Genomic DNA, 60,948 nt, shown 5'->3' on the forward strand with positions numbered 1-60,948 from the left:
GAACAAGAGGAGGGAGAAACGCTGCCATGAAGCTCCAAATGCTTGACTCTTGCCTTGTACTACCAACTTTCTAAATGAATATAATAGTGCGCAAGGGTCTCTATTTATAGGCATCTTTATTTTTAGGGTTAAGATATGAAAACTAGGCTGGTTTTGTCCTCCGATCCAACTTGGAAAACAAGTTAAAAGGGCAATTTGCCCGCAGAAAAGTGTTGGACACATGAGAACTTGTGCAAGGGTGCATGAGGCAGACCCATGGGGATTTCAAAAATGGAAGGGCGCTTTTGCCATGCGACGGTGCGTGTTTGATAGCCTCCAGGGGTAAAATATGTCGTTTTTTTGTCCTTTTTCGAGCGTTCTTCCGTCTTGAAATTGCTTGGAACTTTGGATAAATTTCCCCCAAATTGTATTGTCTTCAAAAACCTTCCAAGTACAATCGATCTTCATTATTCAAATCCCTTAATCCTCCATGCAGTGTCATGTTTTACCGAATTACATGATTTATCATTAAAAAGAGTCAAAACACTTATGGAGTTGCATGATTTGGAAATAATCCAAATTACAATAACTTGAATGAAAATAATACAAAATGTTCCTCAAAACCACAAACAACTAAATGTAATGACCTCTTATTTGTCTTCAAATGCAAAGAAATAACTAAACACATAGCCGAAAACATCATATGATGCTTCGATATCAGTAACATGCTTCACAATAGGGAAAAACCTTCATTAAAATCAAACCCTTGAATTGGTGAAATCCTTTTGACAGCAAGTGTTTCTTATACTTATTTAGAGTACCATGAGTTTTCTTTTACTTTAAAAACCCATTTGCAACCAATAGACTTTCTATTTGGAGGCAAAGGGACAAGGTGTTGTTTTTATGCAGAGCATCAAAGTCTTTCTGCATAGCAACACGCCATATGGGATCATGCAAGACGATTTTAACATTCTTAGGTTCAATATATGATAGTAAAAGTTTAGGGTTAAGAAAAGGGAGAACAATACCAGACTTAGAACGTGATTGCATTGATGAGAATTGATAGGTAGGTGTGATTGGACCCTAGTATTGCTAGAACGAGAAGAATTAAAATTTGATGGAGATACATATATTGATATGGAAACATGTTCTCATTAAAGAGCACAACTTTAGAGATAAAAATATGACCACTATGAAATAATAACTTGTACCTTTTGTGAGTAGAAGAATATCCCAAAAATAGACACTCGTGGGACGTAAAATCAAACTTATGAGAGTTGTAAGGCCTTAGTAGAGGAAAACATGCACAACCAAAAAACTTTGAGATAGTGATAATCAAGATCTTACTGAAACAGAGAATTCAAAGGTCCTTGAAAATTCAAGGAGGTTGTTAGAACTCTATTTATGATGTATACAGAAGCAAGAAAGGCATGATCCCAATGGGTTAATGATAAAGAAGCTTGGCTGATAAGAGTAAGGTCTAGATAACCAACATGTACATGTATCCTCTCAACTACACCATTTTGGTGACGAGTATGAGATTAGGCATTCCACGAGCTTAAGCAACATACATATCACTGGGAGTAGGCAAAAACCCTTGATAGTTGATTAAACCCGTGCTAGCATGAGGAGGCTAAACGACCAAATTTGAGCAAACTTGGCATTGAACATTAGAAAATCGTCCCCCTCTGCCACGTCTTCTACCATTTCTACCACCTCTACCACGTTAGGAACCAAAACCATACTGTAAAACCAGAAGAGTCAGCACTAGTAGTAGTGTTAACAGAGGATTGAGATGTTTGAGACTCTTGGCGAGATTAAGCGGTGGTGGTAGGAGTGTGAGTAAGATTCAGAGAAGCAGTATCATAACAATTTTCTTCTTAAACTTGTCAAGACGTGTCTCGTGAGAAATCAACAAAGATTCAACTTCATCAATATCAATGATTACTAGGAACATGATTGTATTCTTTTGGTAAACCTTCTAAAATAACATCAAGATGCTTTCCTTAAAATAAAATAAAACATGCTGATCACTATGAATAGGATCACCAATAGAAGCCAAATTATCAATACTATTGTGAATACGAAGGAGACATATGCAAAGATCTTGATTGCAGGGACAACTGGTTTGGGATGCCTTAGTAGTATGAACCAATTATATTGATAATCGGTATAGTCAACTACTATAAACGTTGATGTAAATGGCACTATCTAGGAAAGTCATTCTTTGCATTTAAAGACAGAAGCTTGATATTATGGCCACCCCAGCCACGACAACGCCGACATATGTAAAGATCTTGATTGCAAGGACAATTGGTTTGGGAGGTGGAATTGTCTGGAGATCCTCAATCTGAAAATAATAAGAAAAAAGAATAATACTACAATTTTGAAAAGAAATGAGAGGAGAAACAGAATAATTATACATGTGCTAAATGCATTCAAGTGGATGTGAAAAAAGACCTAAACACTTTTGAAGTGCACACATAAATAATAGAATGTTCACCAACATTGACAGGTTGCTTCCAATTGTTCTTCATTCCTTCTAGATGCATTCTTCCGACAACAGCAACAACTGTTCTGCTCTCACTTGCCCCTTTTAATAATGTGTAGGACATGTACCTGGATAAATACAATATAAAGTTTATCATACATAATATAAGACGCTAGCATACATATATGATTTTATTGTCAACAAAATTTAAGTAAAGAGTTTGTTTGTAATGACTTGTTTGAGACCTTAAGTTACAAGAACACCAGAGACATAAATACCAAAAGAAAGGTTATAACATTCGGAAAAAAAATCGTACTGATAAAAGAAAATGTCAATCACTCATGATGTAACACTCTTAAAAATACCAGAGTTATATAACACTTCCTTTGAACAAATTTAGATTAAGCACTCAGTAATAACAAAATAGACCTTCAGTTGTTTAGGATATGTAGAAAATACCAAAGCGATAACTATTACAAGATGTCTTTAATGGACCTCTAAGATAAAGTAAAGAGAAGAAAGGAGAGATTTTCAACTAGTTAGGAACAAAAATAAATGAAATGGGAGAAGAGTGTTTATTATTTCAATCTTTTGTTTTAAATTATTAATTATAAAACTAGGGAAAATATTTGTATCTGGGCTTCATAGCTTTGCCTACGAATTCCCCAAACAAGTCTTACCGCACATGACACTACTAATTCAAATTAGCGAAATATAAGAACTTACTGATCTCTTTCATGCACAAGGGTCTCCATTACGGTTGGCAATGTCTTGCTCATTTCTTCTTTTTGTTCCGTTCTGTCAATGTCTTCCCTTTCTTTCAACTGAAGAGGTAAAGTAAAACTCGTGGGATCATGAAATATACCACGTTTTTAAGATTATCAGCGAAGGATGAAAAGTCTGACAAAGACACATTGCTTGGAGTAAACATTCTTAGGATGTGCCATAGTGGGAGCTTCCTCGTCCGGAGAGAGTGCTTTGTTAGGACTGGAAGTTGTGCAAGAAACTACATAAAAGGTTAAGATGATTCAGGAGAAGATGAAGGCGTCTCAGAGTAGACAGAAGAGTTATCATGATAAGAGGAGGAAGGATATTGAGTTTCAAGTTGGTGATCATGTGTTTTTTAGGGTGAATCCTGTGACTGGAGTGGGTCGTGCTTTGAAGTGTAGGAAGTTGACTCCTCGTTTTGTTGGACCGTTTGATGTCATTGAGAAGGTTGGGGTTGTAGCGTATCGGATTGCGTTACCACCGTCTTTGTCGAATCTTCATAATGTGTTTCATGTGTCTCAGTTGAGGAAGTATGTGCATGATGCGTCTCATGTGATTCAAGTGGATGAGTTGGAAGTAAGAGATAATTTGACGGTGGAGACTTTGCCGGTTAGGATTGAGGATCGCGAGTTGAAGCGTTTGCGTGGCAAAGAGATTGTTTTGGTCAAGGTGATTTGGGTTGGACCAACTGGTGAGAGTGCCACTTGGGAGCCGGAGAGTAGGATGAGGGTTTCGTATCCGGAGTTGTTTCCTTCAGGTAAATTTTCGAGGGCGAAAATTCTTTTAGCGGGGGAGAGTTGTAACAGCCCGATTTTTAGCTAGAATTATTTTAATTATTTTTATTATGTGTTTTATATGTTTATGTGTGATTAATCATCATTGGATGCATTTTCATGGGTTTTCATATTAGAAGGGTATTTTAGTCATTTGGCGGGTAAGGGTAACATGGTAATTTTGGTGAGAATTATTTTAATAATTAGTGAGAACCCTTATTTTACTAAGTTACTAGTGTAGTGATTAGTTTTTACCGTTAGTGACCGTTGGTTACATTTTACCGTTATTAATTAAAATATCGTTTGGAGTGTAGTAATATTTTTTGGTTTGAATAGAAATGGGTTAAGCCCACTGTAAATTAAGTTAAGTCCATTAGTGGAGATAACACTAGGGTTGTGTTAGAAGAATCAATTCATTCATTTCACAAAAATATTTCTAGAGAGAGGTAGAGAGAGAAAGAGGTGAAGAGAAGAGCAAAAGGGTTTTGGAGAGAAGAGCTTTAGGAATCAAGTGGGTGACTTAGGAGCTGAATTGAAGCAAGAGTTTGGGTTAATCTTCTTCTAAGGTAAGGGGGTTAGTTATTATCATAATCATGTACAATTTTTGCATTTTCTCATGTTGTATGAAAATGGGTTGATGAACAATTATTGCTAAATTCGTGTTCTTGCTGTGATGTTATTTTCTTGTGCATGAATCGATGGTTATGGTATGTTTGTGGGTGAAATTACATGTTTCAAAGTATGTATAAATGTTAAGTTATGAAATTATACTTCATTGATGAAATTTGATATGTTTTGATTGAAATGAGATGTAATTCATATTCCATTGATGTTGTTATTGTTAACTGATGCTGTTGTGAGTGAATCATGACTTGGGTATACTTAATTATGGATTGATGATGAGAAATGAGATGTTGTTGTTGTTTTGAGAAAATGGGTCAATGATGATTTTTTTTAAAGTGATGTTTGATTCAAGTTTGTATATGGAATTGAGTGTCTTTTCATGTCTAGAAACGTTTAAACACACTTTGGGATCGAATTTAGGTATTGGGAAGTCAAAAATTGGGATTTTGGGGTAAAAATGGAATTTTTACGAAAACAGAACTTTTGCTTACTGTCCTAACTCGCCATGGCGAGTTGGAGGCGTGTTGGGGGCGAGTGGACACTGTGTCAACTCGCAATGGCGAGTGATTCACTCGCGAGGCGATCTGGACAGTGACAGCACCCCCTGTTTCGCGTTCTTGCATCTTTTTCACCTATTTCTGTTTTGAATTGGACTTTGGTGTAAACATGAAATTTGTAGATAATTTTATTAGCTTTCTAATGGCTTTGGTTTGACGTCCAAATAATTTTTAGAACTTGAGATATGATCAAATTAATACACATGAGTCATGTGGATTTTTGTGAAAACTTATCATAAATGTTTTCTTTATAAACCGTGAAACTTTTCCAAACTTGGTAATGGGTTAATGAGGTACTTAGAGTGAATAATTGAATATGCATGTATATGTTTGAAGTATGATATTTATCATGAGATATGTATGCTATCTTACTTAGAATGTAAGGAATGCTTGAATAGTGAAACTATATGTGATAGTTGATGTTTAATGGTTATATGTTGAATATGATATTTATCATGAGATGTTGTTTTTCCCTATTACTTGGAATATGAGAATTGTTTGGAATGGTGAAACTATATGATATAGTTGATGTTGAATGACATTGTTGATTATTGATAATCATGTTGATGGGTGATGGTGAATACTATGATTTATTTGTGTATGGGCATGTTTTCTTGATAATGCAATGTTGTGGAGATAATCAATATAATTGGGTGTCGTCCTATATATTGAGATGACATTGTGAATTGTTGTCGCATTATTGAGTCCTTATACATGTCCATGCATCATAGTCGAGATGAAATGATGTTTTATTCATTATTGGGCTCCGGCCTAGCAGAGATCTTTTAGGATCTAGTTTTAGGGCTTCGGCCTGGCAGAGATCTTTTGAGATCTGGATACGATGTTTTATTCGTTATAGGGCTTCGGCCTGGCAGAGATCTTCTGAGATCTGGATTTGAGTGACGACCTTTTTGGAGATTCGGTACCACATGCATTATGTGTCAATAAGTGCATATCATAGCATGAGTCCTATGTGAAATGGGTGATTGGTGATGAATTGAGATGAATGAATGTTGATAATGATTGCTCAATGATTGATGTTTGTGAATTAATGTTTATGATTGGATAATTACTCATGTGATTGATATATGTTGATAGGAGCTATCAAGTTGTGATATAAGTATTTATGCATGACTATTATTATTCAAGTGCATGATATTATTTGATTTAATTGTTATCTGGATTATGATAATGTAATGCTTACCCCCAGTGGTTTTAACCGCCTACTTGCCTGTATGGGTGAGTAGACGTTGTGCAGGAGTAGTCTCGGTGAATCTTTGCTTGGGATATCGGGAGCTTCCTCCGATATCGGTGTCGTGTCGGCTCTGATCTAGGCTTGTCGTGTCAGTCTAGATTAGGTTGTTTATATTTTCCTTTGGATTATTATTTTGTTGATGACTACCCGTATGTTTGGGTTTTGAGATTTATCTTTGGGATATGATTTATTTGCTCATGACATGTATATATTTGATCACTCTGATTTATATTCCGCTGCGACTGTTGAGGTTTATATACATGTCTATCGTTTTTTTGAATTTTGAATATGACGTAATCTCTATTTCTTGAATAAATGTATTATTCGCATATTTAATTGCTTTAATAGAAATAAGAGCGTTACAGAAGTCTCTTGCAGTTGCGCATGAGCATAAGAAGTCTCTTGATTGTGTTCAAGAGCATAGGAAATCTCTTGTTGTGTGCTTGAGTAGTTTGAAGTCTCTTGCTAGTTTTAGTAGTAAACAGTTATAATCCGATATTACATTTTTAGTGAACTCTCATTGGAAGTGCAAGGGGGACATGACTACTTCCGGTTTGTGGAAGGAACATGTATAACTGCTTTGTGTATAACTGATTTGTAATAATAATAATAATAATAATTCTTTCAAAAAAATATATAATAATATTAATAATAATAATAATAATAATAATAAAATATTATTTTTTGTAAAAACAAAAACAAAAAGAGGTTTATTTTTTGCAGCTTCACGCTAACCATTTTTTTTATATATTTTTCTTACTCAACCTGATAAGAGTTAACTCATCATTTTTTTATAATTTTTTTATAATAAAATTTTAAAATATCTCGATAATAAAAAGCTATTTCAAATAGCTTTTCAAAAAAATCATTTTTGAAAGATGCATTTTTTTTTTAAAAGTATGTAATTTTCACATGGAAAATCTCTAGATGAATATTTAAGTTAGTAAATGTCAAAATCTATTTTTTAATTTATAATAAATGAGTTTGAAATAACTTTTTCTGCTTTTAAGTAAAAAAAATTCAGAAATAAAACGTTTTTTTTTTTTTTTTGAGAAAAAACAATTTTTTTTATTTAAATCTCTAACAAACGAGCCTATAGTCCGTTTAAATTTATTTCATATGAAGTGTTAACTCAATGGTAAGAGTTTAGCCTTGTAAATTTAAGGTGTTGAATTCGAAAGCCTTCGACAACGGTTGTAACTGACCATTAGTTCCAATTATTTATTAGCGGAAACAATTGTAAAATTTGTTGGGATAAACTATCTTATGTAATTTTTAAATTAGTTTAAGCTTATTTTCGCAAACTCTTAAAGATAATTTACTAAAATAACTTATATTTTATATGAAATGAATTCAGTTGTATTTTATCTTTTTTTTTTTTTTTTTTTGGTAGATAGACGAAATGGCAAAGCCATTATAAACTCACACACACAAGTGGAGGTACCGGGGTTCGAACCCCGGTCATGACATCCGCCCTAACAATTTCGGCATTTTGCCAGTTGAGCTAGGACTTCTGGATGTATTTTATCTTTTATTACATAAACAATCTACGATATTTACTTATGCTTCTTTTTTTTCTAAATGGAAAATATTAGGTTTTTCTTCTTCACCCAAGAATGACCTCATTATCTCTTTTCCAATAAATTTTTTTGTTTATTATCATAAAATTAAATGCAAATTACATTCATTTTTTCCATAACCAATGAAAAACAAATGAGAATTCCTGTTTACACATTGCATAAGGCTGTGCCACACGACTACTTTACGAAAATGCCCTTCGGCAGTTAACTGCCGAAGTTTTAGTAAACCGGCGGCAGTTAACTGTCAAGGAAAACCTCGGTAATTAGCTGCCAAGGAAAACTTCTGCAGTAAACTACCGAGGAATACTACTGAAAACTTCGGCAGTTAACTGCCGAGGAAACCTCAAACCTGTTTTTTTTTTTTAACAAAAACCATAAATTTTTATTAATAATATTTATTGATTTTGAATGTTTCAATCATTATTTTGGTACGTTTCAAACAATTGCAGTATTATATTTATGTGTATATATCTTAATAAGAATAGCATTTAAATCAATGTAAAAATTAAGCATTTGAATATTGTTTTGCACATTACTTAAATAAAAATAATAATAATAAATCGTTAAAATAATTGTCCATTAATTACCGATGACAAACATTTTTATTTTTTGTTGTTGCATTTTTCATGTTAATTAAAGTAATAATATCTGAAATATTAGTATAGTGTAATAATAGGTTAGTCAAACCTACGAATAATGATAGACATCAATGAAATTAATTACTAATAATGACAAATATAATTATTCTATCATTAGAAACGTTTTTGTTGCATTTTTTTATTGAATCATCATTTTAGGTCCATTAACTACCGATTGCAGATATTATTCATCTCTCATATTTCTTCATTTATGGCAACAAAATCATATGAATGAAATCATAAAAATAATTATGTTTTGCAAATTACTTAAATAAAAAAAAAAACATTTCAAAAAACATTATAAATAAAAAGAGCATTTAAGTCCTCAAAAAATATTTCAATAAGTGTAAAAATTAAGCATTTGAATATTGTTTTGCAAATTACTTAAATAAAAAAAAATCTTTGTGCACAATTATTTTAATGTAGAAAATGTAACAACATATTATACCTTAAAAAAAATCGTTGTGCACAATTATTTTAACGATTTTTTATTATTATTTTTATTTAAGTAATGTGCAAAACAATATTCGAATGCTTAATTTTTACATTGATTTAAATGCTATTCTTATTAAGATATATACGCATAAATATAATACTGCAATTGTTTGAAACGTACCAAAATAATGATTGAAACATTCAAAATCAATAAATATTATTAATGACAATTTATGGTTTTTTTTTTTAAAAAAGAAAAAACAGGTTTCCTCGGCAGTTAACTGCCGAAGTTTTCAGTAGTATTCCTCAGTAGTTTACTGCAGAAGTTTTCCTCGGTAGTTAACTGCCGCCGGTTTACTAAAACTTCGGCAGTTAACTGCCGAAGGGCATTTTCGTAAAGTACTCGTGTGGCACAACCTTATGTAATGTGTAAACAGCAATTCTAAAAAAAAAATTACATCTTCCTATAAAACTTTTTTCAAAGAAAACACAAAAAACTATACTCCAAATTCTTATATTTTAGTTTTCTTAATAAGTGTAATTTTTTTTTTTTTTTTGCTTATAATTTGGGACGGAGGGAGTAACTCATGTGTATAGAGGAAATATTGTGCAGAAAAACTGTTAGCTATTGGTCTAACTGATAGTGAATGGTGGGATCAAATCCCCACTCAGATTAGGAGTGATTTTGTTAGAAATAGGATGTGATTGCCCTATTTCAGATTTTGTTGATCTCCTTGAGAGTTTAGGTTCATGTCCCCCCTCTTTTGTTTGTTTCTTCTCTTTTTCATAATATATTTTGGGGCTTGCTTCTCTTGCAAGGTTCCCTTGTTTAAAAAAATATATAAATTACAAGATACATGAAAAAGAAAATTTATAATATTTAATAAATCAATATAAAAATGATGATAAAGTGGATTATGAATAGATATTTTCGTGAGAGAGATGTATTAAACGCAAAAATTGAGAGGGGAGCTCATATAATTACATTACCACAAGTTGAGTTATTGGTTTTAAACAAAGAATAGAAATCAAACCAAAAAAAATTGTCACAAACTTATAACTAAACTCACAAATGTAATACTAGAATAGAAAATAAGAAAATTTAATTGATATCTCGATTTTGAACCAATGATAGGACAATCAATGTACTTTGAAATCTTATAAATATGTCGGTAGATTCAATTTGAAAAATCTAGCTATTCCAATTTAATTTAAGACATTCTAAGAGTACCCAATATTTATAAAGGAATCTTATAAAAATAGTAATATTCCTGATTTCATAAAATGTATTTTAATACCTACACACTTTTTGTCATCAGGAAAACATAAATAAATTGTTAATATGTTCATTCGATTTATTCAAATATATAAACGAAAAGAAGGCTAGTCAATGCACTCAAATTTGGTACAAAAGTTATAATTTTTTTTATTCTTTTCCTCGGTTCATGTTAGCAAACAAAATCGGGCGCGGTAATCCTTCTGCACCCTGTATAAATTCAGGTTTCTGTGAGTTGTACTCCAAAACCATTAGATGTACTTAATGGTTTCCAGCACCCTGCATAAGGATTTCCAACACCTATAAAATTATGTCAAAACCATTTTGTTGTGGAAATGGTTTCTGTGAGTTGTACTCCAAAACCATTTATGGATTTATGCAGGATGCATAAAGATTTCCTTATGCACCATAACCGCACTCAACAAAATCATCCAAAGCAACCATTGAAGAAATAGGATTATAAATATTGAAGAAATACATAATATCTTTTATTGTAAATTCACTTTCCAAATAAAATCAATATTTAAAAATTAATTTCATACAGAGTAAAGAAATATAACAATAAAAGAAGACATTATGACAAGAAATCCCCTTGTATATATTTATTTATATTACAAAAGAGTATCCTTACATAAAAAAAAAAAAAAAAAAAAAAAAAAAAAAAACCTCTCATCAGACTGTGAATTAATATAAATCTGGATAGAATGGAGCACCCTTAATGAAGCATGACCAAACTATTGATAATCTAGCCTCTCAGAACTTGTAGTAGAATGAAAAAGGCTTGAAGAAGGTGGAGATGGAGGATCCGGAACTAAATGTGATAATAAAGGGTATTCAGGCGATGATGGTGAAGAAAATAGGCTTGGTGATAGTAGAGGCCTATAAGGTGACTGGGGGGATAGGAAATTCATGTTGTTTTTCGGTGAAGGCAACATAAATTCAAAATTTGGTGATGGGGGGTCATTTGTTTGTGAGGAAGAAAAACCAATCACAGGTTGGTTACTATCGTTCATAGGCAAAGTTGGATTGGTAGCATTCAGAGTCACCGAAGAATTAGACACATTTGTTTGTGAGGAAGAAAAACCAATCACAGGTTGGTTACTGCCGTTCATAGGCAAAGTTGGATTGGTAGCATTCAGAGTCACTGAAGAATTAGACACATTTGTTTGTGTTGAAGGAAAACCATTGACGACTTGGTTACTACCATTCGAAGGATAATAATATTCCTGAGATTGGATTATTGGCTGATATTGCGCATTTATATTGTTGAATACTTGTGGTTGAGGAGGGCAAACTTGAAATTGGTTACCTCTTGAATAATCAAATTTCATTGTAGGGTCTTGAGAGTTTCTCATGAAAGCAGACATTGGAAACTCGACAAGATTATTTTGTATATTGTAAACAGTAGGAGGACAATTAATAGATTGCACATGATTCCCTAGAATTGTATTGTATGGAGCTTGTGAGTGAGGTATTGCTGTCGAAACCATGACCGGAATTGGTGGCCTTACAATGGACAATGGTGGAGGCCGCATATTTTGCAACCTTGTAACCTCTTCTTGAGATTTTCGTGTGTAAGGAAAACCATTCACAAGTTGGTTATTGTTGTTAACATTGAAATTTTGATTGGTACCATTAAAAGACGTTGAAGGATTAGCCATATTTGTTTGTATTGAAGGAAAACCATTCAGAAGTTGGTTATTAGCATTTGTTTGTGAGGAATGGAAACAATTCACAATTTGGTTACTACCATTAATTGGATAATAATGTTCATGGGATTTAATTATTGGCTGATATTGAACATTTATGTTGTTGAAGACTTGTGATTGATGAGGATAAGGTTGAAACTGATTACCTCCTGAATTACCAATGTTCGATGGGAGTATGTCTTGAGAGTTTCTCATCGAAGAAGATATTGGAAACTTAACAAGATTACTATGCGAATTGTCAACAAGAAGGTTACCGGTGATAGGCTGCACAAGATGTGCTGGAAGTGCATTGTATAGCGCTTGTGAAGGAGGTCTTGGAGCCGAAACCTGAACCGGAACTGATGGCCTTAATACATTTGATTTATTTCCCGTCTTATGCTGAATAAACCTCTTGAATTCATCTCCGCCAAGTTCATAATAATCTGAATGAGGATACATATGTCTACCATTCGTTATAATATTGTTGCCAACATCAATTGTTTGTTGAAAAGAAATCTTTCTTTTGTTCTTCCCTGTTTGTTTTGCTCCCAAACTCTCAATATGCTTTTGTGAGTTTTCCATCTTTTGCAACTTAAGAAGTTACACAATCAAAACCTCCACTTTACAATTAATAGTAGCACCCAAAAATACAAAACATCACTAATTTGAAGGATGTGACAAAAAACTGAGAAAAGTGAGATGAGTGAACAAGTATAACACCTTATGACATTTTATAGGATTTTTTTGAAGGGTAGTTTAGGCAAAACAACTTCGATTTAACTAACGTTTTCACGTGTAAAATGTGAACATTTATTGTAAATGAAAAAGATGTTGACCAACAATATTATTTTATTATAGGATTAATTAATTGGTCTTTACCCTTGTAATATAGATCATTTCTAGTTTTCCCATGTAAAATTTTTATTTTGATTCATCCCTCTGTAAGATATTTTTGTTTTGATTTACCCCCCTAATAGAGCAAACAAAAACCAATTTGTTTTTTATGCAAGAAATTTTCGTTTTTGTTTAACCTATTATGGGGGTAAATCAAAACAAAAATATTTTACAGGGGGTAAATAAAAAAAAAATTACAGATGGAAAAACCAGAAATGACCTATATTACAGGGGTAAAAATCTATTAACCCTTTATTATAATATGGTTGGAAAATAGTTTGTCTATTTAAAATATTAGGTTGAAATAAAATATGAGTTTGATTATATGGTTGACAAATATTTATGTTTTAGTTTGCCTCTAGATTTTTGCTTCAAGTGTGGCTCCTCTGGTGGCTGGTGTTGGTGTTCAACTTGACTGTTTTTGATTCATTGTATCATTTGTGTCCTCCCTGTTAGAGCTTAGTAAACAAATATTTAATGTGGTTTGTTCAAAGTTCAAGGTTTAATCTTTCTTTATGAGAACATTATTACTATATATATATATGACTAAATCATGACTAATATAATAAGTAAATTATTAAATTTGTCAAAAAAATGTATTTAAAATGTGGTTTGTTCAAAGTTCAAGGTTAATCTTTCTTTATGAGAACATTATTATTATTACTAAATATATATATATATATTTTTTACCAAATCATGACTAATATAAGTAAATTATTAAATTTTTCAAAAAATGTATTTAAAATGTGATTTGTTCAAAGTTCAAGGTTAATCTTTCTTTATGAGAACATTATTACTAAATATATATTTTTTGACTAAATCATGACTAATATAAGTAAATTATTAAATTTTTAAAAAAATGTATCTAATGATAAATATATTGCATACTTTTATTGTATTTCATTATTTTGTTTGTTTTTTATAAAAAAAATTCTAAATCAAAAATTTGATTATGTTCTTTTTATAATTATTAAGTTCTCTTTTTTTTTTTTGCAGTAAACTCTTCCATTAAATTATAGATAGTGAGTATTTGACCAAGGTAACAAGGGTATTTTGGTATGTTAGGCACATTCTGGAGGTTTTTAGAAGCGGCCAAGGCGGTTTGCGACCGGTTTAGGCACGCTATGGGCCTGGCAGCCTTTCTGCAGGGCGCTGATGCCTTTTCGGAGGGTTTGGAGCCCTTATGGAGGTCTTTTAGTCTTTTAGGAATATATTAATGGTCCACAGCCCCCCAAGCACGAGTCTTGGGTCAAGGCGAAGTGATTTGAACTGTTTTTGATTTTCATATTTCATATTTTTTTTTTAACGTTAACATTTACCGCTAGGTGTCACCTCCCTAGGGTGTCTTTGATTTGTTTAATAGCCCCCAGAGCTAGATGTATGATATGTATTTGGAAAGTCCTCCCTAAGGTGGTCTTAACTTGTCTAAATAGTCTTTAGGAGTGTGGGTATGATTCATTTTTGAGTTATTTCCTCCTAACCCCCCAGCACGAGTCTCCGAAAAGAGGCGAAGTGGTTTATAGTGAGGTTGAGGCGAGGTGTTCTATTTGCAGGGCGAGGTGACGAAACATTTTTAGGCGAGTTTTTTGAAGTTCTTCAATAGATTGAACGACTCAGATTCCTTGAATTTTCGATGGTCGTGACGTGTCTGTATCGTGGCGTCCGTTTCCACGTGTCTCGACTCACTTGTGAGGACGACACGTTTTTCAAGGCAGCTTTTACTCCCCTTCCCTATAAAAAGCGCTTTTTTCCTCATTTCTCTGGCTTCAGTTCCGGTTTTTCTTTTTTTATATCTTTGGTGAATTCTTTCTCTCCTTTGGCGCTTTTCGTTTTTATGGCTTGCCTTTATTGATTATCATGTTTGATGGCGGATTTAAGATAACTTTGTAAACGCACCAGCGATGTAACACCCCGTTATCCCAAACAATTAAATAATAAATACTACATCAGAGTTTAACACCAAACGGGCATGTCACACTACTTTTCAAAATTTCTTAAATAGAATATAAAATCTATCTAATAAACAACAATTTTATTAGTTTCACCAAAACCTTGCAGCGGAATATTTTCATTAAAAACAACAACAACAAATGTTTAATTCTCCACTAAACAATCCTGACATAAAAGCCTCATCAAATAATTCAACAACCAAATAAAGGGCTACATTAGCATGTTCCAAAAATTGATACATAGGAATGAAAATAAACAAGTAAATCCCATCACGTACGTATCAGAGCCCAAGACACTTGAGCCACCACCTACTACTCAGGATCACCTGCAAGTTACCCATAGGAAGGGCAACATTTTCAAGCAGAAGGGGTGAGATTCACAACAATAATAATAGATATAAAATTCATCAATTGAATCTAACACCCTAACATGGTAATAATTAATCAATATATAAATATATCATAATTAACAACATCAACAATAATGGTAATTACAACCAACAACAACGACTCATGCAACTACTCGACAACACCGCTAAGAATGTGACAATACGACAATGCATGTGGTACCAATTTACAGGGCAGAAGCCCTCACCGAATATTGAATGGTTAAAGCATTCATCAGGGCATAAGCCCTCACCGCTTTGAACAACAAGGTGTTCCAGGACATGAGTCCTCCCGCTTTGAACGAAAAGGCGTTCCAGGGCATGAGCCCTCCCGCTTTTATGTTTATGCAATGGACCCCACTTGTGTATATCTACATACAACTTAACAATGCATATATATATATATATATATATATATATATATATATATATGTGTGTGTGTGTGTGTGACTTACAACTCCACAATTCAACAACATGTATGATTTAATTAATGTAAACATACATCACAGTCATCAACAGATCATTATAATCAATCCAACAATTCCAGAAAAATATACAATTAATCATAATTATGCTCAGACATCAAGATCATTCAATATCATTCAATTAAATAACAATCAGCATTCAAAATTGGGCAACTCGCCTCGCGGGTGCATCTGCTCGCTATGGCGAGCTCAGGCAAAAGGTTACTCGCCTTGGCGAGTACGAGGCGAATAGGAAAAGGGGTGCTCTCGGGAGTTTTGACATTTTTCTCACTAAAACTTCATTTTTAAGCTCCCTATTCATCTTTTTAATCTAAAAATTGTCCCAGTCCTCTCTAAAATCATTTAGGCACTCAAAACTAACCAAAAATTACATCTTATAACAACAATCTGAAAATCCAGGTTCTCACTCACTAACTCGCCATGGCGAGTGGTTCTGCTCGCGAGGCGAGCCATGAAGATTGCTCACTCGCGAGGCGAGACAAGCTACTCGCCGGGGCGAGCGATGAATATCAGTACGGGCAGAATGCAGGTTTTTCCCAAAAATCCCAATTTCCTCAATTTCACTCCCCAAATCAGTTTACAGATATGAAACTAAATGTTGTATGCAACCAGAACCTAATTCTAACATCAAAACAGAAATCTCTACACTCAATTCACTCAGAAACCCAATAATCCAACATAAATCCAAAATCCCCAATTTCTACCATAAATCTGTTAAATCAAAATCAGAATTAGACATCTATACTGCTGAAGCAAATATCACCCTTACCTTAATTCAGATGAACAAATGCACAGAAATCGGATTCACTTGGCTCTACTTGGCTCTTCTCCGTAAACTGCTTTCTGACTGTTTCTTTTCCCAACTCCCAATACATAACTCCCCTTTATTTCATTTAACTCCCCCTTAATTCTATTAATTTCTAATTAAATCCCCAACCTCCAAAATAATAATAATTCCCACTTATTCTAATTAATATTAAAATAAACCATATAATAAAATAATACACACCACATAATCCACAATAATTATTTAAAATCATATAAAAGACTCTAAATAAATTATAAATAAATAAAATAACGACTAGGGCGTTACAGACGACATGTTATCGATCCGGATTTTCTGCGAAAATCAAAGAACGCACCGACGACATGTTGTCGTTCCAAATTTTCTGCTCTAAGGTGACTTTGTAAACGCACCTGCGACATGTTATCTATCCAGATTTTCTGTGAAAATCAAAGAACACACTGACGACCTGTTGTTGTTCTTCGCTCTATTTTGGATTTGACTCTTTTGTACCCTTTAGGTTGTTTTGCTTTACTTTGTTTTTTTATACTGGATCAGGTTTTACGTTCCCATAGCGCTTTGTATTGCTCCTTTTTTTTTTATCTTTAATATATTTAGGTTGCCGCATACGATCTATGCACCCTTTTTAGCCTAAAAATTGACAACAACTTAGTGTCAACTCGTGAAATTATTTAAAAATTTCTTAAAAAAATTATTTAAATTATATTATTTAGATCATTATTTGATTTAATTATATTTTTATATATAAAAAAATCATTATAGTTTTATAAATATATAGACATATTCTTTTTGAGACTTGCATTGTAATTTTTTTCGAATGATAAATATTAGTATGTTAATTGTTATGTTATTTGTTTTTTAATCCTAGATAGTCTTGGACCTCTAACTCATTTACTTAGCTCAAATCAGTTGATACACTCAATTTCCCGACCCACATGGTAAATATTGTGGACCACCAACCACAATTTTCATTTTCATACATCAAAGCAATTGAATTTAAAACAAATAAATCAAAGGTGAAAAAAGCATTTGGGTATATCTTGGATTCCACCGACTCTCTGCCACTACAAGTTAAATTGTGATGGTGTTGTCATGCAATAATCAAGCCGAGCAACTCGTGGAGGTGTGCTTCATGACGATTATGGTAGAATCATATATGTTTTTTGTAACGCCCACTTTTATTTAATTAATTATTTAATCGAGTCTAGACGAGCTATATTATATTTATATAATATATGTGTGAAATATGATGATTTATGACGATTTAGATGATTTGGATGATTTTAGATGAGTTATGTGTTTTGATGATTTTTATGAGGTTATGAGACTTATTTTATTGTTTAATAAAATAAGATTTGAAAATAAAATAAAATATTTAGTTAAGGGCTGTTTTGAGATTTTAGAGAGTTTTGGGGGAGAAAGTGAGATAAGATAAGATATTAGGAGGAGGTATATAAAGGAAAGACCTAGTTTCAGAAAAAGTTAGTACGTACGAACAAAACTTTGGAAAAGGAGGAAAAAAGCTAAGAGAAGGGAGAATCACCATATAGAGCTGCGATTTCTTCATACAAGGGTGAGACTAATGATTCAATAGTATTAATCTATACATTTCTGATGATCAAATTAACAAGTTAGGATTGAATTAGAAAATTTATGAAATTAGGGTTAATAGTTGAAATTGATGATCCAATGATAATAAGCTGTTAGATTGATGCATAAAACGTCCTTTGACCTTAGATTATGTTTAGAATGAAATCTGGAATTGAAATTAGGCTTAGAACCATGTGAGATCATGAATTTTTCGTAAAAACTGCATTCTGCCCGAGCCTGTATTCATCGCTCGCCCTCGCGAACGATGATCCTCGCCTCGTGAGTGATGAAGTTCATCGCTCGCCATGCGAGCCATTTCCCTTCGCCTCGCGAGTTACAAGTCGTAGCTCGCCACAGCGAGCAACCTTACTCGCCATAGCGAGCATGACCAGAGAGCATGTCGAATTCTGTATTTTTGACTTTTGAGTTAAACCTTAGATGCCTTTGGGTGCCTAAAGATGTTTATTAAAGATTAGATGATGATTTAGAACGAGATTGAACCTGTTTTAGCTTAGAACCACTTTAGTTGGAATTCTGGCTTGTACTCGCCATGGCGAGCAGATGCTCTCGCCTCGCGAGCACTTCCAGAACTGAATGCAAGTTAGGATGTTGCGATCTGTTTCGCATAAGTTGATTTGGGATGGACCCTTAGGTAGTAATGTGCCCTATTTAAGATGATAACTGAGATCTGTGAAGCTACTATGAACTGTTAAGCTGATTATAATGTGATTTAATGATTAAATGCATTACTTGAAATATTATTGAATGATCAAGATGTTGTTGAAAAGAATTGATATTATGAAGTTATGCTGCTATTGTGATCTGATTATGCTGCTATTGTTATTTAACTAAGTTGCATGAGTCTATACAAGATGATTAAGATGATGTTGAACTCCAAATTATTGGATGTATATGAGATGATGATTAAGATGTTTTAAGATGATTGAGTACATGCATTAGCATACATTCGTTGGGGCTCATGCCCTGGAGCTTTGTACTCACCATGATGGAGCATTAGCTCAAAATAATGTTGGGGGCTTATGCCCTGAAAGTATATTAATACTAAAATGTTGGGGGCTCATCCCCTGTATTGGTACCACATGCATATAAGAGGTCTAAGTTGCATTGTTGCATTGTCGAGTCAAATGATGAAAGATGTTATGTTGTTTATGATGATTGGATGAAGTGATTACCTGATATTTTATTATCAATGATGTTATGATGTTTAAGATGCTTATGTTGAAGATGTTTATGATGTTAATTACGATTGTTGAATTATATTGATTAATATTCTTGTTTTGTGAAATCTCACCCCTTCTGCTTGGAAATGTTGCTCTTCGTATGAGTAACTTGCAGGTGATCGAGCTTAGTGTGCAGTGTTGCTGTCGTGAGTGGCCTTGCCTCACTGAGTCGTCTAGGTTGCTCTGATACGTAACGGGATGAGGTTTATGTTATGCATGCTTCATTCTTTTATGTGTTCATTTATGATGATTAACTGAATTTTATGAGATGTTTTAATGAGGCCTGCGTGCCATGACTTTATTAATGATGATGAACTTATCCGCTGCGAGTTTTGAAATAATTATGTTGAAAGATAATTTGTTACATTCCGTTATTTGATGATTACTCTGATAATATGTTGAAATTTTTATATTGGGAAAACATGGTGTTACATTTTTGCTTTCAATTTGGGTGTGAGAGTTAACTTAAAATCAGAAATCTGGAGAATCGTGCCACGATGGAGAAGCATCGCGCCACGATTGTTGAAGCAAGATTCTGAGGGAGCTACTGGAATTTTCGTGCCATGATGAAGCCGCATCGTGCCACGATGGACGTGCTGAAGATATTTTTAAAACGTATTTTCAGTTAGATTTGTTTCAGTTTTTTAAGAGTTTACTTTCCACTATGAATATAAGCCTTGTATCAGATGATAAAGTGTGTAGAAAACAGGGTTTAGAAACCAACATACAAACTAGGGTTTATAGAGAATTTCTCTTGGCAACAACACTAAGGTTGAGATTGTTTTGATTCACCTTGAACAAAGCACTATTAGGATTGAGTCTCTTGGTCACGGGAAGAGACTGGGACTTGGGTAGAATTAGGTTTGAAGACTGATTCTTGTAACTCAATATCTCTTTGTAAAGAAACTCATATCAATATAGTGGAACGGAGAGCTGCTCTCTCCCTAGACTAGGTCATCATTAGACCGAACTAGGTAAACAAATTATTGTGTTCGTTCTCTCTCTTACTTTTATCTCTTGCTGTTTACTTTTGTTTTGGATTATTTGCTACCCGCTTGATTTGATTACTTGATATTAATTTGCTCCACACATCAAGTTTTTATTGGTGTGGTTTTCTCAACGAATTCACAACATTGGGTTTATCCTCTATTACACATAATGAATTTTGCCTAATTTTATTGGGTGTCAAATTAGCTTCAGACAACATAGTCCAGAAAAATCATTGTTGAATCACATTCTCTAGCTGCTGTGGATTTGCTGAATAATGATTTCTCTTCACATCGCCCATGTCCTCTTATTAAGAGTATTTTGAATTAAAATAAGTTGGGAATTGGAATGCATCTTTGAAGTAGCAATAAACGTCACAAGAAAGGAGGTTTGAATTATGACCCTTTTAAAAGCACTATAATTTGTTGATCACACCATATCAGTCTGTTACACTCAGTATTATCAACCTCAGCAGACTTCTACGATTCTTGATCACACAAAAAAAAAAATTCTATCTCAAACTATTAAGCCCAATAAACTTGAGATCTAGTTACGCTTTGTATGGTAGTGAGTGTTGTTTGAATATGGTATCTCACTTGGAGATTTCAAATGGTATCTCAATTTGGAGATTTCTAAAGTATCTCACGTAGAGATTTCAAATAATATCTTAAATAGATATTTTAAATAATATCCCTAACTTGGAGATATTATATTTATAAACTTTCAAAGATATCTTAGCTATAAGAGAAGAAAGATATTTGAAGCTTGCTTTGTTGTTGTTGAAGAGCTTTATGAATACTTCTTTGAATATTCACGTGAATGAGAGAATTGAATTCTTTGTGAGTAAGCTCTTGAAGAATTACCATTGAGGTAAGTTTGTATTTATAGAGGCTTGTGTTTTTGAAGCTCACTTGAAATGTACATGAACATACAACTGTAAGCTTGTACGTAAAAAACAACCCATGTGCTCTTGCTTTTGTTGCTTGAGGCGCAAGTGTTGCAAAAAAAGTGTTATTTCAAGTGAAGAATATGTTATGAAGAACATTATCTTCTTTCTAGCCTTTTAAGACAGCCCACGTGAGGTTGTAATACAGCTGTGTATGAGTTGTAATTGGCTCTCATAGAATAACATCATCCTTATCCATTTGTAATTTCACCATAATGTTCTCAAGAACATTCTTTCTTTGTAAAACAATTTGTTTCTTCTTTCTTTAAGGCACGTGCTTTTCCAATTCCTTTTTAAATGCAAAGGTCTTTATGAAATCATAAGATATTCTTTCCATTTGTGTCATAAGTCCAAAGTATATTCTTTTGGTGAGACATAGAGATTTTTTTGCTTCTTGAATTTGTTCCAAAAAGCCCATTTATGTCCTTTTACTTATTTGCTTTGATAATGACGTTTTTAACTTGTCTATTGAGCAAAGAACCTTCTTCTTTTGTTAAGAACATTCTCATGAAACATTTCTCACAAAATTCATTAGTAGATAACAAGTTAAAAAGACAATTATTAAATGTTTATAATCTGTAAAACATCAAATAAGGATTTTGTCCTCAACAATCTTAACTTGGTCACATGCGCTTCTGAAGGCCAACCACAACCAAATTGCTAATAGTTTAACAAAGTTCAATCTTTCATTAAATATCTCTAACATTTTTTTAGTATATTCTGAATTTTTATGTTCAACTTCATTATCACTTAATACTTTAGGAGTGAGTTTTCCGGGTAGATTCTAAGTTTTTTTTTTCCCTTAGGTTGTGTTTGGTTCCATGGAAAGAAAGATGAGGGGGATGAAAAGAGAGTGGAATGATGCAGTTTCGCACACTTTCATAAAACAAAAGAAAGAAATTTTTTGGAGGGTCCCACAATAAAAATGTTTCCATGCTAAACTGTGGAGAAAGTGGAAAAATTGCACTATTCTTGATACCCCCCAATCTTGTGTACTTTTACGACATATATTTCAACATTTTTTCCACCGTACTCTCATACAATAATTTATTATTTATTTTCAATACTTATACACATTTTTTATGAGGCATACTCAAATTAGAACTTATGGATAGCCATTGGTGACCAATTTTAATACAATGTTTATACCAAAATTATTTAAAGGCTTAAATATGAAAATGGTCCTTGTAAATATCTGGCATTTTAATTTTAGTTCCTATAAAAATATTTTTTTGGTTTTAATCCCTGCAAATATAGAATATTTGGTTTTGGTCCTTGGTATTTTATTTTAATCCTTATAAAATCATTTCATATTGAAATTGGTCCCTATGATATTCATTTTAGTCCTCATTTTGAGGGATTAAAATCAAATATTCTACATATTACAAGAACCAAATCCAATATGAATCAATTTTACAAGGACTAAAACAAAATACCAAGGACCAAAACCAATTTTTTTATATTTGCAAGGCTAAAACTAAAAAAATATTTTTACAGGGATTAAAACCAAAATGTCAGATATTTGCAGTGACTATTTTCATATTTAAGCCTTATTTAAATGTATTTTCATTGAAAATTATTTAAATAACACAATAATATAAGGTTATTTATGTCATTTACTAAATTCATCTCTTTCTTTCCTCTTTTACTTTCACTCTTACCAAACAACCAACAAATCATCTCACTTTTTCCTCACTTTCTTTTTACTTTCTTTCTTTAAGTGCCTGTTTGGTTGAGCTTTTCCAACCTATAAACGCATGTTTAGCAGCTTAAAATGTGGTTCCTTCATTTTTCATTATGTTTGGTTTCATTTCTTAAAATCGATTTTGCCTTCCAAACTCAATTCTATGAGAAGCTCCATATTCTAACTTTTGCGGCAAGTCCAAATCAATTCTACATTTTTAGTAGGTTGGCAATTAAATAACTATTTTTCTTCCTTAATTGCCCTCAGTGTTTATAATTTACAGCGTATCTTTTTGTTTTCTCTCCCTCTTGCACAACTAGCTTCTCTTTTATATCTGCATTTGTGATCTTGCTCGCCTTTTTGTGTTCATTCTCAAGCTTTTCCTTTGTTTACAACTTTGCCCCTCTTTGTATCATCCTGTTGAATTTTGTTGTTTCATGGTGAGGGAAGAGAAGAAAATGTTCTTCAACCAAAAAAAAAAAGAAAATGTACATTTTTCCCTATTTAAAAAACCCAACATAAAAAATAAATTATTCAAAATAAAACGTCTCTCTTCTATTTTTTTTTTTAAATATATCTATTCTAATTTTATTAGGCAGTATTTCATTTAATAAATTAACATTATAATATCAAAGATACCAAAGATAAAAGTATAAAACAAAAAAGAAGTATTTTATTTAAATATGTACATGAAAATCCATTTTGGTAATTATACATGCAAAATCAGCTTTGACACAAACTATCCAAACGACATAAATTGATAAAATCACTTTTGTGTTATGTATCCAAACATAAATAAATTCACATTCAACTCACTTTTAATCAAACTCAATTATTTCAAAATCAATTTTTTTCACCGAAGAACCAAACACATACTAAACCTTCTTTCCTCTAACTTTCCTTTCACTTTCACTCTTACCAAACAAGCCAACAAATTATTTCGCTTTCTATTCATTTTCAACTCACTTTCTTTCCTTTACTTTTCATTCCTTATACTTTCTCTCCACATCCAAACAGACCCTTAGTGTTGGTTGCCCATTTCTATATACTACTCCCTCCTTCCCGAATTAGCTGAGCCATTTTTTCATTTCACACATATTAAGATAAATGTATAAATAAAAGAGAGAAAAAAATGGTTTTAAGTGTTTTTGTAAGTATTTGTGCATTCTCAGCTATCATAATGCAAAGTGGAATATATTGAATTGGAAGTTATGAAAGTAATATTAATTAGAGTTATAGAGAGAGAAATTTTTTTTATACTATATTGAAAAGTAAAATGACTCATTATTTTGGGACATTTTTTATTTGCAAATGAGTCGGTTATTGTGGGATGGAGTGAGTATTAAAAACAAGGGTTAATAGGTCTTTACCTCCTGTAATATAGGTCATTTCCGGTTTTCACCCCTGTAAAAAATTTATTTTGATTCACTCCCTGTAAAATATTTTTGTTTTGATTTACCCCCTTAATAGGCCAAACAATTCGTTTTTGTTTGACCTATTAAGGGGGTAAATCAAAACAAAAATATTTTACAGGGGGTGAATCAAAATAAAAATTTTACAGAGGTGAAAACTAGAAATAACCTAATATATTATAAGGGGTAAAAATCTATTAATCCTAAAAAAAAAAAAAAACACAAAAAAAACATTTGGGTATGGTATTTAACCACTTGTCTACCCGAAATGCAAAGAGTCAAGTCCACGAGCAGCTGTACCAGTGTTCAGCGTTACTTCTCCACTCTTTCTTCACTCCTTCATTCTTCTTCAACTTCTTCAAGGTAAAAGTTTCATGCTCCCATCGAACCCTTTTTTTTCTTATTCAATTTTACTTCATTCCTTTTTTCTCAGGCTCGGCGCAACTTGGAAAATTTCCCATCGAATTGTTCAAAGTTGAAGATGTTTGATCAACGAAAGCAGTTCAAGACGAAGTTATGTGCGCTTTATCAGAATGGTCGTTGTAATCGCCAGAACTGTTCTTTTGCACATGGGAATACCGAGCTTCGACGATTTTCATCCAACTATAATGGTGAATTTTCGATCTTTCTTTTGCCATGTTTTTGTTGACGTAGGGTTGGATTTGTTTGGGTGAGTGAATTAAAACAGGGTAAAGCTGCATACAATACACCAAAAATGGTGGGACCCTTTCCCAGACCCTGTGTATGCGGAAGCTTTAGTGTACCGGGCCCTTTCTTTTAGTGAACTAATCCGTTAATGTTAGTTGAAGAGTAATAATCAAATTAGTCTCCGACTTTGTATAGCGCTCCCAGATAGGTCTCTGAGATTATGATTACTTCAAAGTCTAATTGTGAAACTTGAAACTGTCAAGTTGGTATATTTAACAACTTACTATCAATTTTGTCGCTGTATTTAACCGCTTACTATCAATTTAGTCTCTAACATACTCTTGTAATGACTTATATGAGTAAAATTTCACATAGTCAGAGATCTTTTTGAAATATCCATAATCTTGGGGACCCCTATTTGAGAGTATCCTAGGTTGTCGGGGTGAACTTGGTGGTTTAATAGTTTAGTTGAGGGATGTTTGGTGGATGCATAAAGGGCCTGTTTGGATTGACTTATTTGAGTTTATGCACTAGTGAGGCTCGTTGCAAGAACTTATAAAAAGGGCTTATGACATGTTATAAGATGTTTCTAAGTTGTTTTCAACTTAGTTTTACAAGCTCTCCAAGATAGCTTATGAAAACAACTTATAGCTTATAAAAAAAAATTATTTTATCTTTTATTTTAGAAATTGCGTATCATGATAAATGTTTATGCTATAAGTTGGAAGCTAAGTTGTTTATCCAAAATGGGCCTAAATATAGAACTTCAATTACTAAATCTAGTGTTGTCAAATACGTACTATAGCGTAGCGGAATTTGAACTAATGTTTTGCGGTACAATATTTAGTACAAAGTGTTATCAAATAGCGGCTATTGTGGCTATAGGTTGTAGTGTAACAGAATTTGAACAAACCACTATTTTCTGCGATCCACGGTTGACTTACATTATGACTATAATTCAGTAATCAATTTGCACTTCAATTATATTGTTTGGATTTCGGTGTACTTCAGTGTAAGTATTGTACCTGTTTTATAACTCGGTTCTTGAACCTGACAAACTATATTTCTTTTCTGGATTGCCGAGTTCAGAAGAATATTCCTGAATGATGAACTTACAAACATTTTGAAGAGCTCTTCTTGTATCTTCTTGCATACATAGATGGCTGTAGATATGTCCTTGGACTATTTTGTAGTCCACTAGTCCTGTGTCTGTTTGTGTTTGTACCATGACTTCTGCACAAGCTGGTCTATTATTATTCATGATATAAGTTTAATCTATGGGGAGTCTGAGTTACATCTCATATTTATGATAACATACTTAACTTGCATGGGGAAAATTGACTAATGATTAGAAAATGAAGCATTGCATGAAGAAAATTTGAGGAAATAAATTATATAGTGGTGACACATTATCGGCATCTCCTGTAATCTAATTAATTCACATCTCCAGCTTGTTTAGTCGGCACACTGTTATTCCATTTCTTTATCTGGATTCAATACTCTTAAAACAGAGGATCTGGATGCTTATCTAATAATATGGTCCATACGTCCATTGATTCTGTGAAAGAAGATATCAAAGCATTCATATGCAATTACACATGGCATGTGGGATTAATGTCGAATTGATATGTTCAATTTCAACGATAGGACATCTGTCCACTTTATCTTGTTGATTGTAGCATGTCCAGCAGTGCGGATATTTCATTTAAATGATAAATTCTTCGCAATGAATTCTTCCGATTGGTTTATCTTAGAGGCAATGCTGGTGTTGTTTGACATAGTATTTTCTTGGCAATGTTTTATATGCTTCATTCCATAAATATGCAGAACAAGTGTTTCCTGAAGGATATTAATCAGGCTTACATGGATGTATCTGGCTATCTGCTAGCTTCTTATTTCGATCAGAAGAGTTCAACGAATTTCCCAATCAATTCATATATGAATTCCACTATTTAAGTGTGGATCTTATGATATTCCTTTGTGCTGTTACTTCGTTTTGGCTCTTATGATATTGCTTATTATATTCCTTTTGGCTGTTACTTCATGGCTACATGGACATAGGCAAAATGGAATTATTAACACAGATGATATCAGTAGATATCAAATCTCATAGCCTTCGGATGGATCTTTATTTCTTAAGCATCTTGGATATGACTTTCCATTCAAGGTTATATATTATGTCATACTTCTCAACAAGATGAAGATGTGAACTGTTGTTAATCCATTGCTACCTTGATTACACTTCAAAGATATAAGCTACATACATGGTTTTACTATATCTGTCATAATATGAGGGTGATATTTTCTATCTACTTTTTGCTCTTACATGGGAGGCACTTATACTATTCATTATTATATTTCTCTTGTTATTCCTGATATTGGTAAGCTTGGTTTTCAAAATCAGTTTATGTGCTCTGTTTTTAGCTTCTGAAATATCCGTTGCTTTTGATTTTGGTCTGCAATACTAAAGCTTATTTTCTTATTGCAGGAAAGAGAGACTATTTAGGTAACAATGACTTGAGGGATAAACTTGATAGAAGGCATTTATCACCTCCAAGATATTCACCGGCTCGAGAGGCAAGAGGTCGGCAGACCATTCGCGGTTAGACACAAGATCCTTATTTCTGCTTGCTCTCGTTGTTTTTAGTATCATTTTTTAGTTTAGTCATACCATGGAGAGGAAGATTCAAAGTCACTTGAAAAAGTTTTTTTTTTTATCCATGATAGCAATTTTATATTTTGTGAGACTGATTTCTTCTAAATCTTGAATGTATCTGATATTACCATTTTTAAGAGATATTTAAACAAGATATTGTCTGCGACGTGTCCTATTTCACTCTAACTTGCCGTGGATTATGTAAGCGAAGTAGAGTGTTCATTGCTTCACTGTGAAGTTATAGCTAGCATAAATGAAAGCTTCTCTCACACGGCATACTCACAAAGATTGCACATACTATTTTATTTAATGATACCCTTTTCTCTTTCCTAATGTTCCATGAATTGAAATCGCAGAATATAGTCCACTGAGATCTCCAGAGAAAAGAAGGTAAATTATTAACATGAATAATTTTGACACTTGTTTTTCTCCTTTCATTTCTGTTGCCAATGTTGTCTACTACTTTTGTTCTTCTTGAATGTTCATATTAAATTATTCTACTACTTTTGACATACTTGAGAGAGACAAACTTTGAAAGGGGGTAGGATATTAGAGAAGGATGGGGGGAGACCAATGTAGTCAGGAACGAGTTCCTACGTAGGATCGGTCGGCCGGTGAAAGAACGTAAACACGAGGAACGTAACACGGTTCGTAAGTAGGATCGATAGGTTGTCGATAGAATTGAGAGAAATATATAGGGAAAATAGAGGGAAAACAGGGGAGCCAAGCATAAAAACAGAGATATTAGAGGAAAAACAGAGGAACCAAGCAATAAAACAGAGAAAAACGGCAAAAAACAAAGAAAACAGAGGAAACAGAGCAAAACAGAGAAAACACGGTTCGTAAGTAGGACCGAAGCACGGTCGAGGTGCTGTGGCACATACGATCGTGCGATCCTACGTGCTGGGACTCGTTCTTGACTACCTTGGGGGAGACTTTTAAAAAAAAAAAAAATTAATGCCTCATGAATGATAAATAAGAAATGAATGAATTCAGTATAAACATGCAAAAAATGCCAGATGTGACAAATATATACTTTGTCTCCATGAATTAATGCCTCGTGTTATTACGTTAAATTGATTTATTTTTTCAAAAATTTTACCCGTGTCGATGTGTCTATGCCTGTGTCCTGTCCGGTGTCCTTGTATTATATATCATTTGTAATTGTTAGTCCATGGTATTATGTTCATTGGTTTTTGATATTAATTGTCAACTTATACTTCATGAAACTTATTTGCTGTGGGATGATGTGCTTATTGTTTAAGTGTTTTTTTGTAATTTTAGTTACGGGGTTTGATACCTAGGACTTGTTCAGGGAGTTTGTTTAATTGAAATGTATTCTTACTCTCAATACACTTGGCATTGGCTAGATGTGTTCAGATGAGACATGGAATTCTATTCTATGTTTGGAACATTTGAAAACAGAGCATAGTACAAAATAGAACCATTTAATTTCATTCCATTATAATCCTTGCTGACAGCATGCAAAATTACTTTATGAATGTAATATCTCCGTCAGGGCCAACCTTTAATTTGCACATCAAATATTTCTTTTTGTTTCACATCCTCGTCTATGATTTAGCATAAACATTAGCAACTCCTGGTGCAGTGACAGAAGACATCGGAGAAAACAGGATATCAGTGGCCAAAGTGATATTTCTGGAAGTTTAAAAGTCTCTGAGAGAATTAATGATCCAGTGAAAGAAGAAAAAATGATTTCCTCTGGTTCTAGAAATACTCTTGAGGATCAGGTTAGAAATTGTTTAATCTTTCTTTCACAAATATATCCAATACATTCTCTTGTTTGTTCTGTGAATCACATGTTTATTTTTATTCTTGGAAATGTTTACAGCTGAAGAAAGTACACTCTGATATCAAAACTCTTGAGAACCGAAAATCCCAACTATCGGTTAGTTTTGTCTCTTGTAATTGCATTTTTTTTCACACTCTCGATGCTAGCAAAAATCCCAAATAGAATTGACCATCTTGTTTTCTTGTGTCATTTGGTTTAATTCTCTTGAAGCATCTAAAATATTCTATGAGAAATGCTAGGGTCACACCCACTAACACTCTCTTTTAACACAACCAATCATAATTAGCCATGTCATCCATTATTTTAATTCATTTTACCTGATAACCTGTTTCATCTTTCTTTCCAATGTTACCATTTATTATTTATTTTATTATTAAATCAGATTTTAACTTTTCTTTCATCTTCTCTCATGAACCTTCCACAAACCCAGTCGATGCTTACATGCAATTGAAAAGCACATAATTGTACCGTAATCGTCCTGCAAAATTTAGCCCAAACACTAACCAATTACACGAACATGGCATAGAAGCTTCAAAAGAGATCCAATTTTAATTTGCTTGCCGAGTCCTTCATATTTTGTTCCTTGTATGTTGAATTTGTTGCTATAATGAATAACAATTTGTCACTAAATTGAACCAAGTGAAAAATAAAAGTTACTTACCATAGAAAAGAGAAGCCTAATTAAAATTCTGCAACAAAAAACATAACTGAACTACAGAGATGATAGATATAAGATGGGTCAGCCACGGCAAAAAAGAGACAAAGCTCGCCATACGAATAAGAAGCAATCATGGTCAGGTTGGAAGAAAACTGAGATGACATGGCTTACAGAAGAAAACAACGACTAGATCGGAAGGATACGGATCGAGATGGTTAGATCTGGAAGAGAAGAGTCAAGGAGAACGACGAGCTACAGTCAAAAAATTTAAGAACAAAAATGTTAAAAAAAATGTTTAGAAACTTGTTGTTCCGGTTACCAGTAAAGGAGTTAAATGAAGTGAATGACGTGGCAAATTATAATTGGAGTGTGTTATAGGAGTGTGTTAAAAGGTTTGACCATAGCATTTCTCATATTCTATTTTTTTCACACCATGTCCTATTCAATTTTGATTTTAAACTGCAGTAAACGTAAAACAAAGCACATGTTATGTCTTTGTTGTTTGGAACCTAAAAACATTGGTTTACAATACCGAAATTTTCTCAGTAGTTTATGACCTTCCAATACTACTGCAGTATAGACATATGCAGTCTGTAGTTATGTGGATAATTTTTTAATGAAAGGGATAGTCTTTAGGTTTTGTAGTCTATGTTTTGAAAAAGTGATAAGCATTAATTAAGCCTTAATGTGGTGTTATATAAACTTACAAGTATTTTTTGACATTAAACAAAACATAAGGATTATGTTAAACAAATCCAGACACCTATATAATTTTTCTCTCTCTAGACTTTTCTCTCTAACCTCTCTCTCTAGATATTTTCTTCGCCTCCCTCCTCAAATCCAAATCTTTGCTCTTCCGATGTAGATCTCTGGTGTGGTGGTGCGATGAGGTTCAACCTCCGCGCCATCAGTGACCCTCTCCCCGTCCAGCGGTTGCATGTCCTTGTTCTCTGATCCGTCTCGCCGGAGGTTGGTGTTGTTGTGGTCGGAGTGGGGTTTTGTGTCCTCTTCCCCTGTGGTTGGTGTTGCTGCGGTCGGAGTGGGCCAGGCAGTGGTGCTTCCGCCTCGCCGGAGGGTTTTGTGTGCTGTAGGTGGGCGGCGCTGCCGCTGGTCACGGCTGGTGTTGTGGCGGCGCCGGCGTGTCCGTTTTTTCTTGTTTTTTTTTTCGGTTTCTGTCCTGATCTGTTATAGATCTTGGTGGTGGTGGTGTGTTTGGCCTCGGTTTTGGAGGTTTCGTGGTGATGGCTCCCTCTTGTGTTTTCTCTTTCCGGTGACGCTTTCCACCCAGTCCGTCGTTGCTTTGCTGTTGTTACTGGTCGTCTCTGTTTTACAGGCCAAACCCTCTTTCCATCTTTGATATTTGCGTTCTCTGTTGTGGCCGGTTTTCCTTTTGCAGTCCATCACTGTTGGTTGTGGTGTGAGGCTTGGTGGTGGATCTGTCTTGGCTAAGTTTTTGTTTGGAGGTATTTTGAGAGGCGGTGGTGGTGGGGTTTAGCAGTTGCGGTGGTTCAATGCTGTTTTTTTCGTGGTGTGGAGGTGGTGGTGATGTGTGGTGGTGTTAAGCAGTGATGTGGTGGCGGTGGTGGGGTGTGCTGATGGTGGTGCCTTTTCCTTGTCACCGGCGGCCGTCTTTATACGATTTGGGTTGTGATTCCACTTCAAACCGGCGTCGCTGCCCATGTTGTGTTGTTGGTTTTAGTCTTCCTCTAAATTTGTGTTTGTGTGGCCGTCTGTTTTCTTGGTGAGGCGGTTTGGCGGGATAGTTTGTGGTGGTGGTGATGGGGAGGAGTGGTGGTTCGTTTTTGGATCTGGTGTGGAATGCATTGCGGACAGGAGCTTTTTATGGGGGTGGTTAGGAGGTGGGTGTTTTTGTGGTGGTTGTTGTGGGTGATTCCTTGGTGGAGGCCGCCTTTGTTTTTCGGGTCCATACCCGTTGTCGCTTACTCTTGTTTGTGCTTTGGGTGCTTTGAAGATGGGTGTCCTTCGAGCTGAGCAGCTTCCTTTTTTTTGATTTGATTGACGTTTTGGCACAACCGCATATCATGCCGATTGTCTTACTTTTTGTGTTTTGGATGCTGGTGGGCCGATTATTTTGCTTCGAGATCGGGAGCTGGTGTCTTACTGCAATTTTGTTTTGACTGGCTTTGGTGTTTCTCTGGTGGTCCGGGGGTGTGGTGGCCTTCCGATTTGATCCTGAAGTTTGGTGGGCCGATCGCTTTTGATTCGAGATCGGGAGTCAGCTCTTTGGTTCTAGTTTGGTTTTGGGCTTTTTTAGGTGTTTCTTTCGGTGGACCGGAGATTGTGCGGTGGTGGAGGCTTTTGATCTTTAGAAAAGGTGGAAGTGGCTCAGTTTGGGTGTTGAGGATTAGTTTTCTTTTGGGGGAGAGTAGTGATGATGGGTGTTATGGATGCCGTTTTACTGTGGTCGGTTGTCTAGGTGTCAATTTCAAGTGGGGTGGTGTCCTTTTGGATGTTGTTTGCAAGGGTGTCTTTGTTGGAGTTTTTGTATTCAGGTGTTCCGCCTATATACAGCGCCTTTTGTTTGTACTTCACCGGTCTCTGTTCGTCTTGTGCAGGGACCGGATGTTTAATAAATTTTTGCCGATTCAAAAAAAATAAATAAATAAATGATTATGTTAAACAAAGTTCAATGCAAATTTAATTCAAATGAAGAATTGAAGCTTTCTTTTGATATTTGTTAGGATATATTATAATGGCCAATTAGTGTAGTTAAAGTAGTTAAGAGTTGTTATAGAAATCAGTTAGTTAATTGGGGGTGTTAGTATAACTAGGGGAATACAATGTAGAGTTGATCATTATTGAATATTATAAATATGGATTTTGCTAACCAGTGCCCTAAGGGCAATGGTTAAGGAATCCATTAGTAGAAACTTTGTCTTGGAAATACAAATTTTTATTTTCTCTTGGCAATATTTACACAACTTTTTGTTTTAGAGTTACTTATTTTAGTACTTTAACCAATGCCCCAAGGGCACTCATTAGCATTCTCCTATAAATATTGTTAAGAGTAGTAACTCTATTGTGAAGGGGAAACCCTTGGAGGAGAGATTTCTCTCCTATTCTATCATATTTCTTAATATAAGTGTTCTTTCTAAAGAATCCAATTCTTGGGTTCCTAACAATTGGTCCGACCCTTAAAATGGGCAGTGGATGGGTTCCTAACTACTGACTTCCAGGTTTATACTGAATAGATTAACTTTGAAAAAATTCACCCGGAGTCCATAAATGCTCCACAAATTACTAGCCTAAGGTTTGATGCTTACAGCAGCTAAAACCTTAAGAAAAAATGAGTGAAACGGGAGACCAAAATTAGGGATCAAACCAGAGACATCTCTAGTTCCAACCCAAATATGAATAAGTCACAAGGGATTTACAAGTACATACAAGAGAACAAAGAGAAGCATGATCCCATTGTGTTAGACTTATAGAATCAAGGCATTCTGCCTAAGGCAACTATGAAAGCCTAATAGATAGGAAATAATAACAGTGTAACGGAATATATTTACACTCATAAAATACTTTAAAGAAATTTGCTTCTGCCAAGCTGAATCCATAAGGCACACTTGTGCACTCCTTAATCATGCTTTTTTTTAAATAGATTGGCTGAGTACTCACTTTGTCAGTTGCATCCTTGTTCAGAGAGGAAAAATTGGAGGGCAAAATCATCTTATAAGGGTATTCAATTGTGATTTCAAGTCTTTGTTTTGAGGCTTAAATCTGATACTGATTTTGGGAGTTGTTTCATTTACCGTCTTGAGAATATTAATGAAATTGAACTTGCTATCCATTTCCCTGAAAAAATGTGAAAAGAAAATCCTTCGTTTTTTCAGTTGAAATATTTATCCACTTTAAGATTGGATTAAATTCAATTCAGACTTTTTGACTTGCAATGTACAAATGTATATTTTTGAAGGTCTGCCTGGATGAGAGTGTTCAAGAATTGGATAGCCTTAATTCTAGAATTCAGGAACTTGAGGCTCAGTTAAACAAAGAGGATGGGGAGTATAAAAGGTACTGGAATGTTTTAGAGTGTATATGTTGATATATCTTCTATTGTCCATCTCCATTATTTTGACAATTCTTGATAATTGCTATTCTCTTTCCTGATTTTTATTTATTTTTATTTTATTTTATGTAAAATCCAGAATTACTTCAAAAATAAGGAAGTTTGTTCGAATGCACAATCAGAAATTGGAGTTGCAAGATGAACTAAAGAGGCAAGTTATGATATTTGTATGAATTCAATCAATTCATATGATTTGACGCGCTTTGTTTTCTCAGATACATTCTTTCTTTAATTTTTTGGGAGTGATATTTGTTTTTAATTTGATTGTTTTGTATGTAGATCACAGGTCCGACTTCAAAGGTTCGGAGATCAGCTTTTCTCAGACATTTCTAGAATTGGTGCTGATGAGGAAGATTTAAGCGTTGATATTGTAAGCAATGGTGAGAATACTGGTCTTCCTCCAATTACCAAACATAATTTGGAACAGAACGGCGGATCGCCTTGCAGAAAAAGGCTGCATGCAGAACGAGATTCTGTGGAAGAGTTACAACAAGGTAGTAGTTTGGTAAATATAGTTATTTTGGATTTTCAGAAATAATGTGACCTTTGCTAAGCAAAACATGCAAAACTGAAAATGTCTTTCATCTGTGTGGGGGATGGATATATTCAGACAACTTATAATTGAAGTTAGTATCTGACTTTTTGTATATTGTGAATAATGTAGATTTGGCTGTTGAGGGATTATGTTTTGTAACCTGTATGGTTCTGGACCTTTAGTTTTTAAAAAATTTAGATGTTGCTAATAGTTGTTAATTATAAACGGAAAATTTTAACACAATCCTCGTATTCTCGTTTCATTTCATATTGAAAAAGAACATAAAGGTCTGTGTATATGGAAGTAAATATGTAATTTTTCCCGACCTTGCACTAGAGTATATGGAAGATTGCTTATACATTGCTGATTGCCAAAGAGGCAAAGACACATATTCTAAATTTTATTACAGATTTTGATTGTCGTTTTAAACCAGTTGGTCTGGTAATTGAATTTGGATAATATTTGATTGTTTGCTTGCTTAAATATACTAATAATTTTATTTGGACATAAGCACATTTGCTCTCAGTTCTTTTGACATGTTTAATGTTGTTCTTTGCAGTGCAAATAATATGCTTCAATTTTTTCTTTAATCTTGCCACTGGGCATGGTTATTGGAAATGCACTTTTATTATTTTGCTGACGTCTTCCAAACGTGCATGCAGGGCATTCAGTGGAAATAGCAAGAAGCGGAAAGCGGACTCGATTGAGTTTGTATGCTCAATCGATTGACAAGAGTTGTGAGGAGGCCCCTGACAATGGAATTGAAGTATCTAGGCACCAAGATCTTGAAGGAAAACACAAGAAAGGAATATGGAATTCTTCTAACAACATTCATTCAGAAAGGGTACTAATTCAATTAATTCCATGGCAGCTCTGCCTCTGCTGGCTCTTGAGAAAACGAAGCTTGTTTTTATATGTTGCATTCTTTTTGTGATGCCGGTTTCTTTTGTTACAGTCATACATTAAACAGCTAGTTTTTTTATCTTGCACTACATAAGATTTTCAAAAGGTTACCGTGGTCATTATCAATGACATTTTTCCATTCATAACCATGAACATACAGCCGAAGGAATCCAGGATTGAAGTGCCGTCAACCAGCATGGCAGCTCATGTTGATGAGGAAGTTGATATTGAGCATGATAACGGAACTGATACCAATGAAACTGCAAGGACAGAAAATGATAATGGAATGGCATTACAGGTGAAGGGCATATCTCTCATGCTTACCCCAGATTTGATTCCCCGCAACAATTATTCACAGGTTAGTTCTTCTTTGAGGTACATTTTGTTTACTGCCTTAAAAGCTAGAAACTTGTAGCATGCATTTGTAATAGCACTTTTACTTAATGTGCAGTATGAGGGTAAAAACGAGAATGTGGACGTGGATGGTCTTGATGAAAGAGCAGCAGAAGCGCATGTGGACACGGTCTAATTAGTGTTTGCCATTTCTAGCTTTTTGTTTTGGTGGTTCAAAGTTAGTATATTGAAAGCATGAATATGTTGGAGAAAGCTTTTCTATTAGGATAGGATGCAAGATAGTTGAACAAGAAACAAATTACTTTAGTACTTTTCTTTGCATGGATGTACTGATGTATTCTGTGCTGGTGAATATTAATTAGTTACAGTGCATAAGTTTATGACATTTGTGGTGGTGCTTAAGCTAAGTGTCTATTGACTGTAGGATGTGTTGAAGTCATGAATGATTGCACTATATAATCCTCACATGCCTATGTCATTTTTTGGGGTTTTAAAGAACCCAATATGTAATGTTTTTTATTCATAAGTTGAAATAAGCTGAAAATGACAAGTTACTTTTACTAGTTTAGTGTTTGTTGCAAGTTATCTCTTTAGATTTCTGATAATATTTGGATGGGGAATTTGTATCCTTGTCCTTGTTACTAGGGTTATATAATTTTATTCTTGGGTGGAAAATAATTCTCGAAACAAATAATTTACATTCCATTAATGTAAAATTTACAATACTTATTCAATTTCATGCTCGTCAAAAAGAAAAAAAAAATCGTCTTTGTGCACTCATCTTATTTTAATTGTTGTTTTTCAGTTGCGTGTGATTCTTAAATAAATTATTAATTATGTTAATTTCAATGATGCAATAGTAACATTTACTAAAACACATTTATTAATTGTAGTTAATGGAGTAATTAAATAAAGTAAAATTTAATAAATAAAAGTATGCTGATAGAAATAATAATAATTGTTGCATTGGTATTTTGAAACGACTGACAAAAAATTAGACGGATGGAGTATTAAAATACCAACATTTACCGCCCGCCATGAGTAGCAAGAGAGGTAAGACTCCTGCCATAACGAACCGAAGTATAGGGATATTCATATTATATGTCCAATTTTGGTGAAAACATGTTCAACTTGCACCAACGAGGTTGAGTCTATCAAAATAGGATAGTCTCTCATAATATGACGAATTAAGGTTTGAATTTAAGTTTAGAGAAGTGTCCACATTTATTCCTGGCCGATAATATATCAAATATGAATACCTCTAACATAAGAACTTTGTGGAAAACCCAAAAGAAAATAGCAACTATTATTTCTTAAATATTAAAATGGCTCAATTTATATAAAATATTATTTGTAATTTACACGTAAAATTTCTATAAAATATCGTTGATAATCTACAAGCGTTAGCTCAATAAAAATAGCGAAAATAGAAACTAATGATATATGAGTAAATAGTCAATTACCCCCCTGAAATTGTAACTTTCGTCAAAAAACCCCCTGAATTTTGCAAAATGTCAAAAACCCCCTGAAATTGTCAAGCGTCTGTCAATTACCCCCCTCCGTTAATTTCCTCCATCCAACATGCTGATGTGGCCGTTAACTGCCACGTGGCACTGACACATGGTCAAAAAAGTCATGCCACGCACTGTACATGCAAATACCCCCTGAAATTAAACATTTATGTGCAAATACCACCCTCAAATTTAAAATTTATGTAGCAAATATCCCCTCAAATTTATAACTTATATGCAAACATCCTCTTCAAATGTAAAACTTATATGCAAATTACACCTTGAATCATAAAACTTTAATGGTTAAGTAAAACTTATTCTTAATCTATAATTTACTATATCTCTAATAACAATAAAAAAGAAAAAAAATCACATCTTTAAAATAAAACAAAGGGGGAGAGGTTATTGGTGCATGAATGGATGGTTGTGTGTAGGCTCACGTAGAACTGTTTTTTGGCCAAGAGTTTGGGAATATTTCTAGCTATGCTCCTTCAGGGGTTCCCACGGAACACACCACTAGTTCTCTATTTGTTAAGGCCTAATGGTGTTGCTCGAAATGATGACAAATTATTGCCATTACACTTTTGTTGTTGGAGAAAATTTAACTTCCCGCTGTAATTACACTTTGCCATAACTACCAAATTTACCTTCATATATTATATATATGTCTTGGTCAAATCCTTGTTAATTTTTTTTTCTGTAGGATCTGCAATTATTTGCTCTCAAAACACAACATTTTGATGCATATGCATCTCTGTTTCCATGTTATTTTAAAGATGTGATTTTTTTTTCTTTTTTATTGTTATTAGAGATATATTAAATTATAGATTAAGAATAAGTTTTACTTAACCATTAAAGTTTTATGATTCAAGGTGTAATTTGCATATAAGTTTTACATTTGGAAAGGATGTTTGCATATAAGTTATAAATTTGAGGGGATATTTGCTACATAAATTTTAAATTTGAGGGTGGTATTTGCTCATAAATGTTTAATTTCAGGGGGGTATTTGCATGTTCAGTGGGTGGCACAAATATTAATTATAAAAAGAAAAAAAAAATCACATTTAAAAAAAAAATCAGATTTTTTTCAAAAAAAAAAAAAAATATAGTCAATTACCCCCCTATGACGTGGCATGACTTTTTTGACCATGTGTCAGTGCCACGTGGCAGTTAACGGCCACATCAGCATGTTGGATGGAGGAAATTAACGGAGGGGGGTAATTGACAGACGCTTGACAATTTCAGGGGGGTTTTTGACATTTTGCAAAATTCAGGGGGGTTTTTGACGAAAGTTACAATTTCAGGGGGGTAATTGACTATTTACTCAATGATATATATTTAACTTTAATAATAATTTTGGACTTATTAATAGAAACTTCAATAATTTTGGCCTTGCTATCCCTTTAGGGTCGGCTAACCCCATTAGGCAAGCCTAATTGTCTTCTTTTTTTTTTGGTTCAAAAGCCTAGGTAACTAGATATAAATGAGGTGTCAAAATTCGAACTCGGACTCATGCGTACATTATATTAAACTCGTGATTTTAATTTTCTTTATATTATAAATCGGATATTATTAACGTATAAATGTAGAAATTAATCCCTCAAACTTAATGAAACTCTAATCAATGGTGAAACCCTTCTTCAACGTGATATAACATATCATGAAACAATTCCTTTGGTTAAATTGAAAATAAACGAGGGTTTAATTCGAACATCGATCTTCATTTATTGTAATATTTCTATCAACTGAGTTATGCTCCACAAAACAATTGAAATTATAATTTACCATTTCATCCTTGTTTTTGCATACATTATTTTAGAATTTATTTTAGAATCACTCCAAGTATTTGCCAACAAAAAAGCAAAGAATTTGGTAAAAAAAATAAATAAAGCAAAAAGAAAGAATAATTCCAATAGGTACCACCCTTATATTTTAGAGAATGCTATTTGAACAATAATTTGGTACAACCTACTTGACAACCTTCATTTTCTCTCTTTTCATTGGTCAAAAATAATAGAGAGAGAAAAAAGAAGAGAGAGTAAGAATATAACGTGAATATAAGAGAGAAAGTTGTCACAGTGGTCGTTCAAATATCATTTCTCTATATTTTAATGACAATATTCATCAATTTTCAATTCATTTGCTTATGACTCACCACCTCTTCACTCGCACTCAACTCCCCCAACTCGCGCCTTTCATTCATCACCATCTCAAGAAAACAGTCATCATCCCCCAATTCTTTTCAACAACCCTCCGCCGCACCCACACCCACACCCTACCTCCAATGGACGCGCATCCACCAGATTCCTCCTCCGCCACCCCCGCCGCCGCCGTCGAAGACTTCATTCACATCCACGATCTCAAAATGGAGAGCTTATCCGATAGCATGGTTCGGATCGATGATCATTCTTCGGATTCCGTCGATGCAGCAGCTTCGTCTGCTCCTCCGGATGCCGGAGAAGACGCCGTCGCCGCGGTGGATTCAGATCGACAGAAAGTTACGCTTCCTGAGGAGTTGTCGAGGAATGTAATTGTGTTGTCTTGTGAATCTTCTGCTGAAGGTGGTGTTTGCGATGTTTATTTGGTTGGTACTGCTCATGTTTCTGAGGTAAATTCTTTTTATTGATTTTGATTCTGATTTTGCTATGTTTTTTTGTATGTTAGTTCCATGTAGCACGGATACTCATCGGATTAGGTTTGATTAGGTGTCTCCTGATGTATGCATCCGACACCGACACATAATTACTATTTATGTCATTTTCTCAAATTATTATCAGCGTTGACGTGTGAGTATTCACGTGTTAGTTGCATTGTGTTTTTCATTGTCTACATTCATAACAATGAATTAGGGTTTTACTTACAATACAAAAACCAACTCAACTGATTTCATTTATAATGATAGTTTTAATATAAGATTGAATATAATATAAAACTTGGGAACTACTCCCTCGGTCCTTTCGTATGAGCAACTGTTGACTCCATATGGATGTAGTTAAGAGGATTGATTTTGCCGTCTGTAAAGGGTTAGCCGCGCAACTTGTTATCTGCTTGCCTTTCATTTATGTGTAATTTTTTATTCTTATTGTAGCTGCAGGAAGTTGGTAGTGTAGTTAATGTGTACATTTTGGGAATGACTGTTACTAAATTACCCTTTGTGTGAATAAATGTATTTACAGTTGACTTTTCATATTCCAAAGCACAGTAGTAGTATTAATTAGGGTTATGTTTGTAAAAAAAAGTCTAGAAACATGAGAGAGATTACTTTTAGCGACAAATATTATCTCTCAATAGGTGCTTATAATATAGGATGGAGCTTACAATTAAGGACAAAGGGCTGGATGTACCAAGAATGTGATCTACCACTTGCTGGCAATCAGGTTCAATTGACACCGTAGTAATACCCATTTCACTAGGCCAAAGCATAGCTTCCTCTAGACCCCAAGCTTCTGCTTTGTGGAGGTGACAACTCGTGGAACCAAGATGTTTTCGCTTATATAAATTCACGCTTATCGCCACTTAAACACATTGCTGCTCCAAATCACCGTTGGTGCTTAAAGATTTCCACATCTATGTGGCACTTGACTTGTCATATTGCTGGTTTTTCCCATTTCAGTCCTGAATTACCACTGACGGCACCAGCCCCCCTCCCTGCATAATCCCGAACCTGCTGCCACTGCCGCGGACTGTCACGTGCGATCTGTATGACTCAGACGAGCATAGCTCCACATTGTTCCACAGTTTCTCGTTCTTTGTTTCCATATAACACCAAAAGGCCATCACAAACTGCTGCATGTGGTGCTGATGCAACATGGCCAGCAGGTGAAAAAATAACGATATGAAACCATCCGCAATGTCCAGCCATCATTGAATAAAAGACCGTAAACCTGCTTCAGCCCACACTTCCTGTACCTTGTTACAACAAAAAAAAAAAACATGCCAATCGTTTTCTTAGCAACTCTCACAGTGAGCTATCCAAGCAATTTACTCCCCGTGATTGTAGTTGTTGTCGTGTAGGAAGACAGCCCCTAACCGCACACCATAGAAACAGTCACCTTCTGTGGTATTCTTAGTCCCCACAATTTCGTCCAGTTACCATTCATTTGGAGATCTCTGTTATCCACAAGCTGCTCCGTTATGAAATAGTGAGCCAATTTGACACTATATTCGCTGTATTGAGTTAATTTCCAAACATATTCATCCTCAAGTACTTCACTATAAATTGGCATGGATAGGATTTGATTAGCATCACTGTGATTAAATGTCTCCATGATCACTTCTCGCCGCCGATAACAATTGGAATTCTATTGTGTTATTTCTTTGCAAAAATAAATGGCTGACTTCTTCTAATTATATTCTTGTGTTTTTATTCATTTCAATTGGAATTGCCTTTTGTTTTGTTATGTAAAATGCATAGTTCTAAATTGCGGTTGTAAACCTTGATACTGCTGCAAAATGTAGGCATTTACTTTGGTCGTTGTCGTCCCAATTGAATTCACTACCGTTGAAATGGTGGTGAAATGATAGAGTTAATGCTTACTATTTTTGTTGAACTATGTTGCAGGAATCAAGCAAAGAAGTTCAAGCTATTGTCAGTTTACTGAAACCAGAGGTGTTTTTCCCTTTCAACTCCAGGCTGAGCTGCCTGATTTTGATTTCATGCTGTTTCCCTTTCTTTTACTTGTACATTTTTAATGATGAAAGCATATGGTTGGCTTTTGTTTGCTGCAGGCTGTCTTCCTTGAATTGTGCTCGAGTCGTGTGCAAGTGCTTACCCTTCAAAATCTTAAGGTCTCTACTTTTAAACTTATTTTACAATGAGCAAGGTTTGCTATGCACTATTTGGTACACTCTTTCTAGAGCAAATTTTCGTGGGTCCCACTAAAAAACAGGACCTGTGTTTGGTTCTTCGATTACGGATATTGATTTTGGTTAATACCTAATTGAATGTTAAGGGTCTATTTGGATCAACAGGGGGAAAGGTTTATGGAGGGGCAGGAGAGGGTCTGTTCGGTTTGACGTGGGGAGGGGAAGTGTAAAATTACATTTTCCACCTTTGTAATATTTAAGGTCGTGTTAAATAAAAAGATATTTGAGTCTAAATTGTAAATCAATATTTCTTTCCTCCAAAACCCCCATGTTTGGAGGGGTATAAAATTAGCTCCGCAGGGATTTTGCTCCCCTCCCCTCTAACCAAACAAGTAATTTTTGTTGTTTCGTACATTCACGTAAAAATGAGTTTAACATTAAATTTAAGGCTAAAATTACGTTTGGAGTAAAAAGCATCATCAAATCCCAATAATATCAGTTTTGGAAGTAAAAACAATTCAATATATGTCACTGATGTTGAATATCAACATGCTTCAGTAGATGAGTGCAGGGTTGAAGGGTTAAGTATATGATTGTTGAATATTTCTATTGCTTACTGGTGTTGTACTCACTAAAAGATGATCATCATCGTCATATTATTTTACATATTTGATTTTTTATAATATATCTTTACTCATTTACCTTTATTTTTTAAACTTTTAAGCTTGCAACTTATGAGTATTTTATTTTTTTATTTTTAAATAGTATTTTATTCTTCTTTGTGTATAATAAAGAAGGCCAAAAATCATCTTTTCTTTTAGTAATAAAATTATAATTGTAATCATTTTAGTGGTCTATAAAATATTTTTCAACTATAAATTCATCACAATGTTGGTTCTCATTCAGTTTTATTTATTTTCATTCAGGTACCTACTATGAGAGAAATGATTGAATTGTTGAAGAAAAACCGTAACATGTTTGAAGTACTTTATGGCTGGTTCCTTGCCAAGGCATGTTTCTGTTTTTGACAATCATATTTATCATCCCTATTACATTTTCAACTATTAATCGTTCATTCCTTTTTATTCAAGAATGATGTACTGTATTTCTCATGTACGATGCTTTTTTCTTCCCATGAATACCTGACAGATTGCCAGTAAGCTTGAGGTCTTTCCTGGGTCTGAGTTTCGTGTGGCATATGAAGAAGCAATCAAGTATGGTGGCAGGGTGATACTCGGTGACCGCCCTGTACAGGTTGGATACATTTTTTTTTTAGGAAAAGCCACTGATATTACATATGCATAATGTCGTGTATTATCCATTCTTAGCATGTTTTCAGTTTTTGATGTTTTCTTGAATCTTTAGTTAGGCTACTAGTAGTAGTAGTATACATGCATCACTTTTTTTTGTTCGCTCTCTGCTGTAAGAATTTCCCACATCTCCTTTGTGCTATTTCTGTAGTCGTATACACTTCATATTAAATAAGGGGCATAATGCATTATGCTCACACCATTATGGGATCTGGAGAGTAGATCCACTGTGTATGGTGTCTCATCACAGCTGTAAGCAAAAAGGCTGTTATAGTGACTACCACCATGTCACATAGCCTACTGTTTTAATAGTTTTCTCACTATTGCATAAAGGCCTACTCTGTAACACTTGAACCCTCCAACATAAATCTGTCTTTTTCCTCAACTTATGAATCTGCTTAAAATGCTTATCGGAAAATATTTCTATAGTTATTTGAGAAATATTGATATGTACTTTGGTAGCATAGTGAATGAAAGGGGAAAACTGAAAACAAAATATTTGTGTTTTTTTTGTAGAAGTTTTATTCATTTATTTTTTTCAATATTTGCAGTTTTATCAAAGTGCTTTCAGCTTGGTTTAATTGTATGATTATGTTTTAGAAGTTTCTTATTACTGTATTAATCGGTTTTGATTTGGATCAAGACAGATTACATTGAAGAGAACATGGAGTAAGATGCCACTTTGGTACAAGACAAAATTGGTGTACTCTTTACTTTTCCAAGCAGTTTTTTTACCCAGCTCTGATGATCTTAATAACATGGTATATGTCATGATCTTCATACACTAGTGATAAGCGTGAATTGATCATTTTTGTGCAAAGTTCTTGTGTATATACCCTAACATGGGTTTGCTTTGCGTCTGCAGCTGAAGGAAATGGATGACAGTGACATGCTGACTCTTGTTATTCAAGAAATGAGTAAAGAGTTTCCAACTTTAATGGAGACCCTTGTCCATGAACGAGATCAGTAAGTTTTATTGCACATAGTTAAACTTAAAAGTTTCATTCATGGTGTCTGTCTCGTGTCACTTGGACTTCTTACCAAGTGCCTCTTTTGTTTCAGAGCATAGGATACATAAATACTTTTGAATTGAACATACTGTAGAGTTATTTTGGGGCTGATATCATCCAGTTATGCCTTTTAAAACTAACTAGGGCACTAGCATCGTGGGGTTTAGACTAAAAAGTCTCTTCATTGGTGCAATTAATAGTAAAATTATGTATTTATGTCGTGTCTTATATTATGTATGATTTATCTATTTTGCGTCTATCCAGGTACATGTCCTCCACGTTATTAAAAGTGGCAAGTGAGAGCAGATCAGTTGTGGCTGTTGTTGGAAAGGGGCATCTACAAGGAATGAAAAAGAATTGGAAGCAACCTGTTGTGGTATGTGAACATTCAGTTATTCTGTTATATAATCGTAATAAATGCTAGTCTGTCATGGGTGCACTTCAAAGCAAATACTTTGGAATTTATATGTATATTTAGCTCAAAAAGTATTCGTAGACACTTCTATTTTACCGATCCTAACACACACGTGCTTTGTTGTTTCTGTCATTCAAAATTGTAGTATCATTCTTATTATATTAGTGATTGACAGATTTTCTTACCGCAATGTACCATATTGTTAACAGATAAAGGATCTTATGACAGTTCCATCTCCCAAACCAGCTATCTCTGCAATGAGAGTCTTTACATCTGTAGGTGTTGGCGTGGCTGGGGTTGCCATAATATCAGGCATCTATCTTTCATGCAAGAAATGACTTCTTTAGGTAGAGACATTGTCATGATTGTCATCTTCAGGAACGTTTGGTATATGAATTGAAATGTATACATGTTGAGTCAAGTTATACCATCATCAACAAAGTTGGTGCATAAGCCATTTAATTTAATTTGTTTTATTTTTTTTGGATCAAGCATTGTCATCCCTCACCCCCTAACCCCTATCAAATCATACACAATCACATTGGTAGCGTTTACATTTACATATTAAAATCAGATTGAACAAAATATTTGGTAGTATGCAATATGTATTGCATATTGAAAACAAAATAGAATAAGACGTGGTAGCAAAAGTGATTTTTAACTCCACAAAAAAACAGTATAACTGGAATCAAGTTGAACATTGATTTCATTTTCTATACTGACATAGTTTGTGGAGGAGTTAGATGGGGATAGAGAATTTTGCAAATATTAAAATTGGTAATGATGCCAAGTGGAAGATAATTTGAATAACCTTGATTCAGATGAGTTGATTTTATATATGGAAAAATAGTTAAATAGTGTACATCTGAATCTTAATGTAACCCATGTCAGCAAATTGATGGATTTACAATACTATAAAAAAAATTGTTGGTTTTTGCTTCATATTTTCTGGTTGTGAGGGAAAGACCAAAGTGCAGAATGGTCTTCAATGCCAGATGCCATGGCGGCCGAAATATAAGTGCAACAATCATAATCGTGGCTATTCGTACGCAAAGATGAGAGTAATGACCAAATATTAAGAGTCCCCTAGTCTCTCTTGCCCACCATTACAACAACTCTTGCAAATCAATCTGAAATGCTTTGCAAAGTTGCAATCCTCCAAATAAACACAATAATGTGTCCTTGGGAGATAGGAGAACTTTGCAGAATCTTTGTAATGATTTCTGTGGAAGTTTACAAGAGGATTTAGTTTAACACAAGCTTTACATGAATAGATTCCAACTAGTATAATTAGAGTTCATTTTACTTGATCAAAAAAGGAGTTCATTTTGATTCCAGGGTAGGATTGTTACATCAAACAAAGAGAATGCTTTGCTATTTTTGCTTGGTGCAAGCGCACGCTTCATTGTAGACGCTACTTTGTTCATTTGACGGCACTTTCGGGATTTAAACCCTAGACCTTGTATATTGTATACATTGTCTAAACCAACTGAGCTAAACTCATGCACACTTGTACAAGAAAAGATAAATACCTTTAAGATCAATTGCATCATCACAATCACTTTTGATATCATTGAAAGTTGAAACAACGTTGAGGTTTAGACATTTTCTGTTTTTTTTTTTAGCAATAGACATTTTTTGTTTAATTCCAACAATTTCCCTTTTTCTTAAAGGCTTAAATGTAGTTTTAATTCTTTTAGAGTGTGTTTGGATGGGGGAATGTTTTGACGGAATGTAATGTTTTGAAGGAATTTAAATACTTTGATGTGAACTCCATTGTTTGGATTAAGAATTTGAAGAATTTTCAAAATGATGAAAATTTATGAAGTATTTTGTTCAAGTTAAATTTAGAGAATTTCAAATGACACCTAAAAGTTAAGAATTTCAAAATTCTTCATTGTTATAATCTTTCAAATTTTGCACTTTGGTCCTCAAATTTTACAAAATTTCCAAATTGACCCCAATAAATTTATAAAAAATTGCAAATTAACCCCTCAAATTTTTTCAAAAATTATAATTTGACCCTCAAATTTTTGAAATTTGCAAATTGACCCCTAATTTTATTTTTCAAATTTGGCCCAAAAAAAATCAAATTTATAAAAGTTGCCTAAAAATGATGACAATAATTTTTTTATTACTTCATCCAAACAATAATATTTAGGAATGAAAGCAATTGAATCATTTGAATTACCAAGAATTCTAAATTCTTCAAAATTTCTCAATTACCTCATCCAAACACACTCTTATTTTTACAATTTTGTGGAATGGACTCCTCTATTTTTAAAATGGATGGTTTTGGTCTCTCCATCAACTATTTAATATGGTGATACGACATGTTTAAAATAATACTTTAAATAAAATTTTATTGATGTTGATCTTTTTCATCATCAGATCAGATACCACATCACTATGTTGAAAGGATCAAAACCGACATATTTTAAAATAGGGACACCAAATCGACAAAATTGTGAAACTTGGTTGATCAAATTGCAATTCAAAGCATGTGGCATGGTGATAGTTTTTTTTTTTTATATAATAACTTTTAGATGATAAACTCCGTGAGCAAAAATGTGATAGTTTTAAAATTATAAACATTTGGTATTAATTAAATGATGTATACGATAAATCTTTCATACTATTTGACATAATTTGGAAGATTTATAAACAATTTAGTGAAGAAGATTCTCCTTAATTTGGAAGACGTTTGGGATTATTTGAGACTGATAGAGTCTATGGAATTATGTTGATATTTACATTATGATATTTTCATGTTTATGAGATTAATAATGTTAGTTTATTTCTTGTTCTTTGGTTGGGTAATTGAATCATCGTATGTGTAATTATGTTTTAAAGCCACTTTGCACATCTTATTCACTCGTGATCAATAATATTAATCAATAAGAAAACTGCTTATATACAAAAAAAACATCAATCTACATTAAACTCAGAAGAGTGGATCACAATATTATTTTACAATAAATACAATCAGTAAAAAGTAAAAGCACTACAGTTGCCATCAAACCCAATGCCACATTGTTTCCCGAAGACTTCACCTCAATACTATAGAATCTCCATGTATTCCTTTGAGAAACAGAAACTCAATTAGTACACACTTAAGTCAAAATGTGAATTAATATCCCTTTTCTGAAAGGTAAACAAAAACACATTAAAATGATATACAAGAAATAATGTATGAGGCGTTTCCAAGACCAAATGGTATTGAATAAAACCCATCAATCAGGATCACCACACAATCAATTTGGCGTCCGAGCCATTACACTAAAAGGAACAATTTATCCTTCAGAATTGGTAAATGGACGCAATACTTAACATGTTTCAAAACAATATAGATGTATAATTAATGTTTGAACTAAAAATTCCATGTTGTAATTCGATGAGGTCAGAACCTGTAATACAAACTCAAGATAAAAATAAATATCACAAGAAATTTATAGAGTGCTCAGTGGAAGGAGAAGTCGTTTTAAAAATAAGCTCACGGCAAAACCTTTACGATTTTGTCCACTGCCCATAAACACTTCCTTGGTGTTTTTATCTCATCATAGCACCAATTAACATATAATTATATCAGAAGAACAAATAACAAATGATTCAAAACTATAATATTTTGAAAAACAAAAAATTATATAAAAAGAATGGCTTCAGTGTGTGTAACATTCAGATCATTGATATAAAATCTCACTGAAATCCGCTAAGATAAGGTATATTATCATCATAAGCCACTATTAGACAAAAAATTAACAGAAAATAATTATCATTGATATTGGAAAATTGTGTGCTCAGACAGCCAAGGGGTTGTAATCAGATTCTGGGTGAAGATTCCCAGATCAGAAACTCTAGTCCACATAAGTATCATCACCGCACAATAATATTCAACATAAAATACATAAGAAACAAAACAAAAACTAATTGAAATTAAGATTTTCAGTATTTGATAATCAGAAGAACTAAAAAAAAACAAAAAAAATGCAGATGAGAAATGATGAAGGAGAAGTTGTTGCTGGGTAGATGGGGCTGTAGTTTAGAATATATAGGCAGTGGAGTGAAGGGCGATGCTCAAACTAGGGTTTTCTAATGAGTGGGCGGAACTGCTAGGTTTTGGTAGCTTAGTGTGGGCTTGGATCTTAAGCTTCAAATTGGAGGCCCATATCACTACTTTTAGAAAATTGCTCTTTCCACTTTAAAAATTGCTCACCCACACTATAAAATTATGCTTTTACCCCCAACGACAACTAATTTATGAAGGTAGAAGTATTTATAAATGTCAACTAAGACACAAATTGGTTTGTCTAAGCACATGTAACGCATAACCACAATTCTAAAAGTTACCTTCAACTTCAATTGGGAACACTTTCCCACTTATTAATTGAATTAATATCATCATGACTTAGTATTTTATATAGTAGGTCTATGGTTTTGGCCCTTGATACCAATAAGCGTATTATGAGAAGTTATCATTGGATCGGTCTTGAATTCATGTGGGCCTTTGATCAAATCAAATTTAGGACATGTTCCTACTATGATCCGCATGCATATAAGCTTTGAAGGGTACATTGCTCCAGTCAAGGATTGAGCTTTAGTCCAGTCCAAAACACAATATTAACATTGTTTAAAAAAAAACGAATGAGATAATTCAATTTAAATTAAAGATTTAATTACCATGTAGTAGTGACTAAGGATGTTCAAATTCGAACCGATCCAAAATAAAACCGCAAATCGATCCAAAAAACTCAAAGACCGCAAAAATTTTGATATTATTGGATGCTTTTAGATGTTGTTTTATAAAAACCGATAGGATCGGATTAGGTTTCATATCACTTTCTCAAAACTGAACCGTAAAAGTAAATATCAATACTTATTTTTTATTTTATTTTTATAAATATCAATACTTATTTATTTTTTTATTAGTATTGTAAATTTTATTTTTTTTTGAGAGAATTAGTATTGTAAATTGAATTGTTATTTTCCTTGTTAGTTTTTAATATATTGCACTAATTTAATCAATATTATTCTACCTCCAAACAGCATCGCAAACACCCCTAGCAGTAACCACAATGTAAAATGATTAGATATGTTTAATTTTATTACAGTCAATGCAAAATTGAAAAAATTATTGATCTCTTAAATTAATTAGATAGATTAGTTTTTTATTTTATTTTTAAGATTAGTTATTTGTATTCTATTTATACAAATACCTTTTTTTCTTTCTTTTGCCTGCATCTATCGAAATGTCTGACTTAAAATTTCAATTCATTTTTTATCCGAATGCAAACATAAGTTTTTTTTTTTTTTTGAATGGCACAATAATAATATATAAAGAGAGAAAAAGAGGGATCAAATCCTGAATAGTACAAATACAGAGATACAAATAAAAGAAAAAAATGCAAAAAGGATGCTAGGCTCGGAGTACCAGAGGTACTCAAACGAAAAGAAGCCAAGAAGCACCAAACAATAACCACGCTAAACAAATCTAAGGAACAAAAACAACTACAACAAAAAGAAAACACCTCGACAAAAGGCCAGATAGAAGCAAATGGCACACCACAACCCCCCAGAAGAGAGCCAGGACCCACAACCCAAACACCCTACCGGAACCAGCACAGGATAGGTTGCGCCTCCCACTCGTATAAGGAAAAAAGGCTGACAGAGCTCTTACCCAGGAACCACTTCCAAGATGAGAGTTTTACCTTATCCACTAAAAGATCGACAGGTGGAGCCCTCCCGCAAAAATTATATCATTACGAGAGTTCCAAACAGCCCACACAACAGCAAGCCAAACCAAAATTAAACTAAGAGAAACTTTCTTACCCGATCCCAACGCCACAAAACTAAGAAAACTACCTAAAATATTCGAGTGAGGCACTAACTCCCAAACTGTAACACTTCTATTTCTATTAAAGCAATTAAACATGCGACTAATACATTTATTCAAGAAATAGAGGCTACGCCACATTCAAAATTCAAAAACCAAAGGACATGTATATAAACCTCAACAGTTGCAGCGGAATATAAACCAGAGTAAATCCAAGTATACATGTTATGAATCAATAAATTACATCAACATAGATGCATCTCAAAAATCCCAACAAACGGGTAATCTCCAAACATAACAAAATCCAAAATAAACTAATCTAGACCGACACAACGAAGCCTAGATCAGAGCCGACTAAACATCTAAACACCGATATCGGAGAAAACTCCTGATATCCTCCAAGCATAAAAACTCACCAAGCATCTAATCCTGCACAACGTCTACCCATCCATACAGATAGGCATACAGTTCATAACAGATCCACTGGGGGTAAGTATTACATCATCATAATCTAAATAATAGTTAACATGGATATTTCAATTTAAAACATCATGCACTTGATCAATAATAATCACACATTAATACTTACATCACACCCCGATATCTCACATCAATATTCATCAATCATATGAACAATTATCAATTTACAAATATTCATTCACAATCACCAATCACATTTATCATGAATAATCATTAATCACATTTCATGAACAATCACCAATTACATGTATCATGAATAATCATCAATTAACAATTATTCATACACAATCACCAATCATATGCATCATGAACAATCACCGATCATATACATCATGAACAATCACCAATCACCAATCATAAGCCATGAACAATCATTAATCATATTTCATGAACAATTATCAATTCACAAATATTCATTCACAATCTCCAATCACATTTCAAAATAAGCCATCATGTCATGATATGCACTTATTGACACATAAATGCATGTGGTACCAAATCTTCAAAAGGTCGTCACCTCCGATGGACAAGCCAACATCGTATGTAAGGGTTCACCCCCGCCTTACATAATCTCCGAAGTAAAAGAGCTCAACCCTTTTACAACAACTCGACTATGATGCATGGACATGTAACAAGACTCGATAATGCGACAACAATCACAATTTTCTCCACAATATATAGGACGACACCCAATTATATTGTTCATCTCCACATCATTTGCATTATCAAGAAAACATGCCCATACACAAATAAATCATAGTATTCACTATCACACATCAACATGATTATCAATAATCAACAATGTCATTCAACATCAACTATCACATATAGTTTCACCATTCAAGCATTCCTTACATTCTAAGTAAGATAACATACACATCTCGTGATAAATATCATATCCATTACAATCATTCATTCATACAACTTCACTTAGCCATATAAGAATAGTCACCACAATTCATAAGACAATTAGTTCAAGAAACATTTCCGACCAAAGACCGTGTCAAGTGGCAAACGGCCAACATTGACAATTCCCAAGACAAAACAACATAGACAAATTGAGAACCTTCAAACAATCTTAATCGACAATGTAATCATGAAGTTAAGTCGCCTCCGGATCATTAACGTTAATCCAAGCACCACTTAAGTTCATATGAAAATCCCATTTTCACAACCTTTCACATTCCCACCCGAAATATCATTTTTGACATGATTAAGACGTTTGACCAACCATACAAGTCCTACCTAAGTCTATAAGAGCTGTAGGTTTAACTTGTAATCCTATTTAGTTCACAAAAGTTCATTTGGACAAAATCATCAAAATTACCAAATTACGGCAAGTTCATATCATTTCTTCCATATTGCAAAACCAATTCATTTTCAAAACAAAACCAAGTTAGAATCAAGCTATGATACTCTTAGAAGCTTAATTATAAATTGATTGAATGAGGTTAGATGTTTGGAATCCATTGGCATGCTTAAAAGTACACAAAAACACGAAAAAATAAGGTTTTGGAATTATACAGGACTGACACGGTCGTGCCATCAGGAAGCACGGTCGTGCCATCTAGACGCACGGTCGTGTCACCTCACCAGTACAACAAAATGCATTTTTACGTTTTTGCGCATAAAATCTTGTTTTTGAATCCGATTTTAGTTTCGTTTTCGCCAATGCATTCCTAACACTTAGACCATACATACCACACTTGAAAACTTGACATTTAAACATTAAAACAACTTAATCAAACTCATCCCAAAATGACTTATTTTGCAAAAGCACTTAAAAACCACTTTTACTCAAAAACCCGTTTTCTTCCCAAAACGATTTCTCTCCAAAACCAAGTGATTAAAACAGAAAATCATACCATCCTAATTCATTCTAACAACTTCCTTATCTCATTCAGCATCATCAAAATCAAACTTCTATATTATCAACCCATTTTACAAAACCACCAACAACAACTCATTTCTCAACAACAATCATGAATCATGCAAACCCAAGTCATGGATTATCATCAACAACATGACATATCAACAACAACATCAATTGAAACTTGATTCACACCTCAATTCAACAACAACATGTCATAAATCATCAATTAAGCATAATTTCACAACTACTCATTTTCATACATTATGAACATGTTATTTCATCACCAACAATTCATTTATCATTCAATTAACATACTCAAACTTATCACCAAAACAAGAGCACAAAATTCAAAGATTGGGTTCATATAAATTCTTACTCAATTAAGCACTTTTTCAAACAAACCAAGAAAATTGCAAAACAAACAATTATGATTATGATGAAGACTAACCCCCTTACCTTAAGTTATGATCAATTCAAACTTGAGCTTCACTTTAGCTCATAATTCTCCAATCTTCAAGTTTTCCCCCTTTGCTAACCCTTGTTCTTCCTTTCACTCACTTTCTCTCTCTACCTCTCTCTAACTTTGTGAAATGAAATGAATGAATGAATTTCTCTCCAAGTTTAGGTTTAGGTATGCTACAACTCAATTGGGCTCAATTCTAGACCCTAGTGGGCTTAACCCATTCTAACACAATTCTAAAAAGTTTCTATACACTCAACGGTAATTACTAACAACGGTAAAACATAACCAACAGTCACTAAACGGTAAAAACTAATCACTACACTAGTAACTTAGTAAAATAAGGGTTCTTACTAAATATTAAAAATAATTCACACCAAAATTACCATTTTACCCTTACCCGCCAAATGACCAAAATATCGTTCTATTACGGAAATCCATGAAAATACACCCAATGATGATTAATCACACACAAACACATAAAACACATAATAAAAGTAATTAAAATAAATCTAGCGAAAAATCAGGCTGTTACACAAACCACCTAGAAAAGTGATGATCCAAGTAGATGTGGCACAACATAATGCAATTGATCATTGTTGAGGTGCGGTTCAACTTGACCGGAGCAGGATCATGTACCCGCAAATACATCATACACTCGTGTCAATAAGTTCAAGGAGTTTTGATGTATTTTCTCCGTTGTGCATTTGTTTTTGCAGTAAGTTGTTCTATTTATAGATTGTTGTGCATGCCCCGTAGGCCAAGCGACCTTTTAATCCTTTGGGTGGCTTATATTAGCTCTAAGCAGCTTATTTCGTGTGGTGCAACTATTTGCTGACGTAGGTAGTCTGTATTTAGACTTAGAATCATGCTCTTTACTCAACACATTTTGCACAACTTAAGTATTGCAACGTGAGTTAAGTCACACGGAGTGACTTAACTGACCTTTTCTAATTTATTTACTATATTCAAATTATTTTATTTACTTTATTCTAATTTATTTATTTACGTTATTCTAATTTATTTATTTACTTTATTCTATTTGTTCACTTTATTCTAATTTATTTGTTTACTTTATACTAATTTATTTATTTACGTTATTCTAATTTATTTATTCACATAAAATAAATATTTATTCAAATTTATTCATTAAATAAGTGCAAATATAAAAGGAAATAAAAATAAATGAACTAAATTAATATTTATTTGAATTTATTCATTAAATAAATGCAAATATAATATAAATAAAAATAAATGAACTAAATTAATATTTATTTGGATTTATTCATTAAATACAAAATCAAAAAATAAATAAAAAGAAATGAACAAAACTAATACATATAACAACATCTAATTTTATTAAAAGAATTCATACAATAATTGATACATTTATTCGAATTCACTAAATCTACTTATTTTCTTTTTACCCTCTTGGGGTAAAAAGTGATCAGACTTGGGTAAATAGTGAGCAGATTTCTTGGGAAAAATACATCATTAACCATTGGGTTGAATCTAAATCTGGTTCTTTTTATACCCCAAGAAGATTCTTTTTACCCACGGTAAAAAGTTTTTGGGGGTAAAAAGAAGCAAATTTAATTTTATCTCAAGGGTTGATCACTTCCTTAAGTCAGCTACTCACTATTTACCTCAAAATTGACCACTTTATACCTCAAAGGAGTAAAATGAGACTAGAGATTATTGAAAAAAAAAAAAAAGAGAAATAGAGGGAGTGTGAGGAGGGAGAGAAAGTGATATGGTGTGAGGAAATAGAGAAGTATGAAAGGGTATTTATAGGTGGAAATGGTAGTATATGTTATAACAATCATAAATGTGGTCAAAAAAATGTGTAAGCATGGTAAAAAAACATGTATATTGAAGGTTGAAAGCTGACCCAAATCCAAAAAACGTGTGTTTTTGAGCTCTGACCAACCCGTCAACCTGCGTGAGTTAACTCGCACCCATGCCAATGGTGCGTGAGTTAAGCCACGCTTCGTGACTTAACTCATGCAGGGGTATTTTCGAAAGTTCAGCTGAATGAGATGAATTTTACTGGGAGAAGAGCAGAATTCTTAGACTTATATATGTATCTCGTTGGACCTTTTACTTCAGGATTGCGAATGGACCTTTTTCTTCAATTTCATAAAAGAAACATACGGTACTGAAAAACTTATTTCTAATAAATAAAAAATCATTTATTTTAATCATAAGAATAATAATACATTTTGAACATATGAAAGGAGAACAACCTTTTCCCCTTATTTTATTGAGTTGTGTGTGTCACAAGAAATTTCCTCGCCCACTCAATTCTGCTTATTGTCACCAGAATGAAAAAAAAATAAAAAAAAAACATGATTTCCCATCAAACTTTCGAATCACTTAACCAATTATTCCCATATCATTTAAAAAACAAACAAATCATAGCACATCTCCATCAATATTAAGACACCACAACATTAACAAACCCCCCAAAAATAATTATTTAAAACTGACAAACATAGATATTCAATTATTAATTTATAAATGCACAATGCTTCCTGATCTCTCCTTCAGTCCCAATCTTGACATTAATTCTGCCCATTTTTTCCATGGACCTTCCAAATTCAGTAAAGAATTTTTCATTTGATTGAAGATGTTGTGCAAGAATAGATCTTGTTGTAGAGCTTTTAAGCAATGCAGCATCTGATTGGAACAAACCCCTTCTCTTAACTACTTGCTTGAAATAGCCAAGATCAAATGTATTACGACTTCCAGGGTCCATTTCAATAAGTGTGGTTTGATCATTGATATTCTTACATTTAAATGTTTTCAAATTTTTAGCATATTCATTGTCTAGATCTGGGTCTTGATCACCCTTGCCAGTAAAATTATATAGCCTTGTTGAAATTGTTGAGCAATGGGAAACACCAATTGTGTGTGCACCTGAAAGAAGAATGATAGTTTTGGTGATTAGATTAAGATCAAACAATTGTATCACTGACACTTCAGATAGAAGACATGTAGAACGTACCATGTCAATTTTAAATATTGACACAACATTGATATATGCGGTTACTTTTTGTTTTTTTAAAACTCGGTAACACATATAGTTACATTAACCTACTTTTATTTTCTTAAATTAATATTGGCATCTACATATGAACGTCAATGTTGTATCTGATGACCGTGTCAGTGCTTTTTTTAAGCAGAAACACATACATTAGCGCAGTAGAAAAAACGGTCAGATAGGCACGGGAGTGCCCGTCTGGACGCTAGTATTCAGAATGGAAACATACCAGAAAGCAAGACTAGGTCATTTGCATCAAGTCCAACATTGCCAAAGAGTGTTAGGAGGACAGTGAGGTTGTGAAATGGAGCAGGAAGGCTAGTAAAAGTATCTGCTGCTTTAGATATGATACCATCCCTTCTACCTGTTGGAACCTTCCAATAAGGCCCACCCTGCAAATCCATGTCAATCATGGTAGAACAAACAAATGGTCATTTATATTCTCCACTAGAAAACCTATAGAAATGAGATACTAAAAGAATGAAACAAATGAATACTTACAATGGCATGGATAGAATCCCTAGCAGTCAAAGTGAGTATATCAGCACAAGAGACAACACCAGGGCATTCTTTTTCAACAAGGCTCTTTATTGTGTCAATGAATTCATAGCCTCGAAGTGTAAGATTTGGAATAGCATCCTTTTCAGCTTGATTGGTTTGTGTTGAGTTAAGAAGTACCGATGCATCACATCCCTGAAATGCCAGATGTTAGTTCCACACTTTTGATGAAAGACGTGTCTAGTATCTGACATGGAACACGTCATCAACACACATGATTCCATTCAGTAAATTTATTTTTTCAAGTTTTACTAGTATCGACAAATCAATGTTGGTATCGTGTCTGATATTCGTGTTTGAGCTTGAATAAAAAAAATTGAAGTATAAAAACAAACCAAAAAAAAAGTATACCTTGACAAAACAATCATGGAAATGTAGCCTTATGAGTGCAGCTGCTAGTGATGGTGCATTGGGAATGTGGTCATGAACATACTTCAAAACAATTTGTTCAGCTTTTGGGCAGCTTTTAGCATAGAAACCTGGCTGCAATTGAGCATGAGTTGATCCAATTATTGCTATAAGACAAATAATTAAAACCTTGAAGTAACTCTGGTTTCCCATTTTCATGTAATTGGCAAAGATCTTAAATATTAATTGCCAAAATTACAATGGATATGAAAAAGCTTAGACCCTTCTTTGTAAGAAGCTATTTTATTAACTTTGCTGTTTCCCTAACAAACAAGGACCTGTTATTTATAGTGCTAAGTTTGTGTTACAATGAAGGGGGAAAATTATAGAGATGGTGCATGCAGCACACCAACACTTTGCTGTTGATTTTTTTATCATATACTTTTTGCGTAATAATGTCAATTATCTTTAAAATATTGGTTATTTTTGCCAAGGACACACGCTAGGAGTGAGGGTGATTTAAGTTGGGCAAACAATTAATTTTTCTTTTTATGAAGGGCAAATCATCATTTTGATCTTTGAAAGTGTAATTTGCTGCAGATTGTGCACATTGGTCTATGAATATATCAAAATTGTAAATGCATCCATAAATGTCTTTTTTATTAGTCATTTTGATCCTCAAATATATTTTTAAGTAGTTAGGTTAGTTCTCGAATGTGTTATTTGTTGATCAATTTAGTTCATAAAATTATTAATGAAGGAGACACTAATAATGTGTTTACAATTTCAATACATTTAGAGACTATAATGAAAGCGTCTCACATATTCAGAGATTAAAATCTCCGTTTTCCTTGATTTAAGTTGTGTAAGAGTCTTGTATCAGCATGGGTGTTGGATGTATATGTGTTTGGGACACTTACCATTCGAGCTTACTTTTATTAGTAGGATTTAAGTCCATTTAACATGGTATCAGAATTAGGCTAAGGATAATAATGTATAAATTAGTCTAGTCTGAGGACGCACGCTAGCTAGGCGTGAGAGTAGACATTAAAGTTTATTGAAGTCTCATATTGTCATATTGTCAAGGACTCTGAATTGTTGAATTTATATACGTGGTTGGGCACCTTCATGGTATGAACATTCTTTTGGGAGTGAAATCCAAGTGCATTTGAATTGGTTAGTTATGTATGTTATTTTAACTAAGTATCCTTTAACCAATTACTAAAATTAATCCCTCGAGTCAGGTAAGATTAGTATAGTTGACAAATTTTATCCTAAAAAATATAAACATTGTTGCATTCTTAAAGTTGAAGTCAAGACCTCTAAGTTGGAAGAGATCTGAACTATCTCATAGTCCTGTCGGGTATATATTGGTTAGTTAGGTTTGTTATTATATGTTAATAGAGTATTGCTATTTATCTAGAGAGATTTTATTTAGAATTGATCAATAGAAGGTCTCAGCCAATTAAATTTGTTATTTGTCGGAAATCAAATGATATATTAATGGTGTGTAATTAAAGAAATGTGTTAACAAATACACTATCTTAAAATTTTCTTGATACATGTTGTCGCTGTATCTATCATTTCCCATGTTAATAAGTTAATTAGTTGATAATTTCCAAACAATACAGTTTATGATTGCTTCATGATACCTTTACACGCCAAGTGTTATCTTATGTCTCACCTTCCACTTTGGACTTAAGCTTCGAATTATTCTCAAATTTTATAAAATTAATTTTTAACGATTTAGCATGCATTTCTTGCGGTAGTAGTCAACACACATGAAAATATATGTACAAGAAATTGATGTGTATCTCTTAACAGCAAATTGATTTTTTTAAGAAACAAGTTTTAAAGATAAATTTAAGAATGAAAAAGTTGACTTAACTGTTTCGATGAGGCTTAATCTTTCTGTCACACACATGAGCCGTCACCTCTTGTTCAAATTAAATTACAAACTATGTACAAATTGTTTATAAGGAAAAGAAAAAAAGAAAAGAAAAAAAAAGGAACATGGTACATGAATTATTGAGTAGGTGAGGAATAGTTGTATGATCTTAATCATTATGATAATTAACACTTAAATTAGTTGTTTGATGACAGAGGCAAATACAAATTTGCTCGCGAAGTAATTTTGAAATGGGAAACGGTAATGCTATTTCCTACGAGAAAAAATTCACGAAAGTCACGAACAAGTGTAGGCTAGCATTCCCTTGTTTTCCACCAAACACCCGTTTTTTGTTTTTATTTTATAAATGAAAAAAATATTATATGTGCAGCGCATTACACTTGTTCGTGGCTTTCGTGGATTTTTCCTCGTAGGAAATAGCATTGCTGTTTTGAAATACAATCAGAGTGAATTGATTTAGGAAAAAAAACTAGTAGTAATGTAGATAACTGGCGGAACGATGGACACTCAAACGTGCCTTTCTTTATGCTCTTTTTGTTGCATTAATCTTGTAATTATGAACGGTTTTTTTTTATTAAATTTTGATTTTAATTAAAAAATATAGAGATTAGATGTTTGAGAATTTCGAAGTATAACAAACCCAATAAACGATGTTTACGTTTTTAAATAACATCAACAATATAATAAATATAATATAAATTCTTTTTTTTTAATGCCACCAATAATATAATATCATTATAGGAAAATTTGTTTAAGTATAGAATTAAAATATCCCTATTTTCTTTCGGGTTAGACCATCCACAATGGTGGGTGCTTCACCTATTTAGCACCACATTAAATAGGCACCCCCATTGTGGAGTATAATACATGGGTGGCTATGGAGAATGGTGGCTATGGAAGCACCATCTCTCTCTTCATTTTTCATGGGTCCCTTTTAATAAATCTTAATAAAATAAATAAATTTTGTTGAAATGTAATGATATAAAATTATTTGTGGGACTTATTTAATAATTTCTTTTAAGGAGCTGGTTGGAGAAAATTGGTGCTTATTAAGTATTACGGTAAAATGAGTGATGTGGGTATATGAATTCAATTTAAGCACTCAATTTAAAGTGTTTTGTTGTGGATGGTCTTATGCTAACAAGTGCATTAAGGACATTGTTTAAGAATTTCATTATTTTTTTTTTTATCTTGAAAATATAAGTCAAACATATGTAAAAGTAATAATTACACAAGTTTCAATCAATATTTTTTTGGAGAAGATTTTCTATATAAGAATTAGGCAAAATTACACTTTT

General features: G+C 33.5%; 4 protein-coding genes and 4 non-coding genes across 10 annotated transcripts; 2 read left to right on the top strand and 6 right to left on the bottom strand.

Moving 5' to 3' along the window:
- Positions 1-2,212: 2,212 nt before the first annotated feature.
- LOC120579950 (traB domain-containing protein-like) lies at positions 2,213-3,401 on the bottom strand. Its single transcript, XM_039832717.1, has 4 exons — positions 3,336-3,401; positions 3,197-3,294; positions 2,487-2,598; positions 2,213-2,329 (listed from the first exon to the last, which is right to left on the bottom strand). The coding sequence occupies exons 1-4, from the start codon at positions 3,399-3,401 to the stop codon at positions 2,213-2,215; spliced, it is 393 nt and encodes a 130-aa protein (XP_039688651.1).
- Positions 3,402-24,672: 21,271 nt separating this feature from the next.
- On the top strand, positions 24,673-36,665 carry LOC25492102 (zinc finger CCCH domain-containing protein 13). 3 transcript variants are annotated; one of them, XM_039832861.1, is made up of 13 exons: positions 24,743-24,806; positions 24,877-25,054; positions 26,919-27,472; positions 27,580-27,693; positions 28,104-28,137; positions 29,357-29,498; positions 29,600-29,656; positions 34,153-34,250; positions 34,385-34,456; positions 34,585-34,799; positions 35,503-35,684; positions 35,904-36,101; positions 36,195-36,665. In XM_039832861.1, the coding sequence occupies exons 3-13, from the start codon at positions 27,418-27,420 to the stop codon at positions 36,270-36,272; spliced, it is 1,245 nt and encodes a 414-aa protein (XP_039688795.1). In that variant the 5' UTR covers positions 24,743-24,806; positions 24,877-25,054; positions 26,919-27,417; the 3' UTR covers positions 36,273-36,665. The 3 variants fall into 3 exon arrangements, with proteins under 3 accessions (XP_013455612.2, XP_039688795.1, XP_039688794.1); XM_013600158.3 differs by lacking the exon at positions 26,919-27,472 and having other exon boundaries at positions 24,673-24,806; XM_039832860.1 differs by lacking the exon at positions 24,743-24,806 and having other exon boundaries at positions 24,920-25,054; positions 26,181-27,472.
- A 3,074-nt stretch (positions 36,666-39,739) lies between these two features.
- LOC25492103 (traB domain-containing protein) lies at positions 39,740-45,640 on the top strand. Its single transcript, XM_013600162.2, has 9 exons — positions 39,740-40,216; positions 42,170-42,217; positions 42,337-42,396; positions 43,341-43,424; positions 43,564-43,668; positions 44,372-44,485; positions 44,590-44,690; positions 44,999-45,110; positions 45,359-45,640. Exons 1-9 carry the CDS (start codon positions 39,755-39,757, stop codon positions 45,485-45,487), a joined length of 1,215 nt encoding a protein of 404 aa, XP_013455616.2. The 5' UTR covers positions 39,740-39,754; the 3' UTR covers positions 45,488-45,640.
- Positions 45,641-48,335: 2,695 nt separating this feature from the next.
- Positions 48,336-48,460, bottom strand: LOC112421528 (small nucleolar RNA snoR80). Its single transcript, XR_003011854.1, has one exon. It is a non-coding gene; the product is annotated as a small nucleolar RNA snoR80 (small nucleolar RNA).
- A 144-nt stretch (positions 48,461-48,604) lies between these two features.
- Positions 48,605-48,716, bottom strand: LOC112421511 (small nucleolar RNA Z152/R70/R12). The gene has a single exon (XR_003011837.1). It is a non-coding gene; the product is annotated as a small nucleolar RNA Z152/R70/R12 (small nucleolar RNA).
- Positions 48,717-48,803: 87 nt separating this feature from the next.
- Positions 48,804-48,889, bottom strand: LOC112421509 (small nucleolar RNA R11/Z151). Its single transcript, XR_003011835.1, has one exon. It is a non-coding gene; the product is annotated as a small nucleolar RNA R11/Z151 (small nucleolar RNA).
- A 49-nt stretch (positions 48,890-48,938) lies between these two features.
- On the bottom strand, positions 48,939-49,035 carry LOC112421506 (small nucleolar RNA Z157/R69/R10). The gene has a single exon (XR_003011832.1). It is a non-coding gene; the product is annotated as a small nucleolar RNA Z157/R69/R10 (small nucleolar RNA).
- Positions 49,036-55,969: 6,934 nt separating this feature from the next.
- LOC25492105 (peroxidase 3) lies at positions 55,970-58,075 on the bottom strand. The gene is made up of 4 exons (XM_013600164.3): positions 57,745-58,075; positions 57,337-57,528; positions 57,065-57,227; positions 55,970-56,711 (listed from the first exon to the last, which is right to left on the bottom strand). Exons 1-4 carry the CDS (start codon positions 57,958-57,960, stop codon positions 56,302-56,304), a joined length of 981 nt encoding a protein of 326 aa, XP_013455618.1. The 5' UTR covers positions 57,961-58,075; the 3' UTR covers positions 55,970-56,301.
- Between the last annotated feature and the right edge of the window lie 2,873 nt (positions 58,076-60,948).

This window comes from Medicago truncatula, chromosome 4 (assembly GCF_003473485.1).
Source record: "Medicago truncatula cultivar Jemalong A17 chromosome 4, MtrunA17r5.0-ANR, whole genome shotgun sequence".
Classification (NCBI taxonomy): domain Eukaryota; kingdom Viridiplantae; phylum Streptophyta; class Magnoliopsida; order Fabales; family Fabaceae; genus Medicago; species Medicago truncatula.

What these genes read in the sequence shown, in the direction of transcription:
- LOC25492105 (XM_013600164.3), bottom strand. Translation starts at nt 57,960, where the DNA reads ATGAAAATGGGAAACCAGAGTTACTTCAAGGTTTTAATTATTTGTCTT. An exon ending in TCCATGATTGTTTTGTCAAG is followed by an intron (nt 57,529 to 57,744) that starts GTATACTTTTTT and finishes CTGGCATTTCAG; the next exon opens with GGATGTGATGCATCGGTACT. An exon ending in TGACCTAGTCTTGCTTTCTG is followed by an intron (nt 56,712 to 57,064) that starts GTATGTTTCCAT and finishes TTCTTCTTTCAG; the next exon opens with GTGCACACACAATTGGTGTT.
- LOC25492103 (XM_013600162.2), top strand. Translation starts at nt 39,755, where the DNA reads ATGACTCACCACCTCTTCACTCGCACTCAACTCCCCCAACTCGCGCCT. An exon ending in TTACCCTTCAAAATCTTAAG is followed by an intron (nt 42,397 to 43,340) that starts GTCTCTACTTTT and finishes ATTTTCATTCAG; the next exon opens with GTACCTACTATGAGAGAAAT. An exon ending in TCGGTGACCGCCCTGTACAG is followed by an intron (nt 43,669 to 44,371) that starts GTTGGATACATT and finishes GGATCAAGACAG; the next exon opens with ATTACATTGAAGAGAACATG.
- LOC120579950 (XM_039832717.1), bottom strand. Translation starts at nt 3,401, where the DNA reads ATGTTTACTCCAAGCAATGTGTCTTTGTCAGACTTTTCATCCTTCGCT. An exon ending in CTGATAATCTTAAAAACGTG is followed by an intron (nt 3,295 to 3,335) that starts GTATATTTCATG and finishes TTACCTCTTCAG; the next exon opens with TTGAAAGAAAGGGAAGACAT. An exon ending in CTTGTGCATGAAAGAGATCA is followed by an intron (nt 2,599 to 3,196) that starts GTAAGTTCTTAT and finishes GTATTTATCCAG; the next exon opens with GTACATGTCCTACACATTAT.
- LOC25492102 (XM_013600158.3), top strand. Translation starts at nt 24,684, where the DNA reads ATGGTATTTAACCACTTGTCTACCCGAAATGCAAAGAGTCAAGTCCAC. An exon ending in TCTTCTTCAACTTCTTCAAG is followed by an intron (nt 24,807 to 24,876) that starts GTAAAAGTTTCA and finishes CTTTTTTCTCAG; the next exon opens with GCTCGGCGCAACTTGGAAAA. An exon ending in AGGTCGGCAGACCATTCGCG is followed by an intron (nt 27,694 to 28,103) that starts GTTAGACACAAG and finishes TTGAAATCGCAG; the next exon opens with AATATAGTCCACTGAGATCT.